Raw genomic sequence first — 72,089 nt, forward strand, 5'->3', positions numbered from 1 at the left:
TCAACAGCGGGGAATCCGCCATGCAAACCGCTTTACCTTGAAGGCTGCATCACATGCTGCTTACGGTCTGTGAGATATGCACGCTCAAAGCTCAAATAAAAGCTTCACGATATTTCACTTTTGTGCTACTCGTGTTGGGTCATGTCAAGTAAGTTTCAAGGATAGAATCATTTGAAACGTTAACCTTTTTCTAGCTGAATGATGCTTACTTGGAGAGTCTCACTGTAAGTTGGCTGTTTCACCGATTTTGTTTTTATTTTGGTGGTACAGTCTGGGGAAAGACAAAGATGGCCACGAGGGTGGAAGCGCGAACGCGCCAGAACAGCTTCTTGCCGTACTTCCTAGATTTTCGTTCACTAACAAGAGGACAAGGAATTAACGCTACTCCAGTGTATGATTGTTACACAGCTCAAATCGAACTCAATGTTAATTTCACTTTGTCTTTACAGGAAGTAGCATTTTCCTTGCTGCTCCTAGCTGAACTGACAACAATCCCATTTCTTCCAGAAACGGTGCGCAGCATACATACCCACTGTAAAGGGGAATGCGTGGGTCACTACTATGCTGCCCATGTGTGCATGAGCCCTAAGTCAAATGTGCTTTCAAAATGGTTATATTCTGTGGGTTGACAAATTATCATGGAATTCTTTTTCGCGTCGATGCCGCAGGGACATTGCTTCATGCATGTTCAGTCAACACTGCCAGACCAAAGTTAATCACGTATACCAACAATAAGAAAGTTTTCATTCGAGTAAAGACGGAAAGGGCTTAATAATGTTTCTCGAAGGCCCTCTGCTAACAGAGCAAGTGCGTGCAGAAGTATGCAACTGACCTTAGCAGCTGACGGGAGCAGAAATATCATTGCCTCTTTAGCTTATGCTCATCGTTGAGCATTCCCTATATGCACCAAATATTTGGTGACTAGGACCCTGCATGGTCTTCAGTAAGTTACTCTACGTGCTTGTGTAGCAATTTGCAACAGAAGAACGCTGGAACGTTCATGTCGCCTGTCCATTCATGTTTGTTTCTCAAATGATTGCTTACGACCTGCTTGGCAGTCTGGCTGGAGATGGAACACGGTATTCCGTAAGGAAGCCACACGTGAAACATGACACGACAATTTTCTGTAGGAAAGGAGCTCCTGCAGAAACGAAGAGATTTCCCATCATGGATTGAAAGTTTTGTATCAGCCCTTACAGTCTGGCCAGCAGGTGCAGGAGACAGTTTAGAAGTTTATCCTGCTATGCTCAACATATTATTCTGGGTTACCTTGAGACCATTTAAACACCAAGGAAATCTTGAACTCATGCAAGTATTTTGCACTCGAGGCTAGCAGTACTAAGCAGTCCCACGCATTCGTGCGTATCCGGTGCAGCTGCACAGCACACGAGAGGTGTAAGCAGTGTGGAATAAAATCAAACTCAGTTTAGCCATTCATTTGTTAGTGCGTGGAATATCCTCAACTAGACACTCGATCCTGCTAACAAAAGAGTAATTGAGCCGCACTCAGTGAAAGTCATTTTATCCTGTAAATGACTGGGAGTTTCAAGCAGCTAGAACACGCTGCACTTTCTTTGTCTTCGCCATCCACGGCCTGCGCTGCAAATTAGTAAGAAGCTACGCCAGAGCTGCAACGCTACCCTGAATTTTGCATTAGAGAGTCGCTTACATCCTACAATTACGGGGAGTTGCCGTTAGAGGAGACAAGAGCGGGATGATGCCTCTGCAGAACACACGTTTGGTCTCTGCCCTCCTCCATGCTGTGCATGCTGTAGCGCAACATGTTTTTTGACCTAATTACAGGCCCATTGTGTGTGGTTGCTTTCGCAATGTTTGTTGCCATATGTCATGAGTGATGTTTGTGGTGCAGGGGCCTTTGCGGCTTGAAATATCAGCTTCCACTGTCAACATTGCTTGCAATCGTCGCGCTAATGCATTTTACAAAAAGGCATATTTCAAAGCGGCCTCCATCAGTGCTCCTTCAATCCCAGTTAGATCCACCAGGCAAGTGCATTAGAACTACCTCCCAGCATGATATGTCGGTCGCGCAGACACTTTTATCGCAAAAGGCAAAACGTGACCGGCAAGGCAAGCTAATATCTAGGAATCGCCAGAAAAGCGTTGTGGCAAAACACAAAATCGCCGGAAGGCAGAAAGAAGAGGTTCTATTTCCTACAGACTGAGCAGTAGCAAAAACCTCAACAGGCTTGGGTTATCAGTCAGGATATACAATTCTGTCTTCTAGAAGTGCCGCTTCCATTCCCACGCCCAGCTTGTCAAAGAACCGCTGGAATTCACCTTGGCTACTTACAACCTGAGCAGCCTAAGCATTTCTTTTCAACTTAAAAAATTAATTTCCCCGCATTTAAATAACTAACACTCGCGAATGCCCGAGCAGTGATAATGAGAAAACAGTAAATGCTCATCTCAGAACATTCGCAAGGGCAACACTCACGGGGACAATAGCCCCAGAAGACACCCGGCTAGAAGCGTTTGTTTCCACGCACGTTAAAAATAGCGAAAGAGTCACACGTGGATATGCGGACTCATTCAAGGCAAATTCTTCGTCACTGGAGCAAATCGGTGAGATTTAGCTTTGTATACTGCGATCCTAATCAAGATACGACAAAGTAATCACTGCACTTTTCGCATCGGCAAGAAGATTGCTCTCTGAGATATAGCAGACGAGTATGGGACCGAAAGGAACAGCGAGGAAAAGTGCTTAGCCGCCAGAGCGAAACGGCGGAACCCACGTTCCTACCATTCGCCTCTATGGTTTTGTCGATAACAAGGATGTGCTGACACGAAACAAAGAACTCACAACCGGCCAAGACACGAGCTTAATTGATACCGACATAGTTTTCAGCGATACTCCTCAAGCAAGAGTATGCCAGTATTGGCGCTTGTAAAGTGGCTTGCTTGTGCTCGCCTCACGGGAAAGCTCACCTGGCACTGAGGTGAGATACACCGGTCTCATCCTGCAGGTTTGAAAACGCTTACAGTCCCAGCATCATGAAGCCAGACGACGAAGCTAGGCGCAACGCAGATCATGTTGTTGCTCGTGTCCCGGGCAGTTCAACATCTATTCATTGACGCAAGTGCGCACTCCCTGCGTAGGGGATAGGAAAAAAAATTCGCAGAGTCACATGAATGCCACATTACCAGTACGTGGACTGGACTGGACTGCCAAACAAGAAAATTCGGCTGCTTGATATGGAAGGGAGCGGGCTCTGAGCTAATGTCAGCTCCTTGAATACGTGGTACGCAAAGTTAGCGAGCCCACTGATGAATGGAAGGCAATCACTTTTTCGCGCACCTCAACATAAGTTTCATAATAGCCAACATGAGTTTGCACGTGTGCGTCCGACCGTTAAGCTGTTGAAGAAAACGTCGGGCAGGAAGAAAATGTCCAAGCACATCAGCTGTGAAGGAGTGCAACAGTGCTGTAGCTTACTTCTGATGATCCCAAAGGCGCAACGATGTTTTAATATTCAAAAGTGTCTAGCTGAAACACCCTTGACACGCTTGCGTCCTTTGGGTAGAATGAATGAACCTCTTTCACAGCGATGCTACTTTCATCACTCATGGCTATCTAATTTGTGGTGTACAAGCTATGATCACAGGTTTATAAAACTGAGGTATAAAGGCGTTGTAAGAGATGAAGAAAGTCACGCTTGTAACAAAACTAGCGATTTGCAATAACAGTAGAAAGTATGAACTCCTCACTCGCTGCCCAGGGGCAGACACCGCACGAGACGAAGAAGACTAAATCCACCTCACAGCTAAACTCGCAACGGGTGTAAAGTTGACCAAAAGGGTTCGCATGCTTTTATACCGACAGAAAGCACTGCAAAAACACGCGAGCTCAAGACGCTACTATTTCAAAAATTTTCATCGTCTTCACCAATACACTACAACCCTGGATGGAAAAATTAGATGCTGGTGCTGTTTTTGTAATTCACCATTATAAAGAGCTTCCAGAACAAAGGTTCTGAGTCACAGAAGCACTCTAGAAGGCACTGCGGAGTCAGTTTACTCCGCAGTGCCTTTTGGAGTGCCTCTGTAACTGGGAGACTTCAGTTTGCAAACTGAATATCATCTGACTCCCTTCCCATGAGAGGCTAGTGCAAAGCATCAACATGCTATTCAAGTAGGCGCCTACCTATGGTTAAAACAGTGAACATTTAGCGTCAAGCTTGCAAGGAAGGATGCATTTCATTGGGCCACGCCAGGGCAAACCAACGAGCTGCTCTTACAGGCTTGCACCAAACAGAGCGAAAAATACCGTTTCTACTTACGTGTTTTACCCAGGGGTCACATCACAGGAGCCAACTAGGGGGAGAACAATACGGCGTTGGCAAGCGACGGCACCAATTCGCCGCTAGACTAGCAAGGAGCAACAGCCAGCCAAACAGAACACACATAATCACGGATCTCTAAAACTGTCGGCCTTCATTTGGAACGCCGTGCATCTGCAAAGCATGTAAAAACTTCTCTGTTGTACTGTTTAGCTTGGAGTAGGCCATACACGCTTGGCGAGCACACGAACAAGAATTATGGGACACTGCGAAAACGTAAAGGCGGACCGATCGACATGTTAGTAAAATTGAGTCCCATGGCACATGTTGCTATACACAAAGATACGAGCACCATCTCATTGGATTACGCATGAGTATCAAATCAGTAGGAGCATGACTAGCGTCGGGGACGCCGATGGCTACTATGACGACAGCACAGCGTCGTATCACCGAGATGCAGTCACTAGTAGACTCAATTAGTACCGACGTCCTGTTAGTGCCTATTTCGTCTTCGTAGATATCAAAATGGCTGCTACATTTCCTTGACAAAGCTGCAGGGAACCGAAGAGTTTTGTGGGAATTTGAGTGATTCTTACTGCGCGGCATTCCGAACACGTATAAACGCAGCGAGCACCATAATTCATACTTGGACTTTTCTGTATTTAAGAGTGTTCGACTGTTTTTCTCGAGATACGCGTCGGAAAAAATATCTCGTGAGAGCTGTGAATATTTGAACTGAAATGCAGACTGAGCAAAAGACCAACAGATCCGCCACCAACTAATTCGCCGCTGAACACACAGCTTAGAGGACAACGTTTAGCTGCAAAACGTTGGCTAGTATGACCAAGTCCCACCTAAAATGTTGATCACCATGAAAATATGATTGATTCACTTGTACGCTGCAGAGCAGACGACTAGACGAACCCCGTATAAGATGATTGCAGAGAGTGTAAGTAGCAATATGTACGTGGCATGTTTAAGTGACATGCGGGATTGCTCGCAAGAATACTAAATTGGTATAGACAAAAGCACTATGGTGTGTTGAGAAAGTTGTGAAAAGCGCCATGGAGACCAGCCCTTATTTCGCTTTTTACGGGGAGAAGGAGGTGACAAATTTTTCAAAATTGAGCACAGTTGCACACTTTTTAAACAGACTTAACGACAGTATAGCTGCCTGTCGCAATATGCAGGAAGTGCGATTGAAAGAATACACACACAAGCACACAATTTTTGTGACACCATGTTTTCATGAGAAATGAAAACAAAAAAACACAAAACCGTCTGAATTGACTGTTTGCAGACCGACGTGTGTCCCTCAAAGTGGTGCCGCGCAAATACAATCGTTGCATTTAACGTTCTCGCAATGCTGCGCCGTATGCATTCCGACGAAGCGAATCATACAATACTGCGCAAAGAAGACGCTGAGGACCTGACTTTGTAGTGACGGCATTAAACGCCAACAATTGTGAAAGCTAACACCACCGAATCAAAAAACACTAGCTCAGCACAGATTGCAGTGGTACCATCAACGTAGCAACAGAAGTACAGTGGTAGCGTATTTTTTCAACAGTCACTACAAGATTTTATCACCAAACTGACTCGCTTACGCGTTTGGCCGGACAAAAAGGATAATGCAGGTGCAGGAAGCTTGCTCATGGCAAAACATGGTATTTTTTTGGCTCACAAAAAGCTTGATCATACGTCTACGACACTGCCTGGAGAATTCTGAATTAGTGCATGTCGATACATATGGCCGCAGCATCGGCAGGAAGGATATAATTGGGATCTTAAAGTGGACAGCTCTGTCGACAAAAACAGGTACACTTACAAACGTAAAACCATGCACTTTAGATTTTGCACAAAACTCGAAACTTTCTGCAAACCGCAGCAATACGGCTCTGAGTGAAAGCCGCCTTGCTTTACGTGAACCATCCTTTGCACGCAGTGCTTCATTTGGTCACCCTGAAGCCCACAGTGACGTGCTTTCCACAGATCAAAAACTTTATCACAGCACTAGCCCTCTTCTTCAATATTGTGCTTGGCTTCTGACCATGCATTCTGGCCGAACAAAGTGGCAACCAACCATCGCGCATGCGCTTGGATATTGATAAGCGGGCCATCCAACTGGCAGTGAAAAAAGAACTGCAGAAGAACTAGCGACCACATCTGATGTAACGAAAAAAGGTGCAATGTGGAAATGCCGCTCGCTGCAAGTGTTCTATCATACGGCTGTAGCGCATTTGCCGACTTGCTCGTCCACCGAGAGGCAAGGTTCTTGAGCTTGGAGGCTACTTGCGCAGAATCAATTGGTCAATCTTGCTTGTAAACAGATCTACCTTGTGCAACACGTCACCTTTTTCCCACTATGCTGCATAATGCTTACTAGCTGGTCATGTAAAACGAGAGAGTAGAGATTCGTGGAACGCCTTGAAAGAATTGCATACGATAAGGATCTCCTCTTACCCACTCGCCCGAATCAGCGTAGCGCAGTCTATACTCATCATGCCGCGGGTGCGTGTAGACACCGGTTGCACTCGGTTAGCTTGGTAGCTGAGTGCGGCACGTCTTGAATTACGGTCGGCCATATTGACAAAATATCATCGCACGTTTGCACCGCACAGGCCTCACTTTCAGTGTCTCCGCGACTCTCATTTGCCCTTGTTTTCGCACAACTTACCCCTGAGCACTCAAAACAACACACAGATTGTTCGCAACCTTCATGTGTGTTCCTCGAAGGCTGAACAGATGGAAAATGACCGGGAAAGTTAAAGTCAAACTGGATGAAATATTCGGAACGACAGTGGCATGCTTCATAAAAGGGTGAGCCAACTGTGGCTCTGCCTTATTTAGTAAAGCCGTCTGGGCGTTGCCTGATTGTTTCGGCGCCCTACATCCTGATGAATAAAACGTACAATGGTATCCCTACACCAGCGTTCGCACGCAGCATGAGAGACACTTCTTGTACGGCTGCCAGCTGTTGAGCCTCAATGCGAGCATTTGATGAAGAACCAGACAATTGTTCTGCATCCTGAAAAATCAGAGTTTTGCTGCATGTCGTCAAGTGATACGCTAGTATCACCTACTTCCTAGATATCGTACGGGGTGCGCGCTATGTCGCGTGGTGCGCCATATCTAGTCCTTCGGAAGAGACAGTAAGCGGTCTTCGCGATTTTTAAATGTGGGGCATTGGCTGCAAATCTTCTCTGAAGCAGTTGTTCTATTGAAGGTAGTGGAAACTGAACTCATCATGTCGCGGGTACGTATAGACATGGCTACAAGAAAGCATCAAATTATTTGCTCCTTAAACAACAACCCAACGACGATTTGGCATATTACATGAAATGCTTTGTTGAATGGTCTCTAAAAGTGCGTTACAACGTTGTGAGGACCGCCGCGCACATAACATCCAAGAAGATCGCAAAATTATACTCATCTTGATTCCTGCCTACCTGCACCCTAAACTAGAGCCTCGTCCTGGACTTTCTCTTCCTCTCCTCCATGGCTGCTGGTTGTCTCATTTTGCATGTCTCTACGCTGTATGGCTTCCAAGTGAAAACTGTGTTGTTCACAGTCACTGGGTGCATTCCCTCGATGAGCACCACACCAAAATAAAATCTATACTGAAAAACACAAACAGAGCAGGATGCTTATAGCGATGATAGACTGCTTTACCTATCCGCGGGCTTAACTCTGGGCGTTTCTCTGCCATTTGGATAGTACAAAAGCACTCGGCAAGATGCTCCATGTTTCATATCTCCTTAGAAGACGAAACGCAATAATGTCCATTTCTAGACATTTATAGGGGAGCCCGCGCAGGGCTGTTTATGCCTGAGGGACGACGCTAGCAGTTCACGAAAAGCCCAGAGAATACCTGGGATTTACGAGAATAGATGTTTGTTGCCGACGAGTCGAACGCGCAATGGTATCTGTTTACCAACGTTAACACGCAGCGGAAAGCTCAGAGTGTTGCTGCATGGAATCAACGGATACACTATTACTAGACACTGCCTTGTTATCAGGAAAAAACATAATGCTTTGGCCGAATGTGGTTTGCCCAGGAGTTGATTATAGACCACTGAATTGATTGACAATGGTGACAAAATATGATTGCATGCTCCTGGGTGCTTGAGCACTACGTAGGATTAAGTACACGAGCTTTCTAGAAATGCCAGCTATTATTTATCATCGATTCAGTGCAGCATATGCGATCCACGTAAACACGTCTGTGAACAAGCAAAAGCCGCACTACCTTCGCGGTTACACTGTGTGTGGCGGTGAGAATGCGTGCGAAAGCCGAGTGCAGCATGAAGATGATTAACAGAATGAAATTAAATATGTTGTGCAAAAAGCAGATTGCACTAGACTTTCACAACAGCAGTCACGACAATGGCGTAGAGCAGAGTTAAATTTGAATTTATCTTAGCTTTGGAGGCCTCAAGAGGCACCACACCAAGAATTCCAAGTGTCCCACTTCCTGATAATGCAAAGATTGATTCTGTCTTTATCTCACGATTCACAAACTGGCTGACACAATTGTTTTCTTTAGGCCTGCGTACACTTGAATGATGATGTCGACACCTTCCATACAAACCGCACAGCTGCTGGGTTGGCCGAAAGCTCACATGTGTTGCTACATTCGAACGCAACAGACTGTAACACAACGTACCTCCTAGATTTCGACAGATCCTTCATGCGCTGGTCGTATTTTTTGAGTCACAGCAGCGTGCTGCACGTTATAGATCATGGACATTCATATTGACATATTGAAAAAGCATCACACGCGTGCATATGAATTGGCGTTTGTCATACGTGCCATTGATAGGGACAAGGGCAGAAGCCTTTTCATCTGCCCGCAGACGTCGCCATAGTTGACCGTAGAATTCTGAAGTTCAATATGTTTACGGAGCAAAACAAAGTGCTGCGGATCCAACAACATAAACAACTTTTCCTAACAAGAGGAGAGGCTCGAACGCTTGTTTAAAAGTTAGTCACAAACAGACGACCTGTTCAGGTTTTGAGATGTCCTATACAGGCGTGTTCTTCTTGCTTTCCGATTTAGAGAGACCTGTCTCGTCAGTGTGCATTTTGTGCTGTGTCTATATTCGTGCATGCAGTTTTGTACCACTCTTACCATCTTGTGCAGACCGATACACTGGAAGTAATTGGGGCGTCTTACATGGATCGCTCACGCGATACCTCTTTTGCGAAAAATCCACGATGTGCAGTGAAACATAGTCCCAGCTCGCCATGCTGTCAGTGCCTGTGTACACTGCTTTAGATAATGCATCGAATTTGTCTCTTTCCCGGCAACATTCTCGTGATTTTTTGGTACAGGAAAAGCCGCGTTGTGTGCTGTCGCCCTTGAAGAAGGGCGTCTGGTTTCATTTTAAAAAGGTGTGCTGTGCAGAAACTCAGCTCCGGTTCTTACGAACCAGTAAGTGCAAGATACCTGGGCATACTGAGAACTGCGCCAATTCAGCTTTATTTCATCAAACTCACGAACTAGAGAGAATGTATGCATTATGTGAGTATTCAAGCGTAGTGTATATATGCGTGCAGCATGATTAAATAACCTGTGCATGCTTTCCAATGGAAAATTTTTGCAGGTAAATACACGCCGCTGAGGAGTCAGGCCGCACAAAATTTCGAACGGAGGGTGGTACATTGAGTAATTAGCCATTGCAAACAAATCTTTTTAAAGTGCTGCTTGCTTGGTATGAATAAAGATATTGTTCGATGGCACGGTGGTCGGCAGAAAGACTGTACAGGATGACGCTCGAACACAAATGAAGCTATTTATCGCGTTGATGTAGATTCTTAATATGAATCACAAGCGGTTAATGCACCAAAACGCTTACTCTCTACGTATTATCAATTTGACCCACTACCATGTGGCACGGACGCCATGGCGGTAGATTTTATGTCAAGGAGCATGCAGAAATGGTCCACATAATTTGCGCAATAGAGTTTGCCACAACGCTACGCACTGCCTGCGCTCACAGAAAGCCTGTCGGCATTTGATAGGTATCCTCAAGAACAAACGTACTCAAAGCACTCTCGCGTGCCTCTCATAGCAGCTGTTATTATTAGTTTTCACAAAATTGCGTGGCATACACTGTAATCCTTTTCACTGCATCGAGCTGTATTTGACGCTCTTTTGAACCACCGTCTATGATTACTGTATCTCACGAGAAAGGCTCCTAGCTAAAAGCTTTATTGTTAGTTGCCCTCGAATCTCATGACAGATAAAGACAAGATTTTTTCAGTGAATGCTAATTACGAAGTCTGCACAATGTAGCAGTGCTTACTAGCTGATCTTCCAATACCACATCTTTAATGTCCAAACCACTTGGTTCGGTTGAGTCCGCTGAGCGATTTGGCTCCGAAATGGAATGACTGCGTACCAGCAAGTGCTACAAACCGGTTACTATCCACACGGAGCTGGTTTGGCAATGCACAATTGCGTGTGTGTTAGTTTGTACAGATTCGGACTCTGTTTTTGGAGCCAGGTGACGAACAGCCTGATGAAGCAATGAGAAGATTGTCGCTCCATGCGTGTTAAAGTGCATGGTGAGATGCCGCGTTAAATGATTTTGGTATTTGTGTGTATTGGGAACGCGCAGCCCTGTACTCACACTATCTGTTACATACCGAATGTCCTGAAGCCTAAAGCTCTTAGATGCTTCTCCTTGGCGTTTGTATTGCCTGGACGCGCGCTGTACAGCAAACGTGATGCTTCATAAATAGCCTTTTATGATATACGGAGTCACACCAGGAATGTCCAAGAATAAGATGGGCTGATGCAAGCGTCACTGATGATACGCATGGGCTGTCATACCTTTTGACTCACAATCTCCATATCAGTGTTGGACCCACTGAAGCGCAGCGATGCTAACCTCTTGCCCCTTGATTCAATCACCGCGACACGCATAGTGCAGAGTAACTACTTCCTGTTGTTAGTGCTGGTGAATGAGCAGGTTGATGTTTCAGGAAAGCCACTTAGAAGACGAACTTCCTAAAGGTTCCCAGAAATATCAAATGCCCGTTGTGTACTATATGCGACATGACAAGGTTCCAGCCCAGCAATAGGCTAAATAGATGTAAGCGCCGCCAAGTAACAGGCCCAGTCGGATAATAATTTGCGCATCACGTGCTTCTTGCATATTTGAGATATTCTTGACAGGCGAAAGGGTTCAACTTCAACAGAAGGAGATGACGCTTTCAAACGCATGAGATTTGCGCAAGTGCAGTCCCAGTCAGAACAGAGTCATAATACCTGTGCATGTGCATGAGCAAGTGCCATAAATCGTAGTAAAACGGCAGTCCACCGTTTGCCATCAGAGATATCACGCGACGACTCTTTTTCACGGGACAGTTTGCGTGCGTAAATACCTTGGCTGCAGAAACTCATTTGTTTGTGCCACTTGATTTCGTTACTCCATTGAATAGAAATGAGACAACAGCTGAAACAAGAGTACGAGAAGCAATAACTGGGGTCCACCGCTGCCACAACCGTTCGATTCTCTTCACAGTCAGTGATACAGACTTGCTTGTAACAGTATTCAGATTCTCTGCCACCGCCAACAGCGTGACAGGTCGTCGTTGAGGGCTTCTCTACGTTCTCAATGTTTACAAAATAGATAATGTGTCTGAGACGACGGTGGAATCAGCCACGCGAGCAAAGCTAGGCTTCGAACGCACGACTGCCCATATGTCCTATTGTGTGGTAAACTGCTGTACTCAGCTGCACTCAATGCGACCGCCTGGCAGCGTTCCATCCAAGCTTTGCAAACCTATCACTCCCAGAAACATGTTTTGTAAACAACCGAATTCACTAGCCAACACTCGGCAGAACATTTTGTACTTCATGACAGGCCAATGGCAAAATAAGAATAGGCACATTCAGCCACTAAGCAGTTCAGACACTGCTGCCGTCGAAACGTTGTTCCATAAAACCTCGGTGACACATAGGAGACTTTATTGTTTTGTTTTTTTTCGCTGGCTCAGCCTTTGTGGCACTGTCACGGTGGAAGACACCTCGTGTGCCTTGGAGGGCAGTTCCGGCATGGACGAGGTTTCCATGTGCTGAAAACATCGCGGCTCTCCCAATACAAGTGTGGTGAAGTAAAGAATTTCCTGCGCTTCGTAATTTTCTCTCTATGTGTGAAAAGCATGAAACTCCCACATGTGCCAACACCAGCATCCACGACAAGCATTCGTAATCACACACGCTGAGCCCCGCCGCCTGTAGTGAAAATGCCTTTGGAGTGCGCCTCACTGAGCAGGGCCTAAGCAGAAAAATTCGTTCTTGATATTTTACTGCCTCAAAGGCGTCACCGGATGCAAAGCCCTAGAAAGAGAGTCGGGAGAACTGGCTCCATTAGTGCGTGCATTTCAGCGTGAAGAAGCAGTCACGCTTCTTTACGTTGACGTACCCAAAAGCACGTTTCGTTAGGACACAAACGTGTGACGCGTGCCACAGAGAAAAGGAGGAAACACTTTATAGGAAAGAACAGCGCCTGGCTAGTAAAATGCCTCGGATATCATGCCCGCTTACGCAAGTCGATCTCGCGGTGACGAGCACGTTGGCAGAACCATAAAGTACTCTGTAACGCGTGTCGTCGCTATACAAGTGTAGCGTCATCCATAAAGGCTAGTATAACATGCGACGAGGCAGGCTGTGCCACAGGTTTTACAAAGTGTTTGGCAAATGGACAAGCAGTCAACGCGCTGTACACAAATGTGGGGTAACACAGAGCTGGGCGTGACCAAAGAACGGCAAGCAGTCTTCCATTGGCTCCTGACTTCACTTGAATATCGTTTTGTCCCTTCCACCGTAGTTATATGCCTTATCAGTGAACAGCAGCAATCAGTTTCAACTAACAGAGAAGTGGCACATAGAAGCTGCTGAAACACAAACCACCATAACTCTGGCACTCAGAACTCTTTGATGAGAAATGTAAAGCGCGCATTACACGCCAACTGCCTGAATACGACTGCAAGGCAAACTCACTGACTGCCATGCGAAGGAGGGGATAAGTTGCATAAACCGCAGCTATTTCACACGATTACTGTAGACTACCCCGAAGCAGCAGAGTCTTGTCGTCGAGCTAAACACCGCTAGAAGTTACACTGCAAAGGCAGCCAGAGGGCTGTGAACTGTGATTTGCCATTCAAACGATCCTCACGCTCGCCGTTCTAATTTTTGCTTCAAGGGCATGTTGGAGATACTGGGCAATCGCGACCAACCAGCCGTTTGCCATTTCTGCAGCTGCACGAAACCCGATGTAATGCCGCGCTCATGCGTTGCTCGTGCTTAAAGCGGCACGCAGCACATGCCACGAAGAACGTGCAAACGCACGAGGTGGAATGGGTCTTGCGTCCGCATTACGAGGAATGTTGCACAAGCTTACAAAACTATTATTTTCAACATCGCAGCTGACGAATAGGCGCCATGCCATGAACGAGCCTATTCATTACACAAAGCACTGAGGCATGGCTTGAAACCGGCAAGGGAACAGCGCAGAAGTTCGGTTCATTTTATGTATTTCTCCAGTATTGCTCCCGATGTTAGCAGATGCAGATTCGAACTAAAGAACGCAGCCAAAGTATAGACCTTCATCACATGAGAAGGAACATAAGCACGAAAGACGAACTTGTGAGTAGGAAAACATAATTCAACGCGGATATATGGTGCCTTTAGTCATATTAGCTTACAAGCAGACAACAAGAGCTGATTTGTCTGGTTAAACGCAAGGTGCGCATGCAAGGTGAACTGAAAGACAAGAATGGCTGGTCTATAGGGCCTCATTTTGTGTTCAATCACGCAGCAGGACGGCGGGCATAAAGAAATATCCAGCGCCTACTTGATCCGCCACTCGTACATAGTCTGTATGGCTGTCAGCCGGCCAAAACGGTGGTCACTTGCGTTTGGGCTCTAGGTCCCAGACAACTCGTACCAAGCATGGCTCGCTGATAATGCGGTCCCTGTGGCTCAAGGGGTTTACTTCAAGCTTGTTAAAGAGCCGGTAATACGATAACGCGCAGCGCCGGGAATTTTTGGGTGGCACGATTCCAGTCACTAAAGGCATTCCCTTCAGTGAAGTCCATGGCGAGGATCATGATTTTTCGTTGTACCCACACGTTTGTCATGTTTTGGCAGGACAAATGTGCGGGTAAGGCCCCTTGGCTTGAAATTGCACAAATAAGCCCTTCTAATGAAATAAATAATGCGACCCTCACGCTCTGTGTCATGTCTAGATCAAGCATTCACAGAACGCATGATTTCAGGCGTACGCTGCCCACATGCGGTGCAAGCAGTCAAGAAAAGGGGGAAGAAAAGAGTTCCCGAGGCACCTTGTGGTGGAGCCTATCAGCAGGTACGGCTTTATATGACGGTCAATAACATGCATGCATGGTGTGTCGGTAGCCATAGGGACGAAGTGGTCTTCACTGACAAGGAATAAAGCAGAACCAAGCCTCAACGTGAAGTATTGTCGTTTCTAATTCTACTAGTCGCGTGGCAAGCTTCTGCCGCGATAAATGGTTTCGCGGCAAGTAGCAGGCATACGGGGCCAGTGCCTAAAACACTCGAGCATCCAAATATCCTAAAGCGATGGCGGCGTGAAGTAATATGCGTCGCAGCACCTGCACAAAACTCGCTGCACGACAGCATCCATCCGATGAAACGACGTCCTGCGCTTCAGCATCTGGTATCATCCTAGGCCCCCGAATTCCTCAGGGTATGCTAGATGGAAAGGAATCTACGTCTGCAACGTGGCTTTAAAAACAACAGGGAAACTGTATGACTTACAGAGTAAGTGACAAGTTCTTTTAGCAGTGCAAGTGTTCACATGCTTTCCATACGTTTGAATGAAACATCTACCAACGGATGTTGGGACATTTCAGTCCTAGTAACAACATTCCTAGGGATGTGGCGGCACCTTATTTCGAGGAGCATTCTAAGTGAAATCTGAACCAGACGAAGCACTCATGAACGTCTTGCTTCCGGCACGCAAAACCCCAGAAACCATTGCAACTCGCGCTATGCCAATGTTCATGCCACATGCTGTATGTGCTCAGTAACGAATACGAAGCTCAAGAGATCCTTATTGAGTCGCAGCACACAAAAAGGTGCTTTCACATCGACGTGCCCGTCTTTTTGACCCTGCCCCAACCAACGCGAGACAATTATCAAATGCAGGTTCACATGTCCACGAAAATGTCTGCGGCGCGTTCTGAATGGACTACCGCATGGGTAGGAGTTTGTCCGACCGAGCCCAACTGTTATTGTCGCCCGGTGATCTTCCCTGAGTGGTGAAAGACTCACAAGTTTTCACGCGTGAGATAGGAGCATTAAGCATAATTGTGTGAAACATCAGCTGCAAACCAAGGGCGTGACAGACGAAACTCCAAACTTATTGTCAAGCCCCTCGAAGTCTCTTCTCCACCTAGCAAAAGGGCAACAACAATCAAATATCCAGCGGCCAACGGCTCGAGCAGCTAGAGGGAAAGGTGCCCAACAACAAGAACTCAATGTTACTTTACAAAGTATTCAGGCACTTGCTCAATGTAGGCCTGCCGATCCACGCTTTTTTTGTGCCAGTGAGGCTCACCAGCTGATTGTGAACCGAGCCGCTCTCATCCCCTCTCTAGCACCCATCTCTTGCACCCAAGTCAAGAAAAAAGTTTTGCTTTGTCGCAAAGACTCTCCAGGCCAAGGCGCTGCAGTGCATCTACTCTATGCACACAGTTTTGCGCAGTCACAGCAATGAACGAATCGTTTCGTGGCAGTCAGATACCAGAGCTTGGGTGGCTGCACCGCCTTCTCTCTTGTCTTCCCCGTGCTATGCCGACAGGAGTAAAAGCCGCAACACAGTAAAATTTTTCGAGCAACGGCTTTCACTCTTAAACAGATCACCCCACTAAGTTCTTCACCTAGTCCGTCTATCCCGTAGCTCATATGGAGAGAGCCACTCTTGAAAACCCACTTGCCATGTTAGTGAGTGCGCATGCTTCTGAGAGAGAGGCAGGAAGAATCTCAAGGGGCTGTGAATATCACTGCGACAGTTTGCATTAGTTTATTCCGGCTTCGTACACGTTTTCTAGGGACACTATGGACGCTTCTGAGACGGTTTTAGGCTTTATCCAGAGGTGCAGAAGTAACAATACGTTAATCTGTACTGCTCACGGCATCAATGAAAGCCTTGGTTGTGCAAACAACGCTGCGAAAAACAAGTTTCAACGGCAAGTGACCAGTGAAAAAAGCAATTAAGCTCTAGACTGTGTCGCGTTTGAAATATGTCTTGTTTGGTCGTTCGTTATCGTCGGCACGCTCACACGCACCGCCTGCGCATTTGCAAGGTAGTCCTGTGCTGCTTCGTTAATGGGTATACTGCTTGATGGGTGGGGTTGTTTGTAGCACTGCAAAAGCGCCCTACACGTTTTGGAAGAAGCTATACGGCCAGCACAAAGAATTTCACGCACTCCAGCAACTTGTTGCCTTTCGCATGTGGCAGCCTTCAAATCGTGCCCTATCGGTAACGCACTTCCTTTATATTCTAGACTGCTCGCTGAGTTGCACATGATCTTGAGCATGCGTCCGCTACTGACAGGAGTTTCAGCCAAAATAAATCCAGCTGAAAAGTGAGGCTTCAGTGCTCCCGCCGTAGATGAAGCCACCCACTCAGGAATCACTGACGCTCGACCAATGTCATCAATGTTCAAGAATTGCACCACAACACACGAAGCCCTTCATGCACGTCTACTTTCATTTCTTTGTTCGGACGTTTCTGTTTCTCGCACACACAAAATTGTCGCTTGGCAAGCGTTCTGAAACAGTTTCAACGCAAACTATTGAAAGGCTTAAATGAACGTTGGAAGCCTGATGTCCCCGTTAACATTTGCAGGGCACGAATGTACAGTATGTCTTCTCTTTATTGAGGCATACATACAAGGGAGCCAGCGAATGAAGTAGTGGCATTATAGTGCGAGCCAGAAAACGACGGCTGATGTGATCTAGCAAGAACCAGAAACTCACTAATTTAATTGAACAGAAATCTACTCTGCGGCTCCAAGTGCTGCTGCGCGCCCTTTCACATGCATTCTCACGTGCACCGTGAAATTTGTGGTGTGTCAATGACCAAAGTTTTGGGGGCCAATAATGTGTGTGCATCTCACGGCCTTGCCAACACAGGGAGAAGAGCGCACACGCAGGTATTGTGAAGCCGCATTGTGACACGTGACACATTGCCTGATATCTGACGGATACGTCTGCATTGAAAACCCGAAAACAAATCTTCAGAGATGCCTCGCATGAAACGCCATAGGTGTTTCTTATCAGTGCAAGCCAGCGACTATAAACCGCATTTTTCTCAGAAGAGCAGTTACCACATATTCAACGCTAGCGCAATGGAACCTTGCCGCAATAGAATTATCATTTTAAACTATGAAATTATGATTCGGTTGTACACAGAGAATGAAAGGAATGTTTAGAGTTATCATTCCGCCTACTGTTCATATCCAAGATCACAGGCAAAGATGTGCGTTATTTTTTCTTCGTATAATCCGTGGCAGGTTTATTTTTAAGAGTCTCAGGGAAACGTAATGGATGCTTCTTTTTTCGTGGAGCACACGCAGATGCTTTAAACCGAAATTTGCGAGGAACGCGTTTTTTCAGGAAACCGAATCGCAGCATTCTGGTGTGTCGTGCAAACCTACATTTTCCAAAATATTGCTTATGTACAAGAAATTCAGTTCGGTCTACCTAGTCGTCCGACGTTCTCCCGAATGGTTTTCTCAAGCACTTCACTCCTCTTACAAGCTGATAATACACCACATTTTCGTGGAGGTCTTTGTCAGTGCTTCAAGCAGGCTGCCATCAGGCGGACCTAGCACGTACACAGAAACCACGCTGCCAAAGGTGGCTACTTGTCTATCGTGGACAGTACGTGAAGATCTGTCATATCCTTCAAATTTTGGTGTTCCTTACAGAAGATATGTTAGCTATATAGAGAATGTCACGCTTAGCATAGCATAAGGTACATCAGTACAGCACCCACAGTGCGATACCTCCGGTAATCGTGTACCAAAAGGAAGCTTCATATTCTTTTGTAAGAAAATATGTCAATCAAAAGACACGTGCAGAGCCCTTAACCTTACGTTGTCACCATTTCTACAGTCCATAAGAAAACAATACATTGCGCGGAACGCACACGCTTCCACAAACTCGATTAACACACCAGATTTCCGACATACAAACATACATTTCATGCCAGCACGTTGTTGAATGTGATCGCTCTGGTCTTTGCAAGACGCCAGCGCGTTGTTTCGCTACTATTTCTCTACACGCGCCTCTACAATAACGTCAGCTTATGCTTCACTAACAATCCAAATGCGTATGTCGGACAAATGGCAACACCAATGAGACCACCGAAACCCCGCAGAGATATTTCGCAAAAACGGGTAAACAATCGCTCTTCACCTAATTTGCAGTGAGGTTTGCCGTTGGGATATTTCAGCTTCGACGCACATCCTGTAGCTCGCGTAGAGTAAGCCCGCTACATTTTCAGGGTCCCCACGTGGGAAGAAACATACTGTATTTAGTGATTGATGTACGGTTGACGTACCTTCTGTAGGAGAAAATGAATAACGTCCTCCGCATGTTGCCGCGTCCGTCCTTCCAACACGCCGTTTGAGACCCACAGCCACTGTTGAGAAAAGGTGAAAACTTCACATTTTTCCTGAGGCAGACACGCCATTCTTCGCACACCAACTATTTTGTTATGCGTATATGATGTGCAAATGGAAGTTGCGTTCTGAGCCTAGCCCAGTCATGTCAGCCGATGTCCTCACCAACTGAAAGCCGCAGCAGCAAGTGCATACAAAATTACTGCTCACGAACGTATCATGGCGCTATGAGCTTTGTTTAAGGCAAACACGAAACATTATATGGCTAGTCACGCTATTCTTCGAAAAGAAAAATGCAGTGAAATATGCCCGTAGTGCGTATCAAGAAGTGCAGCTGAAAAATTTAGCTGAGGTATTTTAGGCAGGGAGTAACGTCGTGGAGTGGTGCTTTAAACCGATTTATGCTGAAATCTGTGAAAATGAGCATGCAGAAAATATTGCTTCCACCGACTTGCGAGATGAGCGGTGGTGCGTGAACGACCAACGTTCTGTCACGTACTTTCTGCCGAGGATTTATTCACCTCGCCGTTCCAAAAACAGCACTTAATTTAACGTAACATTTTTTCATGGTGTCTACACGTATCGAAGACGAACCGCTATTTTTGATTGTGTGCTTCAAATATCAAGAAACACAAGAAATCCATAACCCGAAAGCCACGTACTCCCTGGGAATGTTGTCGGGCATCTGAATGTGCAACAACTTAGAATACACAGGCTGAAATGCTCCTTATCGCCTTGCATCCAGGAAGCTGCAAAGGCGCTGCTGTTACCCACCGCTTAGTTGGCACTATGACGGCAGCCCTCTTGTCACTGTCAAGTGGATAAGGGCATATATTTGTCTTGCTGCACGCGGTTGCTTCGTTTCTTATGTACACATACCTACACGGTGTTATATTTGGTAAGCGGAGTCTCTGTGCTCCTTTGGATGGCTTACACGCTGCGGAAAGTGAATTCGGACTTTGCAAAGTTTTCAAGGCGGCTTGATGTTCAGCGAAGTATCACATTGTTGGGGGCCGTCCACTCCACTGCCTGCTTCACGTTAGGCCATTTCTCCTGCTGCCGGCAATTTTTCGTGTTTCAACTGCGCACAAGAACACGCCAAAGTTCCCGACAAAGCGAGATTTCAAATAATGCGGAATCAATGACAACAGAGAAAGCGTCCAGAACTGGCGGTGTTTCGGGCCTGTTCAGAACAGCAAATTTCAGCTGTATAAAGTTTAAAAAGGTTGGGAAATCTCGCAAGGGGATAGCAGACGCGTGTAGTTGTTTCATTCTGTTCAAAGTAGATGCTTGCCGATTGTGAGGGACTGATAGTCTTTCGTGGATAGCAGACTAAGGTACGTGCAGCGATTGACAGAAGTTGACAAATCAATTGTGAATTGCATGCTTTTCCCATTGAATACCAAATGGCTGAGGGCTGCAACCCCGCGTTCACTTAAAAACACCAAACTTCCTGTGCGACTCGAGTATGACGTAACGTGACTTTGAAGTACCGACAAGAGATGAAGGGATAAGAATGATGTGGTCACTAGTAGTCGCGCCGCCTACTAGCCCTTTTACGCAAACCGTGGAGACCTTTGACCACGGAGGGCCATTGACGTGAAAAGAACAACCCGTACCTTCACAGAATTCGCTTGCAGTACTGACGTGCTGTTAGTAAACTGGAGGCAATGCAATGTTTTCTAGTCGAATGGTGCTTGATCATATAGGTTGCCGATCGGAATCAGCTGACGAAATATGTGCAGTGCCATAACTGGTGAAACGATGGACAAGTAATCAATATCTCATCGTTCGCTACTAAAGTTATTGGGCAGTGAAGGCTTCCCCCGGAACTTTACGTGCAAAAATACCCCACATGCAAAAATAGGCTTTTCTTGTGCAACTTGGTACACTACATTCCAGTAGAAAGTCTTATCGCAATTAGGCCCAGCCTCCTGCACAACAGTGAGATCTTCCTCTCAAGCAAAGCCAGTAATTTACTAGTACAAACACAGATTTGCCATCACGACACAGACCCCAGAAAGCACCTGCATCTATTCCTTGTTTACACTTGGAAACTCTCTGGAGATGATGCGCCCACCAACGCAAGCAGAGACCAAGAACAGATGATCCACGACCGTTGTGCTTGATAAGCTGATGAGCTCATCTGCAGTGATTGCAACTGCTGGCCGCCACTCTGTCTGGACATCGGAAAGCCTGTGTCTCTGACAGAATGTTTTTTCAACACGCGAATGCAATACCAATTAGCGGTTCTGCATCTTCTGGTGCACATAAGTCTTACGAGGGAGTCGGTAAGAACCACCTTTGACCGGTGTTCGGTTCGCAACTCTGCTGAGGGCCTGCTGCTGCCGATTGTCTCATTATTGAGATATGACAGATGGCATCGCATGCTTACGTTTTTCGCCATCGCTTTGGTGAAGGCGCTGATTTATGACTGATGCACGGAATGCAAGTTCTGGGAAGGAGGGGGGTAATTTGCCGCTGTGACAGAGTGCAGTTGCTTTCCAACACAGTACAGTCATGACCGTATGATGATGCGTGCATTCTCTCAAGTAAATGCAGCCTAACAAATGAGCAGCTACGACTATGATCAGGAGCCTACGGTGGCACTTACCGTTAAACAGAACTCGTGCAACGTATGAGGGGCACAGTGGTACAGTAGCGGAGTAAATCAGGTCACGGCACATTATTATATAGCCTCTCAGTCCGTTTTTGAAAAAACGGACTGAGAGGCTATTCCTCTGCATATGTGGATAATATGTCGCGCAAGACCAGAGAGGTCTTTGAGAAACCATACGCTAGGGTGGAGTGTCTGCTAATCATGAGAACACTCTTTTGTCTGCACACCCCATGTGAATCTCACCACAAGATGGCAGCCTATTTGTGCCTGCTGAATAAGAGGTGTGAGCCAATAAAGTTATGGTCTATTTTATACAGAATTCTGAGAGCTCAATAGCATGCGACTTACTTCCGCTGAAGTCAACATCAATTCTATTAATAAGGTAAAGCTAAACTCCTATGCGTGGCAGTAGATATCAGACCCGCACTATCATCTGCTTCTCGCCGAAACACCGGAATCCATTAAAAAGTTTTAGAAATGAAAGGGGGTGTAGACGAAGGTTTCGCGACTTTGCGTTGCCCAAGTGGAAATCTCTGTCCTGTTAAGAGCAGCCAGCTCCAGGTTTTCCGCAGGTTACTCCTGAGAAAACTCACTTTCTATCGACAAGCGATAAACAAAGACTATGGGAGAGTTGATGTTTCGTTACTGCTAACAAACCGTAAAAGCGCTGAAGCATGGAGGCTGGGTGGTGAAAGAGCAAAATGGAAGACTGCAATCATACTTTAGGGTCGGTTGTGCTCACTGCACTAACAAACTCGTCGTGCACCGCACACACCGGGTTGCCACCTGCTTGAGCATTGACGCAACTTCTCTATGCTTCAAACTCCTACAGAAAAATTGCTTGGTCCTTGTAGGCGTGGTTTGCTAGACTGCTCATTACTTCGAAAGAAAGTTGATTTTGCGGTATTGTGTTTCGCTCTCGAGCGCAAACTGTTGAGCTATGCGCATCAAGTTTCCTCTTGCAGATGCCTTTGTTTGACTGTTTCAACTACCATGACTAATGTCTGGGATTTAGCATATGCGATGATTGATTTCCAGTATTGGCGTTTGGTGCGGGAAACGGCATGTCGGAACACACGAAAAGCGGCCACTTGTAAACATTTCGGCACAGAGGCACAGAAAGCTTTGAGATATGATAGACAACGGAAATCTAATGTTTTTGTCGAGTCGTCACCACGTCACCTGGACTTTACGATGTGTAATTTCCTCAGGAGAAGAAATTGTGCATGACCTCCGACAAACAAGAAAATGGTACTGCAAAATACTGTTGCTTCATCACTATATCATAAGCAAGGGCAGGTAGGTTTTCACGGAGTTTGTTGCTTTCTCTTACCAACATACGACAGTGCCACCTCCACATGACACCGGACGCTGAAAACACGCTCAAAGCAAATTCAAAAAAGTACATCGGATGTCCAACGGGGAGGGCGTACAAGCGAAGTCACCAACATTTCAAGTACAGGAAACAACCAGTAATCCGTGCCTTGCAAAGCAAGCACAGACTTTAACACTGTGTCAAGCGATCATTTCTTTTATGCCTAACTGTTGAGTTAGAGCGTGCACACGGCTACTCAGATGCAACTTGCGGTTCACACTGCGCTCGTATGTTTTTCGCCACTGGAAATAAACTTTTAAAAGGTTCCTGGGACGAAGTTCTCGCGCCTCTTTGTTGCCAATTGCATAACCTTGGCTGGCTAAAGGCGGTTACCCTCCACCGCTCCACTCGTTAGTTATAAAGAAACGCACTTCCTATAGGCAAATAATGAGTAAATAAACACTGCCACCAAGCCTATGCTCCAGCAATTCCAAATAGTCCGAAGCAAACTGGCGAATGGCTTATCGGTGATGAAAGAGCAAAGTGATACAACGCACTTATCGAAATTAGCTAAACCAAACCAGTTGAAGCAGTTAACAAAGGGGTTTCTGCGAGAGGGAGGTGGAAACAGGCAACTCAAGCACTAACTGTTTGTGCGAAACAGAGTAACTCAATGTCGCAAAATCATTTTGCTTTGAACAATAATAGCAACCTAAGAAACCATGCCTGTGGTTACAGAGTACTGTAGTGCTACCTTTGCTGTCGCGTCGCTGGAGGTGCCGCAGTAGCACCCCTCATGTAAAAGTTAATAGTCCAGCGTGTAGGTTGATTTGACTGCCATGGCATGCAGCTGTGTCAGTGTGGGTCTAAACCACTGCATCAATGACAAATTCAATAAATAGCGTTCACTCGAATTGCATGAGCATAGCTTTAGGAACAGTGAGAGGCAGTGTGGCGATTAATTCGTAGATCACATCACGCTCGTGTGTGGATAAATAAGTGCTGGCATGCTTTTACACAGTTGAGTCTTGCATCTGGTGCATGGATATTGTCTGTCCTACCAGTTAGTTTTGCCAAGGCATATGCAAGACGTTATTGAAGAGGTGAAACGCCCCTCATTTGTCGCGGCCATGAGTAAAGAAATAGCGCAGAGACCAAAATATTTGCACACATATGAGGCGCTGCAGCAAAGGCAACGCTGCTTTTGTATCGTTGTTTTGAAGCAATCAAAGATACAAATATAGGCGCTTCAATGTTTGCAGCTCCAGACAAATAAAGTGGGCCAAGGCACACAGAAGTGGAAGTAGCTAAAGTACAGAAAGTAATCAGCACACTGAAAAATGGAAGCTGTTTAACAGATAGGTTGAAAAAAGGTTGAGGCTTTCCTGCTTTCTCAAAAGCTTAACTTCTTAAACTTCATTACGTGCTCGCAATGCATTCTCACTTCCTGATGCACGGAAATTTTGTCAGGTTCCATGGCCTAGAACTCATGCGAGAGAACAAAGCTTGGCAATTCGAAAGCAATGTGCTGTTTGTACATAGTATGCATTCTCCGCAGCGATGTTTCTCATTTTACGCCTGAGTTACAGTAACCGAAATGCCCATGTATAATGCAAATGCTTTTTCTTTGGTACCTCCACTGAAGATTTCTCGGAGGGCCATATGGCTCATGCATTCCGCTTACTTGACAGTATGCACAGAGCATGACACGTAAAGCCTGTTACTACACGCAACTGCAAAAGTTGTCAAGCCACAGAATTTGATCAAATTGCCAATGTTTCATACTTGCCAGATAGAGAAATAGCGAATGGCAAAAGCCTGTGGCTAGGTTTGGCCTTCCGTGAAAATGCTTTACGGTGCTTTGGGAACACTTTACGACCACTCATGCACTGGATTGAGTCGTCGATGACTCCTAGACTTTCTGTAGCATGAATGCCATGGAAAATGTATGCTGAAACGGAGGACAGAACCGGTTCAACTGCCGTTCTGCACTGCCTCCGAAGTGACCGTGCGTTGTACTTCAAGCAAGACGTATGTTGTCTGTCAACTGCTCGCACAGCTGTTCGCTGATTCGTTCTTCCAGTCCATGCCACCTACCACCTGGTCGAGCACTTGGTCAGTTCCGGCCACTGGTCAGTCTGGAGCGAAGACGTATCACTCATGACTACGCGCAAATCATATACTTTTACTTGCGTTACTGCTTCTGTGAACAAATCGAACTTGCACGTGATTGGATGAGCATATATCTGTCTTTCTCGGCATTCTCCAGTTTGTCCAACGTAGGACAAACATGAAAATTGAGCTCAGGCTAACAAGCACACTAGCGTGTTCATGTAAAGCTATGAGGCAGACATTCGTCATAGAAAAATGGGTTGCCAAGCTGCGTTTTATCCATAGAGCCTAGAGTGGTGGAATTTATTGACTATTTGCACAACGTACACGCTAGTGAGAATAACCGCAGGAAATACAGCAACTGGATACTGGGCTTGTACTTTGGGTACCTGCAACTTTGCATCCCAATGACCTAGAGAACACCAAGATGAGCAAACAAAAATCGTTTACAACCTCGGGTCCACCACATGACTGCTGAGCCCGAGAGCATCAATCAGTTGTCGCGTATATCAGTGATCAACAGGGGTTGAATGCAGGTGGTACACATAGTTTCACGCGTAGAAATGGCCTGGCAAACGTGTATATGGTCACAACAAAATGACTCAGAATAAACGCGATGAGAGTAGCAGCATTCTTGCGCGTCAGCGTCATTGCAAAAATGCGCTAGTCATTGACACGCAGACGGCGATGCGCACTTTCTGCGTAGTATGCCATGGCACAGCCTTTGGGTGCTGATCAATGCAAAAGGCCCCCACGAAGCTCCCGCTTCACTAATCACTTCCACTCACACCTTACAGGTGCAACGAATCGTGCGACGATCGCTCAAGGAAAGTAGCAATTAGAGAACGTACAATGATTTCTTTATACAATACCAGTAAGATACATCAGCGTTCTCGCAACGCACATCCACCGATCGTTCATCGTTGTAAGCAGTAGAAGAATCATGTAGCTGTCAGCTGCAACTTCTGTGCGTGCGCTGTCACAATGTTGTTTGCAAGCTGTACGCTAATGTCTCTAATGTCGCCATATATGACAACGTTGCCAGAACAACGAGTTCAAGACCAATAACCATGAATAGGCATTTTCACGTAGTATTGTTCAGAAGTGCTGTCACATGTGAAGTCTAAATCGGAAGTTGCCTATGAGTCTACGAGTGGGATGCGAACAACTTGCGGCCAGTTATATCTCTCTATAAGTAACATCTACGCTCAATCGCACAACAAGGCAAGTATCTACTAGAGGCACGCTCATGAGAAAGCGTTGTATCCCTCTCTTGTGTTAACGCTTCTTACTAGCTAAGCGTAAATTTCATCAGTCTCGAAGACGCTTCCTCAGTCTGCATCCGAGGGGTTTCAGTAATGGCTTCCAGTTAAGGTTAGCCTTTCGACCACGGCAGTTATTGTTGCGCTTCCTGGTGTATCACTCTCACGGTACGACTTGAACAACGTGTACATTGGACGTTTGCTTCAGGAAGACGTTGAGTTGCCAAAGCGAAGTTTCTGTTTGACAATACAGGGATTCCCAAACAAGCATTTAGCGGGAGGTATTTATCTTGAGCGCAGATGCGCCAGCTGCCGAAAAATTCACATCAGTTATGCTTGAATGGTGGAATAGCTTATTGCAAATTTGATTAGCCTTCATTGCTCCATGCATTTTCGAGCTTTCCGACGTACTGTCTGTGTCTTAGTGATACTAAATCACGTTCAAATTTTGAGAGCCCTACTGATAGTGTGTCAGTTGAAGATGCACCCAAGCCAAATCGCTCTAAAATCTGCGAGGGCGATTTTTTCGCGGAATAAACCCCCGTTCAGAGAAGTTGAGAGTGCATACATATGCTTCAAGTAGAACAGTACTGTTGACGAAGTATCCTTGAACACAGGAAAATGTGCCTTGGAAAAAAACTCCGATGTGCCGCTTAGAATAATTCTGCTTGAACACCTCTGCGGTAGTGAGCTACACACTGACACGCAAACACAAGATGCACACTTTCTGGAAGTTGTAAGTTGTTGAATGATGCTGCTCTCTCGGAATGAGGATTTTGATAAAAACTGAGTACCGTATGTTTCAAAGGTGAGAAGAAACTTGAGCCATTTGCAAAGCCATTGTAAAAGCGCAGGACAATTTTTTTGTACAGTGCAGTTACTCGTACTCATGCCATCATTGCCATAATCCAGCTTGACAAATATCTCCTGTAGTTTGTGACGTTCTGTTTCTGCCAAAAACATGCAAAGTTTTTGAACTACACTCACGCTTAACTGTCACCGAAACAACTATGATGACGGGCTTCTAATATTTTGAATAAGTCCGGTCTTCACGCCATGAAATTGCTGTGGAAATGTTATTTTCCCGGCAAAGCAAGCTTGCTGTTGTCAAACCCACCGAAAGATGAGGGCTCACAAACTAGATATTGTACAGTTGATTGTTTAGTCTTACGCAACCATCTGAAGCTCGTCTCTGCTTCTCACTGATCACGCATCAGGTGCGGCTGTTTGCCTGCTTATTAGCCGGTGCAATGGCAGCAAATTTGAAGGCCAACTTTTCCGGCTCCATAAGTATATTTCGGGAAATTCCATGCAAACTGTATTCCTGAAATCAAAACAAACCTTGTGGCGTAGGAAAAAGAAGGTATCCAATTTCTAGCTTCTTCAAAGACATGATAAGAGCCCACTAGCATTCCCCGTGTCTGGGACAGGGAAACCTGATTTTTCGTCTTGCTTTTCACCACGTATCTAAAATGGCGTACTGCGTATAATAGGCGTTTTAATTTAGATCTCACATGCACATGAGTTTAGAACAACAGCTGCATTTCTGTTTCCAAGAAGGCACTTGTTAAGCATTGTGCACTTTTTTGAGTCTCCACCACTGCAAGCAATGCGTAACTGTTAAACGTACATCCTAGTGAAAATAGCATGCATGCACGCAGCAACGGCATTTTTTGGCTGTTGTGAATACACCTAACGCTTACTTAGATGAATACGCAAGCTTGCAAGCATGAGTGGTCCACGACTGCAGGTGCACCAAATGACCATGTAGACTAAGTGAACAAAGTGATTACTGCGTATAGCAGCGCTGCCACCACCAGCTGTAAGGTCTGCACAGCACAAATAGCTCCATGCAAATCGATGCCGCTCACGAAACACTGAAATACGCTGGAAAAAAAGGCGGTATGCTCCACAGGTCAAATATTCTTGAGCGTCTTCGCGGAAAATGCGCCAGTTGTTGACACGCAGACAATATTCCGTACGTCCTGCATGTCAGCAAGCAATACATTCGTATAGTACTCACGCATACGAAATTTGTGCAGGAACCATGGACCTTGCAAGTTGAGCTAAGCCTGAAAACTTTATTGGGTGATACGTGAGCCACCTGAAAGGCCACGATGACTTGCTTACGTATTGCCAGCAATTGCAATTAGCTCACCTTTCTCAGGCGCACTTCGAAGGAACATCTATAGTTGTCAGAAACCCCCAGATACTAGAAGCACCGTTGGCGCATCATAAAAGCAGGAATAGCTGTTTCAGCTGGCTGTTCGCTACAGGGAACTTTACAGCACATTTTGTATGCGCGCTGATAATAAAATCGCCAAGTTGCACGCCAACTTATCTCGCAAATGATGACGTCTTTTCTGGAAAAAGCAAGCTTAAGCCGAACATGCATGAAGAAGCATTCTCAAAGCTTACTAGTTAGATGCGTTATAATGAGCGATAACTGAGTCAGATGTTTTCTAGGATACAACTGTAAAAGCTTGAAATTCTTGAAATGTCTAGCACACCACGATAAACGACGCCTATCCTATTTCATGAGAATAATGACGCATTAAAAACTAGAGTGTTCAATCAAACTGTATTATTTTACATTCGGGTCCATGCTACGAACCAGCCAGTCGCGCGATGCATCCTTGGGCAGAATTGCTTCACACATGTTTGAAAGTAAACCGTATCGTTCAACGTTCAGCACGATCAGCCCAGGCACACAAAATTTGAACCTGCTAGATCAGACCCAGGGAAACAAACATTTTCAGTGACAAAAGCGGTAGACAACGTCAGATTATGCATATTTTATCCAAAAATGTTCCGGAGGTTTCACCAGGGATGCAGCATCGGTCACGCACTGCGCCGCAGGTAAGCACTCATGCTTTAGAGTGCATCGATCCAGATCTGAACGACAAACGCGCCAGGCAATACGCTGCCTCTTACAGCTTCGCAAGTGCTTGTTTCCTCGAGCCCAAGCGGCTTCATGTCACCAGCAACAAATGGAACGCACAGTCTGATGTAAACGAACGTTACACAACAGCCAACGCAGCGAACAATGATGGAGCCAGAGAGATTCAATCGGTTCCCGCGTATATCGGCGGTCAACAGGGGTTGAATGCAGGCGGCACATATAGTTTCACGCGTAGAAATGGCCTGGCAAACGTGTATATGGTCACAACAAAATGACTCAGAATAAACGCGATGAGAGTAGCAGCATTCTTGCGCGTCAGCGTCTTTGCAAAAATGCGCTAGTCATTGACACCCATATGGCGATGCGCACGTTCTACGTAATATGCCATGGCACAGCCCTTGGGTGCTGATCAATGCAAAAGGCCCCCACGAAGCTCCCGCTTCACTAATCACTTCCACTCACACCTCATAGGTGCAACGAATCGTGCGACAATCGCTCAAGGAGAGTAGCAAATAGAGAACGTGTTTCAGCTAGAGTGCCCGCGAGAAGCATAATTCATAAACAAATGACCTTTCAGCTGCACCTTTTGCATGTGCGCTATCGCAATGTTGTGTGCAAGCTGTACGCTAATGTTGCTAATATCGCCATATATGACAACGTTGCCAGAGCAACGAGTTCAAGACCAATAACCATGAATAAGCATTCTCACGCAAGACCAATAACCATGAATAAGCATTCTCACGCAATATTGTTCAGAAGTGCTTTCATATGTAAAGCCTAAATCAGAAGCTGCCTGAGTCTACGAGTGGGATGCGAACAACTTGCGGCCAGCTATATCTCTCTATAAGTAACGTCTACGCTCAATCGCACAGCGAGGCAAGTATCTACTAGAGGCACGCTCATGAGAAAGCGTTGTATCCCTCTCTTGTGTTAACGCTTCTTACTAGCTAAGCGTAAATTTCATCAGTATCGAAGATGCTTCTTCAGTCTGCATCCGAGGGGTTTCAGTCACGGCTCCCAGTTAAGGCCAGATCTCTGAGCACGACAGCTTTTGTTGCTTCGTGGTGCACCAGACCGAAGCTGCGCCTTGGATAACTCATGTAATTGTCTCCGTGTTTATGGAGTTAAGTGAATCCTCCGTTGACTTCATGGTTTTCTATTTGCCCGAGATTTGATGAAGTTGAGCGAAAGAATGGTCTAGGGCCAAACGCAACATAAAGCAATATCCTTAGCGAGTGTACGCAGCAACTTTCAAAAAGTGCATTTATTTATAAGCCAACTAAACTGCATCACCGCGTATCATCGCAGCTCACATGCTAGCTCGAAGAACTATAAGGCGTGCTGGGTCAACCCATTCGCCGTATGCCGTATGTCCTGAGTCGTTACAAACTTTAAGGTATGTTTACGTAGAGGCGGATGAGCTCGCGCGCAGATGAGCTGTCCAGAGGCATAGCTGCACCAAGTGACGTTGCAGCCTGAGGGCCTGAATTTACGGCCGTCTACTTGTGTGCTCCACGGATGTCGAATTTCCATAATACAAAGCGCTCCATCCACAGCAGTATCCTGGACAAAGTGCCTAAGAACACACTTTAGCACCGGAATAAAACGGTTGTGCGCGTCACTTCGCAACTGCATGTCAGAACGTTTGCGAAAGTACGCCACTTGTTGGCATACAAATCATAACATGCCACTTCTGTAAGTTACAAAGTGATATATTTATGCTTACGTCAGGCATCCAAGAAAAGTGAAAAAAGTCATCCTTCACAGCTACGAAGAAGCTGAAAATATTTAAAGGACGATAGTAGCGATTGTGAAAAGGCACGTTGATGTCTGCAGAGTGTAGGGTTTCCTAAATATCTCAACATTTCCAGAACCCAGCTCGGCGAATCTGTTATCTAGTTTACAAATGTTTCTTAGTGAGCGTATGCAGAAACTCCACAAATGTGCATTTGTATAGACTCCCATGAGTTAAAATGCATTGCCACATATCATCTCAGCTCCCACGCTAGCTCGAAAAACTATGGCGTGTGCTGAGTCCACCCATTCGGCATATGTCAGGAGTCTTTACAACTTCACGGTGCGTCAATGAGCTCTAACGCACAAGCGTTTTCTTTCTGGAAGCGCTGTAATACTTCTAGCTTAGCCTTCAGCTTTTGTGTGACACATGTATGGCCAAAGAAACAGCACATGTATGGCCAAAGAAACAACAGGGTTTGCTTTTCAAGTTTCACTGGGGTCCGGCGGTTGGAGTGGGCATTTAATTGAAGGAACAGCAGCTAAATAACGAATATCTCTTCTTGAACCAGGCAGACATGTTGCTCTTATGGAAGTTTTCGTGTATATCATCCGACAGCCTGTCCGCGGTGCGTGTGCTTGGAGGTCAACAAATGAAAAAGTGAATTGGTGTGAACCAAATCAAGGAGAGTTCGTCCATGTTAACTTTGCTCCAGTCACAGTGCTGATAGACCAAATACATAAACGTATAATTAACTACATGCAGATCTACTCTGCAGCCCTGTGCTTTAGTCTTCAAACCAGAAAACCTCGAGCAAATCGGCGAGGATAAACTGAATGCCAAATAGAGGCGCCCTGAACACGTCCTGTAAGTGGAACACAAGTCAACGAAGGCATACGAGCAGCCTCCGTATATAAGGGGGAGGAACCAAACGTTCACGCTGACAGCTTCGCCTCGACTTCTTAAGATTGGGTTATGCTTTAATGTGTGCAACGAACATGTCGAGTCTAATGTTGCACGAATAGCCTTCCTACTCCCGAGCAGAACTGCAATTCAATAAATATTGCTACACAGAGGGTGTGCAGTTGCAGACATCATATAAATCGTGTTCCCCACTTCCAGAGACACTACAAAAGTGTCTGGTCCAGGCACCGACAACTGCAGGACTGGTTTGAGGATGAAGAGAAGAATACATGCTATTGAAATCGCTGCAACGCTACTACGTGCCCAAGGTGCTGCAAACACAGCATATCGGCATTTCTAGCGATGCGGGCATCGGAAACGTCTCCTTGGCGTCTCTTTCCTAATTCGCCTGAACCACCTGCAGCCTTCATGGTTCACAGCATCAGCCTGACGTGTTCCGAATAGTCCATTAAAGTTTGTGTCAGAGTGCAGACAGCAGCTGTCAAACAATGTTGTCTCTCTTGACGCTCCAGGGCAAAGGCATTGCATATCGGATCAACATACTTGCTAGGTTAAACACGCGGGTCTGAATGCATGGTGCAAAGGTCAAATCCAAAGAATGCTGGTCCAAACGCTGGCAATCATTGAACACACCTTATGACAGCTGTCTGTATTACATCTGTGACGGCCCGGGCAATCAAAAGTCCTCCTTATCATAGCATCGGTCGCGCGTGTACTATCATGCTGTGCATCACGGCCATCGTATATTGCCTAGTAGTAGTGTGAGCATATCAAGGCCGTTGTTATCATGTAATCAGGAGACACGCAGAAAACTCCTGTGATCGAGGTCTTATGCGTCACGAGCATTAGGAAGTACGAAGCGCACCAGCTTATTCAAATCGCTCGGCGATAAAAGCCTTTGCTTCATGCGACATTCTAGAAGGTCTCCTTGTGGCGTTTCCTGCGGAATTATATATAGTTCGTATTTTGCGCATCCTTCTTCAAGGTTTTCGTACCCTTTATGGGTACAATTTATTCTTAGCCGTATTGTGCAGGTGTTCTCACCATCATTCTTGAGTAAAACGAATATATGGTCAGATTTTGAAACTGCAGGAAGACTTTTTGGAAATGAGCTGTCCGTTATTTGTAGAAAACATGTGGAGCCAAACTGCGTGTAGAAGATCGCTCAACGCTCACCGAGGAAATGTCTGAGGGCTTCGTCGTGAGTATAGGCACTATAAGTGCACCTACAGACTGTTTGCAGTCAATGTCAGACTAAAAACACCTGCTAGCGTCCCGCCTGCAAATTCCAAACTGCCGATTCTCTTCAGGTTACAGAACAAGAATTCGAATTGTTAAACACCGCGTTAGCGCGGCGAAAGGCTGAGTTTGCGTGATTCGCGTTTTAAATTATTACTGCACGATGCGCACTCTCTAGAAAACAATCAAATTCGCAGCTTTGCGCATACCAAACTGTGATATGTCAGTGCGAGCAGGCGTGAGGCTGAAAATACATATAAATTATAATATTGACACTTGCAGTAACAGATACAGTATGCAACGATTTTGCTTTGGCACAAGTGACAAGCAAATTGTTTTGTTCCCTGTAGACGACAGAAAAGTGTTGGACACCTAAGTGCCTACGTCTATTCTGTCCGTCAGCCCGATCGCGCTTCCCTGCTTGCCAATACGTTTCGATGTCAGAATATATCAAGTGTTTCTCTTATGTTCTAAGGAATCAATTGAGTCGACCGTGCCGGGTTTTCTTCATCTTTCGTAAGACATACAATCTGCGGAGTAAACGTAGTATACCCTCCAGTTACCACGGCTGTTCTCAGATAGAAACAGGAAAAGAACATCTGTCGTATGAATACGCAAATACAGCGTCTGCAAAGAGGAGCTTCTCTACGTTTCCTGATTACACAGGATTTCGTTCCAAAGCGACAAACGCGGCAATCGTCTTTTTTCCATTCACATTCCAGTCCGCAGAGACGAAAGGCTCATTGGAACAAAATGTTTGGGCCATGTGAGTGGCGCGTGCAAGGGCAATTACGCTATCTAGTGATACATACTGCGGGAGCCAACCATTTGATAGTGGCTACAGCCACGAACTTCGTGATCAAAGCTCCACGAGCAGAAAGCGCACAGTCTGGAGGTGTCCGAAGGCGGCTGACATTTCCCGGTCAGCGGAGATCTGAAGCCGCAGGTATTTGAATCCGACGTAGATTTGCCTTTTTTCTGATTTTTCGCATATCGCCTCTCAGAATGTTTGTTTTGTTCAAGTATTTCTTGCGAATGTTAATGGGCATTGCACCTTTATTGAAGAGGGTGCTCGTGACCCAGGAAGCCAACAAAAACCCTGAATAACGAATGCACATATAAATGCAGAAACAAAGTTGCAGGAGCTTGTAAAGCTCTAAGCTTCATGGAACGCACAGACTGAACATTCCCACTAGCACTAGTCTTGTTTTTCTATTAGCAAGGCACAGATCGAGAACAAATGTCAGCCTCACAAATGTGGAAAAATCTCACGAGCTATCAAGGCGTTCGCTGCTACTCCCGATAAGGCACTTTGCTTTCGCCGCTCGTCATTGCAACAAACGCTTCGAAAATCAAAACAAGCGTCGTACGTCCTGTAAGTCCAGTAACGGCTCCGACAGCTGATCTTTTGTGTGTTTCTGGAAGGCGTAGGAGGGTCAAAGCACTTACCCTTAGAAGAGCCAGAGCTTCACAAATTGTGTCTGAGAAACACAGCCACTAATCGATTTTCGCACAATGAACGGTTGTACTTGTTTTAACTTTGGTGGATATCAGCTGCTTGCACAATTCGTTGAACGATTAATGTTTTCTGAGCTGTGTTTTCCAGCGGTGCTCTAAAGCCACATCTTTATGGATAACGTTGACATGCAGAATACCGTAGGAGGCACACTGACGAAGCGCTGCAAATCTTGCACCGAACCGCATCTCAACGCAGAAGTGAATTGCCGCCTGAGCAAGTTCTCCAAAATGTGTGCTTTAGGAATCTCCTTTGCTTCATGAGACTCACAAGCTGACAATTTCTTGAATTTATCGCATGCATTGAAGTTGATATCAATTTGCGGCAAGCAGGTCTCACTGCGCAGGTTAGGAGGAGACAAGGACTTGAACGTGTTGTTGGTACGCATCATTTCAGTTGTGGAAAATACTGCTGTGAGTACATGTTGTAAAAGTTGCTGTTGCCAGGATGCTGCGGCGCACTTTCTATGGTTGGGAAATTAAGGGCGGACACTTGTCGAGAGGCTGCCAAAGAATCTGTGCCACAAATGCGTTTTTTAGAGTCGGCGCATAGCGTATGAAGAATATTGCCGGGACGGTCTCAACGAGCTTGAAGATAAATCGAATGCCGCCATGAGATCGTGAGCGTGCCTTCTTTGCACAATTTTAGCAATGCACATATTTAGCGAGATCTGAGCCCTTGAAAGACGCGATGTGGCTCACACAAAAGAAACGTTATAAAGTCGTGCCATTCGCATTTATTGGGAAAAGTTGTGATGTTTGGCAGACATCTGGTGTAACGTACATGCTGCGTATGACCAAAGCCTTTGGTTTGGTTGCCGTCAGCTTCAGAATAAGCACGGCAAAATTCATAAGGCCATGAGATGCATGATATTAATACATGTGTTCTGGTAGCTACGAGAACATATGGGCACGCAATCCGCACGTCCTAATGGGTGTGCAAATTCTTCATACAGCCTTCCTTGATCTCCAGTGCAGTGCAAAAACGCTTTGCGTCGCCAAAGCTTGCAACAGCGGCACAGCATCGCAACTTTCACATTCATGTTTTGGAGACATCAAAAAATCAAGTTATAGCCGATGGAACTGCCTGTGCAAAGGACAACAACCCACGAGCTTGAGATGATGGTATAAGCAGTCCCTGGTGAAAGCGTTGATAGCGTTACTTTCTAGAGAAGTGATTTTCAGAATATGCTGCACATGCTGCATATGCAACAGATACATTTTTCTTATCTTGTTTATTTGCAAATTGACAGAACAAATATCCGCTCTTCCTGTGGGCCCAAGGACGCTTCGTATTATAATGCAGTATATTTGTAGTTGAGCGAAGACAAAAGCCACTAGGTATGACTGCAAGGAAAATTAGACTTGTTTAATATATACGTGCACAAAACGCACAATCTGAAAGCACTGCGTGCTTCTTTACGCAAGCAGGTGTTGGGCGTCTATCTACTACGATGATAACGTGCTGTAGTAATTCATTTTACTCCTATATCAAATAAGGGCAAATGAGTTCTAGGCATGACTGTGAAGCCGCTTTTTCACGGGTGTGTGCATGTGCCAACATCCCCCTGATTTGGAGGCTCGTTATTTGGAAAGCTTTTCTATGCAACTGTGGGTGAACTATGAAGCTGCGTATGCAGCACTTTCATTTTCGTTATTAGGTGCCATCCCTGCTTCATGAGAAATACGTATTGCCTGCGATACATGATTGATCCTGAACCTTCATGACAGTGTTTAGAATGGCTCTGTCACTGCTTGGGAAAAAGCATACAAACCTTTTACCGACGTGTTCGACAGGGTTCAAATTCTTCGAAAGGATTTAAACCACTGCAGTATAACAAGAAAATGTAAGTCGGTTTGGTGAACGAGGTGTTGAAGGCGTAGGGTGGGTTTTTTCTTTTAAGAATCGGATGCCACGGGATAATGCACTCACAGCAATTTAGTCAAATCAAACGCAATCCATAAGTTCACAAAAACTGTGGGAGCACGCATTGAGACTGCCAATGTACGCTTCTCTTCTCTCTAAGAAGTCTGCTAGCGTCCATTCAGTGCGCATCCCCTGTTGTCGCGAAGTAATCTGGAAGGTAAAAGGCATCTCACCAATGAACCAAAATTCCTCTGATACCTCCGACGCTCAGGGAAAAAACCCACAAGCTGGCGAAGATTATGCGGCATTCTCCGAATATTGAACCCTGGTACGTGAATTGTGCGTGTGACAAACCGCTTCTTGCAAGCCTTATGTTGCGCATCCAGTTAGGGCACATCACATACTTCCTGCATGGTAGTATATACGTGTTTGGGTTGTTCAGTGTTATACGAGCCACCCGTAGTATCACAACGAACATGCCTAACTCAGCGAAACGTCCGCTACTGCCCCTTCAGAATAAGTTTCTGCACAGCATTGTTAAAAAGCATCTGCTCTATATACTCATGCAGGACAGAACAGGCGTGAAGCATTTCCATTTCAGAAAAGCCATATTTTTTGTCTTTTTATTAAGAAGCAAATGTAACGCACAACCTGCAGTACCATCCACAAACACAAACATTTGGAAGCTGCTCTTTCTAGTAACAAACTCGTGCAGATACGTTTCGAAAGCTGCGAAAAGGCAATTTTTCGATGCAACGCGTGCCAGAAAATTCACTGCGTGCACCTTTCAATGAATGCGACTTCCTTGTCTATGCGGGTGTCAAATAGGTGCGTCCCTGACAAGCAGATGATGACATAAATGTCGTTTCCGTGTTGCGGGAAAACACCATACGAATTAGCATGGTAAACTCAAATTTCAACCAGATGTTGTCAGGAACCTTTAAGACAAAGTGAAACGAAGTAAACCCAAGCATCAGTATGACAATCCCAAAAGCGCTTCACACAAAGTCAAACGAAATTCCTTGAACGGACACCCACGTTCCCTGAATATAACTCCTTCTGAAACAAATCATCGATGCCAAGTCGACCTCTGTGGCCGATAGCAAGAGCTACAAACAACTTTCCTTAGTACAGTGCTGTAATCAGGCGGTGCGACAACGAACAAGCAGGCATTCATTTTTTTCGAAAAATCGGGGCCCACAAAGAATAAACTCAAAGCGTTTCTCTCAGTCCAGGTCCTTTTGGTGGATATGGTAATTATTTCTTATCAATTTATCTGCGCTTCGCGTCAAACTATGGAGAGGCCAGGCTGAAGAAGCCTTCAGCCAAACGTAGTTACTCCGCATCGAACAACCACGCATCCACCAGCAAATAATCGGGTGCATAGCTTGCGTCTGCGCACTGTCTGCAGAATGCCAGCATTTTTTCTCGCACAAACCGTTCCTTTCAGAGTGACAATAGAGCCTCCGCAACAAAGAAGAGCATATTCATACGTCAAAAGTGGCTAATCTCGTGCAAGGCTTGCATTTGCGCACCGTCTGCAGGATATCAGCATTTTGTCGCGCACGCAGCTTCTTGCACAGCAGCGCTCGAGGAATGGCTCACTGCGATATGAAACTGATGAAGTTTGGCATACTGCACTGTATAAAGTCAAACAAGTGATAGAACAGTATGTCAGGCGTCCAAGATGTCAGGCAACAAACTTCGAGTATGTACGTGCACCCGACGCGCACAAAGCCGATCATCGTTTGCTTGTATTTGTAAACGTGCAGCTTTGGCGAGACAATCGTATATTTGGAGTCCAAAGTGCGCAGCTACTTTACATCGTCGTCGATGATACCGTGGAACGTGCACACCAAAGGAGATTCAGCGCCACAAAAGAGAGCTCTGCTTCTGCCCACTGTCTGTCGAGCACCAGCGCATAACCCCACAAGAAGCTCCATTCGCAGTTGTGCTCCCTGCAGATGACGTGGTTGGGCAGATAGCACTGCATGATATAAACCAGTTGATGAGACAATATGTCAGACGCAAATCATATCAAACAACAAACTTGAAGCATAAACTTCTAGCAATCTTCGAGTGCACCAAAAGCGCACAAAGCCGAACATCGTTTGCTCACATGGGTAAACGTGCAGTGTTCGAAGACGGTAGTATTTTTTGTGTCCGAAGTAAACGGTTACCTTGCTTTGTTGTCCAGAAGGCTGTGGAGCTTTCTACGTAGATTCGCCGCCGTAAACGAAATCTCATGCATACGTGAAAAGCCTGCTGTATATCGTGCGCACTTTCTGTTCGGACGTAACGCTTACTCCAAGATCCGGATTTCACGTGGCTACTTTTTGACCTGTTTCGGTTTGGGAAAGCGTTTGGAGATCTGTTGTGAATCAGTTGTGGTTGCCAAGCAACATACTATATGCTCGTCATCGCCGAACATGATTATCACTGGTACGCGCAGTAATATCCCGAGGGCAAAACGTGCCGTGAAATGCTTGCATGTGCAGCACTGCAAGAAAAATGTTGCTCAATTCGCCCGTTACAGTTCTTTGTAGCTCATGGGCACTCATGATGATACCTAATGAAGAAATCTCCATGAACATTATAAAGGCCACGTTCCTGTAAAGGCGATCGAGTGCGTCCTACATTGTAGCCGGAAGTCCTTCATGCTTAAGTCCAGTCCTCATTCACATACTGCCTTGATTCCATCAGTGGAACGGAAGTGTTGAAGCACATTTGCGGTTGCAAAGCGATCGAGTGGTGCCCGCTATCTGTTCGGTCGCTCGGGCGGTCTGCACATCATGGGGGATAGGCGACATAATGTGTGTCACAGCCATATAATGCCGTGCAACACTGAACTGGAGACAAGCGCCGCCAGGTTACTGCGTGCGCTCAAAGGAAACAACTGCAATCTGGTTTGACGCTGAGGGCAAATTGTCTTTTTACTGTGTTTCCGAGATATTGTTCTCTGATGTCCGGCAAGGAGTCACTGCAGTGAGGAGGAGCTCCGCCTTTCTTTGCCAGCATTGCTTTTGAGCAGCGTCCCCTGAATACAAAGATTCGTCAACAGCCTCTCTCTAAAAGGTGGCATGGACTTGCTGTGATTGATAAACACACTAGGTGATGGACGGCAGAGCCTGAAGAGACGAGCGCACTGCACTCGACGTTTCCTGTGGAACCTAGTTGGGCCGTAAAACAGGGAGATGCAAAATCACGTCCGTGTGTATATCCACAAATGGTGGTGTGTTTCGCACACTAAATCCAGAACGTAAATAGTTACGGACACCGTGTGCCTTGGGCGCACTGGCCGAAAATTTCCAGAGCGCCAAAGGCAGCAGCCAACATAAATCCGCCGCAGCAAACAACCGGGCATCGATCGGAGCCGAATCAGGCGCACAGTATGCTTTCGCGCACTTTCTGTGGAGTACCAGCATTTTGTCGCACAAGCAGTTCCTTTCACAGCGTCTCTCGAATAAAGGATCACTCCGATAAGTGGATCACGCGTTTAGGCGTGTTGCGTTGCATAAAATTCCACAGCGGCCATCTTGGCGAAGCCGAACATCGTTTGCTCGCATGAGTAAACGTGCAGAGTTCGCAAGACAATTGTATATTTGGTGTCCAGAATTAACACTTACTTTGCGTCGCCCAAAATATCGTGGAGCTTCCTACCTAGATTAAATCCGCCGAACTAAACGAAACCTCATGCATTCATCAAAAAAAATGTTGGTGATCGTATATTTTGTGTCCGAAGTAAACGGTTACTTTGCGTCCTCGTCCAAACTCCTGTAGGGCTTCCTACGCAAAGTAGATGCGCCGCCGTGAACAAAGTTTCATGCATACGTGAAAAGTGTTGCTGCATGTTATGCTTTTGCGTACTGTCTGTTGAGCAGCAGCACTTCAACCCTCAAAAGGCATTCTGCACTGTTGTTTGTGAGCAAATGTCTACTCCGATATGCCAAAAATATCGTTTGTCGTCTTGCAGTGTGAAACACTAGCGACACACGATTAACAAGTATTATTTCTTTGGCAACTATCCTTCGAAGAGTCGATGATGCGCGCAGTAGTTTCGGAAGTTTTGTAATGGTGGATTTGCGTCACTGCGCAGTGCACGTAAGCAGTGCAAGTCTCACTCTACCTGTATGGCTACAACCTAGCCAGAGAAAAGGCTCAAAACAGGTGGTAACCACATACGAGCTCAGAAAATAACGTACGGTTTATCCCAAACACTGTATATCCGAATGCTGCGCAGGTTCCTCAGCCCTTCATTTCCTAAGCGGCTTGCTTTCTGTTACATTAACGTGCTGGCACACGGACGCAAACAGGCTCCATGTGTGGTATCAAGACGCGGAGGAAAACTGCTTGTTCACAAGCACAAAGCTTAGCGCACGATTGGCACGTTGCATTACGAGCGTTCTTCAAACAGGGAGTTGTAAAATTAACCGCAGCAAGTGCAACAGCAAATCAGAGCTTTTGACGGTGTGCAGAAGTTCCGCTACCTACTAAGGCGTGTGTAGGTGACTTTCCAAGTACACAAAGACATTGGAAAGAAAAATGCCGAGTCTTGGTCAAGTTAAATTATGCGTGTCGTGTGTGCACATTGAAGCTCTAACAAACGGCAACAAATTTGGTACTTGGAGAAGTTCGGCTACACTAAACTTAGCTCCCTTCCAAGAGGGATGACGTGGCTGTGTTCCCACCTGGGGGGTGGCATATGCCACCTGAAGACGGCATAGCCATGAAGGAGCAATCCTCTACCTTGCGCACGGCCTGTGTGCAAAACAGAACAATTATACAAATCGCATTGCTTGAGGGAATCTTCGCTCACAATTTGAAGCGTGAGGTTTGCAGCTATGTTTGGTGCTACAAGTAAAGGCACATCACCTCGCTTACTACGCAGTTAAACGCAGCTACTCGAGTTAACGTTGTAAACAAGTCCTCGAGAGTTCACCTTCGAGGTATCAGGAGATACGACATATTTTTATTTGGCACATACTGTCTGATCATCAGCACAAGAAGCTAAACGAATCCGCAATACCAGTGTGATTAATGCGCTATTAATGACGACAATTGTGCAGACACTTCGGCTGTGTAAACGAAGGAGTGGCAGCGTTATCAGTTTCAGTAATAGAGCTTTTTGCAACATCAGGACATCCAACTCTACAAGAACCTGAAAGGATGATGCTGCATTAAGGAATTAACCAAAAATGCGGGAAGCAATGGGGTGAGTGAAGCACGTCGCTGTTTCCAGACTACCGACGCATTCCACGAATACAAAACGTGGCATTGCCATGCCTATATTCCTTAAGTGCAACCCAATAACTCCGCTTCGTCGAAAAAGTGAAATGCCTTTCGATACAGCAGTGGACAGGCTGTGAGCCTTTGCAATCGTCTTGCTGAACGTACAACCTGCTAATAGAAAGGTAACAATGGTTGTTTCAAGCTGCCCCACTTTTTTTCTGGCTTTTCTCAAGCACTCTGCTTTGCAATCCGTCTAGCAGTGGCGGACTTGATTCCAAATGCGAAATAAGGGGATCGAATAGGGAAAGAAACGTTTCTGGCCTAAACAGTGAGATGGCTAGCTTCCATGCCTCAGCCAAAGGCTCTAGTGGCCAAGTCCATTCTCACCTTTTGCGCTCCCATGAGTAACATGGTGAGCAGAGTCGCCTCTATTCCGTTTGCTATTAGCGAAACAAAGTGGCGATGTCATGTGCGCTCTTGCGGCTGTGTTCAGTTGTCTTTGCTATCGTTTAGATCTGAATATGCCGCGTAGCTTTCTTGAATCAATATAAATGTTGACGTGACTTCTACGGCTGTATCGGCGCATTGTAGAAACATGAACGCTTAAACAATAAACCGCACATTTCCCCTTGAAAAAACTACCAAGACTTCTCTTCCAACAAGTAGTGCAATATCGTCATCGACAGCTCTGCGGTCCTCCATTTAACTGCCACATGCAAAGAATGTTAAATCAGCAACATTTTAGGAAGCCCTACTCAAGACGACCGCATGAAATGAAGCTAAATAAGGTTCCACACGATATTAGAATATTCTGCTCAGACACCTGTCAACACACGATGCTATATGCGATTGTGCAGGTGTGCAACAAACTCAAGGATCCTCAAAACCACCTCGTTTGATGTTTTGGCTAATGGTCTTTTGCAAGTAAGTCTTCTTCTGACGTAAGGCTCAGGACAAAAATGACCCGGTTGGCTCACTGTAATGTATTCCATCGCTAGCCAATACAAAGCAATGTTTCATTAGTACTGAACAGCTGCCACCAAGCAAGGCATCCCACGCACATGATTTCAGTGTTGGTACGAGCTTAATATTGGTGCAGCATTTAAAAATAAAGCACATGCTCGATACTTCAGTGCACTGCCCAGAAACTCTGTCCAATGTGTTTGCACCCGCCTCTTGTGGGTAACAGCAAGGAAGAGCGTGTCTCTTTATTCGACACGGACTGTCTTTTTAGCAATATAACCATTCGATTTAGCAGAGAGATATGAGCAACACTGCAGATTTAGAAGTCAATTTGAAAAGCTTCTCAATTGCCGCGTGTACTGAGCGGGCGTTTCATGCCACGTGTAAACTAGCTGGAAGCAGCGTCTGGTTTAGGCCGTCAACGAAATCTTCGTAGCTCTGATATCCGCGAAATGGTGCAGTGCTTGTGGAGCTACGTCTAGAGGCCCATACTGCCTGTGTTTAGCCAGACCGCAACGGAACAAAAAACAGGTAAAATCAGAGCCACGCTCTGATTTTGCGCCTTCGCTTTCGATAAAACGTTTGGGAAAGGCTTTCCGAGCGTACCGAGTCGATGCAGTCCCTGCTACATGAACGGGACGCTGCTGCCAGTTAGCCTACTTGTAGCACACAACGCTTGCTCGGTACACGAAAGTTGGCTGGATGCAGCTTTCAAAAGTCCTGTCACAGTGCCCTTCATCCGATTCTACTGGCCCCCTTATTGGTAGCGGACAGCCTGCCTTATCAGGTCAGTGTTTGTGTTGCAAGATAATGCGAAAACGCAGTAGCTCCACTTTCTTGCAACGAAGTTTTTAGTATAGCGCCAAGCTTCACATCATTTCCCAGCTTCTGTGAAACCGAGCGCGCACTTTGATTGTCAAGACAGAATGGCAGGCCCAGGAGGTGCGTTTATAACGCTAGGTGAATTTAGGCAGAACGGTGACGTCCCGGGGTAGTCCCAACAAAGTGAGATTTACACTCACTACTGAAAATCGTAGCTTTTCATGGCTGCCGCAGCATATCAACTTCCCACAAGCATGCACCCAAAAGTGCACTGCCCAGCGTTAACAGAGCTGAAAGCGTTTAATGGGCAGTTGCACGGTGCCTTTATCCTCCCCTGCATCACGTTAGGTTTTCTTCAGGTCCCACGTGTGGCATTTACTTGTGTCGAGCAAGACATCAAGCAAGGCGATTCCTTCTAACATAAACTTTTGGGAGAACCGGGTGGGAATTAACAAACATCGTGATAACGTCCTGCTCCGCACAATTGGAAGATATCCCAGGCTCCTGATTTATCAAACTTCGTGATCCTCTCTTCACAGGTAATTGTATCTTTTCACAGGAATTTGCGTTTCTTGGCTTCCCACAAGATCAGGACATCTGTAGAATGTTTTTTGGTCGACAGTTCCTTTCATTGTGTCATCAGAAGGTTGAGCAGGAACCCGACATTGTCTTCGGCAATGACGAGCGGCATCCAGGTCGTGGGCTTTCTCACAATCTTAAAGAGCATCATGCTACTACTTAACACAACCGTTTTATGGCCACATCATATCTGGGATACGCTAGATATGAAAGGCCGTGAAATGCTTGTGTTATCAAAGAAGGGGCATGTCGGAACAGAATATCGTTTTATTATTCCAGAGTGTGCTAGTGTGCTGCGAGAATATCAAAGATCAGGAGCTCGGTTGAGTGTTGGCACAGCAACAATTCTAGAAAAGCAGCTACGCTAGGCACTTATGGAACCTTTGTGTAAGTGGAATGTCACGGGAATGGCATTTGAGCAGTAAGAAGTAACTCCACCATCGACCTGGCTCCGTAGCAAGCGTCCAGTGTTGTTTTAATTAAAAAGGGCTCATGCACGATTCGCCAGAGCTTGAACATGTTGCAAAGCGACAATGGCGCCACCTACTAGCTACAACGATGCAAGGGCCTTGCCAAAGAAACCACGGTTCCTCCCGGAGGAAATGAAGTACAAAAACGTTTGAAAGGAAAATTACCTCAAATAACCGCTGATGCCTCTACACGTGAAGGACTCATGAGTCGGCACAGTGAGGTCAACCTTGGATTGTGCTTTCTCTAGAGAGTTTCTATGTTGAAACTGGCACCAAAACTGTGTACAAGCTGCTTACCTCGAATCGAACGCAACGTACTGAATTAGGAGCGGAAGCCGACAAATGAGAGTGTGTATGCGAGACGAGCCATCTCTAGTTCCATGTGATTATGGGCATCGCAAGCACGAAATTGTTAGCTTGTTAGCTGCACTGTTGCACAATTGACCACAAGCAAATACTCCCCGTGTGCATCTCATTTGCATCCTACACTCATTCATATTACGCTTTTAAACCTACCAGCTGCATTGTGAGTATATACATGTGCTATGATGATTTAAGCATCCACGCGAATTGGTGTATGCAGGCGCCATTAATTGGAATCACCGCTTCAGCAGATAGCGTTACATGGATTTTGAAGACTTGAAGACTAGTGTGATCACGGCGCACTCCCTAGAATCAATGAGTACACAAATCTACTTTAATTAGCCTTCCCTTTTGGTCTTACTGATTTCTTTCGTACGTGAAGGATACATGACATGTGCTTTGGCGTTTTCATAGTCTAACTCTAGACACAATGGAAGGCGCTGAGTGAAACAGTTTGATGCAGGGCTCGCATAACAAAAGCTTCGTCTCTTTCTCTTACTTTTTCTTTAACCTCGCAGGAAGTCATACGGAGGCATTAGAAGCTTTGAGAAGCCTCCAACGGAGTCGTACTGCCTGAAATTCAAATGAACCATTTTACTCTTTGGAACGGCTTATTTACCCAGAGCATGCTATGCACACAATGCTGAGTTCAACTCAAAAAAGGAACGCTTAAACAATGAAAGGTACATTATGTCTAACTGCAGTGGCACTGTGAAGCCAGCTTGGCGGGTTTGGCCGTTTTGATCAAGGTTACACTAAAGCACATCCAAACATCTGCAATATGGGCGCAGCTTAATAGGACACTTGAATGAGCACGTGTCTGCTTGCCTGTGCGACGGAAGTATCAAAGAATCTCCTCCGAGATTTGCTCGTGACTTGCAAATTTGTTTCGCATGCAGGGAATCAGCTCTCGTGCTCACACCCTAGCAGCGTACTCCGAGTTTATGACACACAAAGCATCAAGCAATATTCCCTTTTCCTAGGTGCGATGGAGGTGTGGAAAGTGCGCAGGCATTCCCAAATAACTAATGGTGTTGCTTATGTGATATTTTCCAGACGCTGAATGCAAAACGTGCAGCACTTTCAAGAAACTGGTTCCATTTCTATTGCATAGGCGGGTTCGGGCGGAGGGTTCATAGGAATGTAATCGTTAATATTGTCAGGTCTGCTGCAAAAGCCAAGTGGCATTCAAACGCACTGTTCATAATTCCGTCGAGTGGATGAATGTCTTTCGGTCCTGCCATCTGTGGCATTTCCCACTGATAGAGTGCACCTCTCTTAGATGCAACCAAAAGGTGACACCTTATTAGGTTAGCGTCACTCCCGTTTGATCAGTGTTGCCATTCGTATTGATGTCTTTTACGAATGCCTTGTTTAAGAAGAAATAACTACACAAATGGCATGCGTCTGTCTACAGCAGACGTAACAAGTTTTACGGATGACTGACGAGCTACAGTTCAATCGGGAAGTCCCCTTTAAAACATACAATGACAAAAAGCATGCAGACAACCCCACTCACAACACTCTGAGTTTTTGAGCGCCCCTAAAGTGTTTCAGGAAACTCTGTAGCAGCGCTTCGCTGCTAAACGTCGACAACTCTGGCAATGTCGGGAGCCTCACAAGCTATCGTACTCAGATATAGCACAACGTTGACCATAATCAGTTTAACATGTGCTGGGCTCCTCTGACTTTAGCGGCTTTCTGTGAGTGCCCGCGTAACATATCAGACGGCACCCATTGCAGAGGCTGTTAAAGCGGGACAGCATGTTTATAGTTAGTAAACAGCTCTACAACCGTACTATCTGCAAGCATGTAGGAGGCTTTACACCTTTGTATGCGCCGCTGGTTGCTACAGGAGCTGCCAATATTTTCAGCATCAAGTGTCTGCCTGGATGTGCATCAGATGCCAAGCATGAAACTTTTCTGTGGCTCCCCATAGCAAAAGCGCAAATACGCACCACCTGAAGGATTTAACGAGCATCTAGAAGTGAATTCAAGAAGTCTAAATTCGTCTGTGCTCTGGCATAGTTAACGGCTCGTTCCTTGATCAGTGTGGGCACTGTTTTATTTCGCGAATTTTACCCACCTACCAGGTTTATTGGCTTCATAGAATGTGATCGACCGGCACGACAACGAGCCGAGAACGAAGAAATCTACCACTTACTCAGAAAAGCTACAAGAGAGTGAATGGGCCTGTAGCTCAGCTAGCTACGTAGGTAATTACTTTGCAGCAGTGGTGGTGTCATAACCGCTACTTTCAACACACTGCCTGTGAAGTTCTTAGCGAAAAATACAGAATGCACTCAGCAGCGTATGCTGAATTCAGAAAGCAAAGAACTAGTGGAGGTTTTACAAAATACTACTGATTTTATTCTGTGAAAAAGCGCACTGCGTAATTGGAAGTGGCATTTAGTTAAACGGGCAACCTGTGGAGCAGGGCCTATGCCAGGTAACAATAAAACAGATGCATGCAACATTAGCAGACGATGTTGCAATCAATAAGCCAAGGCTTACTGCCTATAAGGTTTCGATAAAGCTAAGAGTTAATAGTGTTTAAAACTACAAGGAGTGGTTGCAAGCTTTGTCAGCCAGGTGCTGGCTAGCGTGATCACGTGCAAAGCAGTCAGCAGCGTGAAATTTTCGGCAGACGATCCCTATCAGTTTCGCGCAAGATTGGCCCAGCACGAGTGTGAAATGCAACTCAATCAGTGTTTGAGCGGCACTTCAATGGCTCATCAAGGTCCCGCACCCTTACATGATTCCCCGTAACACACAGTCTTCACCCATGCGGTCATGACTGCTGCCCGTTTCCCAAGAGTTATCATGCGGTGGCATCGTTGAGCGTCCTGGGTTAGCATCATTCCAAGAATGTAGGTCCTTGCCTCCAAACACCTTTGTAAGCAGCGCCAAGTTCGCGGAAAAGTCAGTCTCAAGCCAAAAAGAAAGATAACTGAGTGCATACTTGCGCCGTAATCTGCATAGAGGAAACACCCAGAGCACGCGCACAATTAACCAAAGCATTGCTTCGTGCAGTAATCTCCTTCCGTGTTCTACGTGCTCTGTGGCATAAGCACATCACCAGCAGTTTTGTTTTCACGCCTGATCCTATAATAAAAAATAAGATCGGGCAAAGAAAACTCTCTGTAAACACTTTTGCGTCACAATTGGCATACGTCAGCAGCACAGACGCTCTTCACCAAATGCCACGATTTACTCGCGTGTCAATAGGAGAGCAACCATAAGGCTCACGTTTCACAAACAGCACTATGCTGTGCGCGCTAGCATCCATTGCAGCGTCCACAACTGAGCAACAAAGCTTTATGCGGCATCTGTATGCCGTGCCTTGCTGGTGATGTCCAAGTAACCTCGTAGACGGGTACTATTCTTTTGGAACGTACTATCTGGGAACAAAGTGTCACAACAGTGCAAAATACGAAATGACTGGCAGCTGAGCAGTTGGGCATGCTTCCTGTGTTTGGAGTATTCCCTAGGCGAACGAAATTGTGAACTATTGCTAGTGGTCATTGTTTTGCATGAAACGCAGTTGCTCTGACGCCAAAGTTTCCTGCGTCATTATTGTTTGTGTTCATGAATAGGTGGCATGTAGCCACTGCAACAGAGACCGGTCATCCGTGGGTGTAGTTTAGTAGCATAAAATTTCTAGTTCACTTAGAGCATTTATCGTCTAATGACTTGCACTGAAAAACTAGAGTTCTAGAGCAAATTTAGCACCGAACAAAGATTTTAGCTAGAATCGCGGGATGCCGTGTGAAGCAATCAGAGTTCCAGCAAAAACGTGTTGCAACTACAGTTTTGTCGCTTTAGTTATTCGCGGTTGATTCCCAATTCATTGTAAGATAACGGTTTCATAGGTGCAACATTCCAGCGCTAGGAAGATAACACAAAAAGGCGTGTTGCCTGTGAACTCGACGAATTTCCCAACGAATTATCGAATCACAGTGCTTTAACCAACATTCACTCGTATCTTTTTGGTACTGCTTAATGTCATGAATATGCCAGGTATTGCCATTAAACATGTTCATATTTTAGACTTTGCGCACGTCGGCTGCAGGCCTCCGTAAATTGCTAACTATACAAATTCGGGAGCAAATAGAATGGCTAAAGGCCTATAACCAGTTGAAACCAGCTGACAATCTAAAAGTATTGTAAGGAGGAAGAATTTTCGGAGAATCGCTTTGTCGAAACGTAGGACGTTTTCCCGCTTCAATCATCTACGCATTTAAAAAAGTTGAGAGAAGCAACCAATGCATTTTCCAGTAGCAATATGACAAAATATAAACTGCTGAGGCATTCATCACGGCCGAACTTCCAAACCGCATACGCAACACGAGACTCCTGTAGCCAGCGATCTAGCACATCAACCAATCATCCTGTGCAAAAAAAGATTCATGAATCGAAAAAGGCAACGCATGACAACATAGCTTACCCTAGATCGTCTTGCGACCTTCGTGTGCTGACGAGCACACAGTGTGCGTAGCAACGCGCAACAAAGAGATGCACAGCCTGCTGCGCGACGCAGTGAGCCTCACCTAATAACGTCCTCTTCCTCGCTAGCCCGTCACGTGCTCATGATATCCTCTACACTAAAAACAAACCTTGCTCCGAGTGGCTGCAAAATTATTGTTCGTGGTGCTGCGCGAGTCACTTGGCCCAATCCAAACGGCACGATACACCTGAAGTCGTTGACAACTTGACCACGCCACACAGGATCGGGATCTATTGTCTGTTCGGGTGCAAACGTAGCATGAAGAGAGGCATTGCTAAGCAACTTCACTTGCCGTGTGATGACTAACATTCCATGTAGCCGCCTGCCACAGAAAACCGCTACGAAATTTTTCATGCAACGATCAGCGCTTGCATCTGTTGACTGTGAGAGGAGGCGATAAGGACGAGTTGTCGTTAGACGGGCAGCTGCGACACAACACCACTTCGTCCACTATAACTTTACCTTTGTCCATCGGAACCTACTTTCTGCGGAACTCAATTATCCCAAATGGACGACTCAGCTACAGCTGGTTCCTTGCTGCTCCGCGGGGCTGTCTGTCACCAAGACACGAAACATATACACTTCAAAATAGCGCAAAGCCACTCCGAATCGAACTTCCCTCTGTGGCGAGTATGGTTAACTCACAGACTGAAGCCAAACCCCGCCGACGATAACAAGCTCGCGACCGCGCTACAGTATCATAAGTACAAGCCCCAAACCAAGACACCTGTAGCTCTTCCTCCCTACGGTGAATAAACCGCACTCCACACCTGTGCCGTCCATGGCCGTGAACGCCCTCAATCACTAATATGCTCTCCTCCTCTCGGACGTTCAAAGCGACACCCCTCAGCCAACCGCCAGCGCATCCTTCTACAGCTCCACCTACCTCCTGCAAAACCAACAGACTCCGCTACATATTTGCCTACACGTTCTCGCTCGCATCTTCATGGACCAGACACGCACCAAGCAACCGCAAGCACCCATGCACCCACAACTGGTGCACAGCCATTCATAACCGCCATCTCCTCTACAACACACGCATCCTTACTCAAGGAATGACGGCGAAATCTCCCGCCTACAGCACATGCGGACTGTGCCAACCTACTACGTCCCTCAGCTATGCATCTCGACACAGCCACTTCACTGTGCCTCGAGACGAACTACAACCGAAAACCCTAAACGCTGCGCCGCCTAACGCTCACTCATGAACCTTTCCAGTGACCAACGTCTGCGCAATCTGCTAAACTGCCCAAACCTATTACACACGAAGCCGTTACTATTTCACATGCACGCCATAATACTTGTGTATTTCCAAGAAATTTTTGCATGTAGTATAATACGTTATAACCAGACAGAACATCAACGAGTATGCTCTGCAGTGCGTAGCGCTTCGTGTTTAAGCAGAGCTAGCTACTAATGGCAGGACATTAAGTCTGTATTCGCCTTGAGGGATATCGATCGTTTGTGTTTCCGAATCGCATGTGGTGATATCCAATGGAAGTGTGTATAGCAATGTAGGGGGTAATGTTGCCTGGAAAGTGCAGAAGATTCGATAGCGTTTGACGGAGTTGAAGCCTTCTTTGCATGTGAAGTGGCCTGGAGTACATTGCGTCGCTAAGAAAGGGTTCATAGTGACATGTCTACAGCACCTTTTATACACCTCACGTGCATTGCAAAGGCCCTACGATTGCTGGTGCAAGATGTGCTGAAGTTATCCGGCATCCGACTGAAGACGCCTGTGCATGACTATGCTTTTCCAAAAGTGGAATGAGGTTGTGGTGGAACGACTTAATTTAACGGCACCGAATGCGTCGACCGGTTAACTAACAACGTATCGCGGTTAAAATCCACCTACTATCTGTAACTGCCAAAGGCGTAAAACAAACTGCTTGCAAAGGCCGCAAACAATACCAGCTTCGTTTTAGCCGCTCTAGACACGTCAAATCGTGCCATTTGTGAGACGCAGCACTTCATAAACGATAAAACTGTCCAGCCCAAGATAGCCAACGTGTCTTGAAACTTTGACACACACACATGTGCGGACACAACATGAAACACGAACGCTGCTTGCCGAAAGACTTTGAGTCGAGCTTGCAGCAAACACCAGCTTAACAGGCAGCGTCTGCCCACGCCGTCGAAGTGTGCGTATTACACTTGCTGCGAAGTCTAGAATGAATGTTACTCGTGCTCTGCTTACTGCTGCGCTTCTCTAGTAACGCAGCACCAAATGGGCAGCACGACACCACTTACGGCTTTTCTCCAAGTACGTCAATTTACCGTTTCCTAGTATCTTATACAATACTCCAGAAGCTCAGCAGCTATGGGCTCGCGTGTTTTTATATGGATAGCTGGGGGACGGCCTTGACGCAAAACGCCTAGCGCTGCGGATTGTCGCACAAATCACGGATCCATTTAGAGGCATTGCTAGTCTCAGGCAAGATCTCCCTTCGTAAAGAAGAATCAAAGATTCGCACATACAGCATCTGCTTAATTCTTATAAGACTTATATTTTCGTCTCAATTCACCATCAAATCGCCTCAAATGAACAATGCAGTAAAACCGCTTTGGAAGCCTTTGTTTGTATCTCCTACGCCAAAAGCAGCTTTTGCTTTTTTAAAATAAAAGCATGTTGGCTGCGCGCTCGCCGCGCGTAACAACTTAACAGCTAATTCATCAAATACACTTAAAGGCGATTGTAATCGCTGGACGCACCAACTGCGGCCATAAACAAATTGAATCACCTAAGCGCGCAAACAATGGAATTTCGTGTCAACAGTTTGGTGTCCCGTCGTAAAGCTTGAATGACTTATGAAAAAAACTGTAAAACTACGACTGAAGCACTGGGGACTAACGAACCGACGCACAAACTCATGCTACGAAACAATGCCTCTTCAGCGACCCGCTCCCTATTTGTGGGCGCTGCATGATTTGCATTTTCCTTATTAGCCTATGTTTTGCTACGACACAACACTGGAGCAATTACAAGAGGTACTAGCAAGATTTTGGCTTCATCGTTGTAAAAATTCTGCTAACTTAGATATGTTCTTATTTATCGGCCAGTGTGGAAGCAAATCTTTCCCAGTATAAAGTCATTCTCAATAGGTGCTGCAGAGAAAACGCAAAAACGCTACGCAACAAACTGGGCAACATTTCTGCAAATAGGCCACATACACTGTGAATCGCTAGCACACATACTACAGATTCACGATACAAACGCCAACTAAATTAAAGCTTGCCTCGACTGCAGTGTGTCTGTTCATAATAAACCCGAAACAACGGAGGAGGCTACAGCGTGCTGGCATTCTGTGCTGGCACTCCAATTTTAGGCTGGTCGTCCGCCGACATATCACCTGGTTACATCGTGCCCAGCCTGTTCATACAACATTCCACCATAAGGTAGCCATTAAACGTTGAGCGACATACGACGCATTACTACTAAAACATGATCTAATCTTCGCCTTCTGAAGAGTTCAAACCAAGCTCATCACTCACGTCCTGGAGGGAGGTACAAATATTTGCATGGTTCCGAAGACTTGTTGAAAGCTTCCATTGGAATCAGTTTCATGACGCAAAGAAGCTGAAATCATCCCGAGCCTCTCTCAGCCTCAAATACTATGCTCATCCACTTGGGTAGCGAAGCGAATACCATTGCTGGCCCATAGATCAATTCATGGAAAGAGTTAGTAGGAAAGTATCTAGACTGCGCTACAATAAACCCACCGGTTGATGCGCATTTGGCTGCACAAGCTACTAGGCGGCACCACCGACTCGAGCTTTAACCTAGCCAATGCTGTCTGCGCTAGGCCAATATTAAAGCAGGGAACGACAACTTTGTCTTGCGATCACTTAAAGAGTTACTAACAAAGGCCTTGTTTCATGAATTAAAAGAGACCGTGCTTCGTGTCTCTCACAAGAAAGAGAAGTCTAGCTGATAGCCGCCCTGCCACTGCAATTCTGATGCAACGAATGAAAATGACTTATTTGCTCTTACAAACACATGTTTCGTTACAAAGCTTTCGTCAAAAGCGGGAATCAAGTAGTTTATAAATTCACGTGTGCTGTTTTCCAGCGAATTCGCGCTGAACCCTCCTGGAAGCACTCGAACAAAGAGCATCATGGTACAGTTTTGCTCAATGCTTGACACGTGCTCCGCCCTCCACACGCAGGCAAACAAATGCTGCTCATGGAGAGCAAGAATAACAACTAATGTTTGGGTTACTTTTTGTTCTGGTGCTCTTTCGCCAGCTCCCCGCAACCTTCACAAGCAGTCGATCCATTCTCCGTTGCCTGAGGCATTTGCCAAAGGCGCGCATGCATGACAGTCGTTGCAGACATTCCATCATTCCTCTGCTGCCTAGATCTTGCATGTTTGCAAAGGAAAGCCTCGAAGAGGGAAGCTGCCAAGGGCCAAGCTGTAACTGTTTTCTCACTATCAGAGGCAGCACAACTTTGCAGAGACAGAGACTATCCCGGGTTTTTCAAATGCAGCAAATCACTTTTCCTGGATTCTGCGTGCTTTCTTGGACACTTTTTCTGGATGCAAAGGCAGGCAGTGCTGTGTGCGTGTTTTTCCCGTTAAAGCCCTTCTCTCTCTCCTACGCGCTGACCTACGGTGCAACGCCTTTTGCCTCCTGCAGATAAGCTTCTCCAATGAGGCAGGTAATGACTGCCGGTCCTGTAATCTTTAAATGATGTATAGCACTGCACGATAGCTAAGCCCACAGCTAAGGCGACCAAGACGAAGGTCAGACTGCGGTGGACAGCAGACGGTTTGGAGCGGCCCGGGCTTAAGGCTTCCCCTTTATTCAGTTGCTTAACTCATCTCGGACCATCCAGGGAGAAAGTTATCGAGCCAGGCGCAAACTCGCTTTCTACACGCCAGGAGCCTATGCCTGTGATGGAGAGCAGAGAGATTATAGAGGAAAGTAGGAAGCAAAGACGCATCCTCGATTTGAAAAAATGATGATGAAGTTACCTTTTCCGCACCCAGGGAACAGTGAAGCTAGAGGCCTGTGCTTTTTTCCCTTTTGCGTCTCAGTCTGTTGTATGGAGGCTCAGCTACGCAGAACCTCACCGTTCATTCTACACTACGAAGGCAAACTGGCCCCCAGCTTGCTTCGTTAAAATATAACGCAACTCAAATAAATTGAAGAATTGGTTGTTTCAGCGAGATAAGCTGCACGCGAGGCGGTGACGGGTTGTGATCCAATGGTTCCCCGCAGAACAATAGTCAGACGTCCATGCGTGACTGAGTGGAGAGCAATTCCAACCAAATGGATACATAAAGCACCGAAAAAAGAATTATCTAAAATCCTGACATTATGGAGACAGAAATTTCACACTTGTGAAGTCGCAAAAACCGTTTTTTTCGCCAGGCCTTCTGCCTGTATGCAGCAGCAAAAAAGTGTCATGTGTTGGAATTGTTACAACTGAATCGAGCCTTTCATTTCTCAAAGATACATAAGATGGTAAAATCTAAGCTCTACTGACTGCCTCAGACATCTTCCGGGGAAGCGCTGAAGGAAGAAGCAGAAGCTCAAACGACAGAACACTACTTCTTGGTTTCTAAAGTCCAGGGGCCTTTTGTTCCAGGACGCTAGACCGTCCTACTTTTCTTTTTGACCATTTTAATCGGCAAGCCATTTCGCTATCTATTCTTTTCCTTCGTATCTTTCGGTGCTTATTATCATTTCCGTGCTGCCGCCTAGTTCCACGATTTCTTCAGCATCAGCGCGTGCGTCAATGCTCCTCGAGGAATTGTGTTTGTGGTAACACTTGTGAATTTGTGGTGGCACCGCAGTTGTGCTGAAGCAAGAATTGACGCTGTCGTTGTATGCCAAATGACGCCTCTTCGAGGTCGTTCGCCCCACCAGATGCAAGACAGGTTGCGTGTACGGTTAAGAGAATAAGCTTAGCTTCGAATATCCGCTGGCCTCGACATGTACCAAGCTCTCTGTAGGCAAACGTACCAAGCCCACATATGGCACAGGTGCCTCGTGGTCTTTTGCGCAAGTGCATCGCTATCATCGAATGGTGCGCCGCCAGAGCGTTGTCATAACTTTCGTCGGAACGCTATCAAGTTGCCTTCCACCGCAGCGTGATTAGCAGCCATTGCTCCTTCAAGGGCAACAGCCAAAACAGTTTCCACAAGTACCGTGCACGGTTCATCGAATGATTCAGTTGTTTATGCTGAACTTCAGTCGTGAACAGCACTTCCCATGTTAGCGGAACACAAATCACTTCACTGTAATCGGTGCTGCAGTGAACATTGAACATACATCTAACATTCATCTTCTCCATGATTTATTTGACTCTTTAGTATCGTATGGTAGTGCTTCCCGAGAAACGAGTAATTTCAAAGCACCGGCATGCAACAAATCTAGAAATACAATCTATCACGACGCAAATGCATGCGAAAGCTATCTGGTTGGGCGTCACTGATCTCAAAGGCGTTTTAGCAGCGTACCTAATCGCTAGACTGGGCCAAAGAAAGCTTTGTTGACAGGGCGCTTGAGAAAGTGCAAGACAAATAGTATGACTCTACAATCCACGAAAGAGATCTGTAGAAGCTATGGTGAACAATATGAGATTTGCTTTAGGCACTCAGCAGTGTCCTACATAGTTCGATTCTCTGCTACACGGTAGCTTGCGCCGTCAAAAGGGATCCTTTTTGCCAGCTTTATTGTCGTAAACTTCATAATATATGAAGAGCGAATGCCGTGATCATTGCTTTCAACGTGAGCCGTTTAGCTCCATTAAAAGTGACACGTTATTTTGCTAGCTTTGCCGTGCAGTAGTATGTGCAGGTACAATTAGATTTGAGGACGATGCGTAAGGTGAATGTGCAGCCGCGCTTAAGAATGATATGTCATACAGAAAGGTAGAAGCACTACAACGGGCAATTTTTTCTGATTAAGGCATCTACAAGCTGTTGCAAGCTGTGTTTTCAATCTGTGGAACCGTATTCGATTTCATGCTGCGAACGGGAGCTCAAGGATCGTCGTGAAGTTTACTATTATCGTGTTTCTATCCGAAGGCTGGTTTCAAATTCCACTCCTGGAGGGCGGCGTGGTGAAGCCAGCGTCGTTAAACGACTTGTTCCTTTGAATAGCGTCCAAGCGGAGAAAATACCAATTAGATCTCGCATGGCCGTAGGCAACCCAAAGGTAAATGTACTTGCTAGTGACTGTTGTTTCTACGACTTCGCTGATATAGATGAGGCAGCAGTAAAATCTTTTTGTAAGTGTGGTGCTGACTTCAGCTAGGAAAAACTGCTCGTTTCGCCGTGCTAGCACTTTGGTAAGTTGCAAACATTCGAATAGTCAGTCAAGAAACAAGGAGAAAGGTTAAATTCTGGGAAATCAAAAACAATAAATATTAGTCCTTTATAGACCAAGCGGTATTTTAGATGCCAGCATTTGTAGGACAGAAGCGTCCAAGTTAACACACGCGCGGCAAGATTGGGAAAGTCGGGCAATCTGCTGCTAGGGCTAGAACAGTTTCACACTTAGTGGCGCTCAACAGGTAGGTAAAGGGTAAGTTTCCACTAAATCGGTTAGCTCAGTTTCTAAGCGCAAAAGCACAGGCATCAACGGCAGTGAGGAAATTGACAGAGATAGAAAACTGGTAGAGAATAAATGCCGAAACACAAACCAGCAGCAGCATTACTTGCTAGAATTATTCCTTGTATGAGGCAAACGTGTACAATGTTCCGAGAAGAGCCTACAAAGCAACAGATGTTTCAGGTGTGCAACTTAGAAAAGCGTACACACTGCAGAATCACCCGTTCAATATCATAAAGTAGGCCCCTGCGAATTTGAGAAAAGCTGGAAGGAAGCCTCGTCAACCAGGTTTGATTGTTACATCGCCGAGAGGTTCGGCAGATGCTAAAACAACAGCCTTGCCTTGTACATAATGAAGCGATACCGGGTATACAACTTACATGTTATGCACTTAAAGAGTTTCTGGCAGTCAAGCACTCTGCTGTGCGCTCTGCATTCTTGGCAGCGATCAACAGTACATTTGTAAAGCTTCGTATCCTGGCAGTTCAGTCGTACACTTTGCTTCCATATTTTCTCCAGATAAGAGTATTTAAGTAACTAATGTGCTTCACTTACTCGTAGCATACAACCTGCTTAAATCTAAAATATGGGCATAGGCGTGTTCCATCCCATGGAGGAAACTCCCACGCAAAATGCGATCGACATGAACAACATAAGCACTATCCATGCTGGCATGCGCATGCGAAAACACCAAATATATCAGCGTGCTGGCTGTAAAACTGCAGATAAACCGGCTGCGATGTATGCACTGCGCAGCCTTATAAGCAAACGCCTGGCGAAATGGTAAGCGGTACCTCTACATGCGCTGAGTAATTTACAAGTATAGGAAGGGAGTACATGCATTACACGCGTCTTCGCAGCAATACGATGTGTGCAGTATCCGCCAGCAAGGCAGCCAAACACTTGATAAATTTTGCGTGGGAGGTTCATCTTTTCCTCCGAAAATCTCGATGGCTGAAAAGTTTTTCTGTATTACTGGATCAAATTGCTAGCTCTCACCATCTCAGCATGCACGTAACGCTGGCGGTTTGTTTCGTGGTCACAAGAGAGTATGCAACAAGTAGCACATGTGAGGAGAAGGCATCATGTGGTGTGTTTGGCGTCACCTTCGATTCGTTTGTGTTCTGTCGGCGATTAGTCAACTCATCTAATATCCAGAAAGGGTCTCCCAGTCGCCACAAAGTTAATTTCACTGCTGTGGGAGCGACTGTTCATTCTTTGTATCTCGTATTCTGTCTTCAGATGGCAGAGTACCAGACAAATCTGCTCAAACCCTGAGGCACATGGATATCAGGACGAAGTTGCCAAACGGATGAAGCCAGGGCCGTGTGCATTCTGTCGTGAATTATAGTCATACGAATTTGTGCCCCACCGCTGGCTGCAGAATTGCACTTGGCGCCAAACGGTCTCGACAGAATGGCATCGAATTTTACCAGAGATATTGCTTCAAAGCAAGCAGCCCGTTGATTCGTTCTGAAACCTTGCATGCTTCGTTTCGCAAACTTGAGCGAAGCCCTTAATCCAACAACAAGAATATCAAGAAATATCAAATAAACGCAATGGACGTAGCTGGCGAAACAGCCACTCACGCACAATGTTGCGGATGCAGTGAAGGCTTTTCCTGTGCCAGGAGTTGGAGTCCATCTGACCGCTGCTAATGCTGTGCTAGTCTCGACGTAGCAGGATTTTGATGCCTCCTTCCTTGCGGGCACAGTGTCAAAAATGTGTAGAACCGCGAACTGATAAGGATTGGCGCAAACTGTTGAAACATGTGTAACCCGAATACGGTGCTGCATGTCCGTCAAGCCGTTCGCGTTCGCTGTTTGCTGATTGTACTCAGGTCAAAGGCTGCAGAAAAACTTTGAAGCACCAAGTTTTGTACACATACCATACTTCCTTGCATTGAAGTTGTAAGTTCCTTCTGCTCTACAAGTGCGTCACGTACGGCTGTAACCTTCTGCGCAGTATACGTTTTGCAATCCTTAGCATTTAAAATGTGTTCTTTTTCTTGCAGTTTGGCAGTGCAAATCGCAGCACAGGAAATATGCAGATCTAGTGGTACAACAGTTTCGCCCCTTACTACAATATGTGTATCAGATTTGTAGGGGTGCGGCTTACGGCCAGAATTAGTGGCCAGAACTTAACTCTACGCTCAACATATACAAAAGGACGATTTATGCAGTGCTGAAGGCACCAAAGGAAAACTCCCGTGAAAAAGATAAATTTGTTTCGATTCTGTGGCAAACGGACAGGCGGCGACAACATGCAGCTGGTTCACAGAAAATGGTGTCATTAGCGTCCAATTCGGCAGCGCAAACGCTATGAACATCAATATTGAAGTTCCACAGTAGGCAAATCCCTCACGTTCATCTGCAAAGCATGTTGTATACCCACCCATCTCAGTGCCTACATTACAGACTAATTGTTTCAATATCCAAGCAGCAGCACCATTGCCACATCGACCAATACTTTTCGTGTCAACACTTGCACCTGCTTGGCGAGAGGCAACACCTTATGGCAAGAATCTATGTGAAAAGCCCACCATGAAACAAAAACATTCAATTTTGAGAGTAATATGCTGACCTCCAAAGAAGTCCGTTTCAGCGAAGAGCTATCAAAATATCACTCTTCATTAATCTTTGTTCTTGTGGAGGTTAACATGAATAATGTGCTTCAGGTGCACCTATTTTCAAGCAGCGAAGACTAACATGAAACGCACGTAAATAGCTAGACACAGACAGGGAATGTCTCAAAATGGCTCCTAAGGCCTAATTAAAGACGATGAAAAAACGAGCAATTGTCTAGCATGCTCGTGTCGTCCAACAAGTTTCCTTCTTTCATTTACCGTCGAATGTGCTATCTCTACAGCAATTCAATAATACGTCTATCACACCTCCTCGCCGCATACAATCGCTGTTAACCGCTGCGCATTAGCTACAGCATGTGATCGAAGCAGGTTGTGCTATGTTGAAACTTGTTTTTTGCAGAAAATGTGGGACCGGTTTCCCCAGCGAACAGCGTTTATTTTCTTTCCATGTTCATCGGAATTTTGTTCACACTGTGCACAGTCTTTAATCAATGAGCTATTTGAGTATTACAATATGCAGGGAACCAAGCCAGGCGCAAAACGCAACCAATACCGGCAAGCCATACCTAAGCCACGCAAAATCACCACTAATCTAGAATGACGAGCGCCATCTCACTGAGGAGCGAGAAATCAGCTTGTAAGTCTGTAAATTACGTCCAGCAACTGGGCTATAGGAGTTACAGCAGATTTTACCACGTTGCGAAGCCTTCAAACATCTGTATGTTATCGTGACTCATTATCCCGTGGGGCCTTACTATCTTGCGAGTAACGTAGTCGCGGATGACGACCGTGTCAGTTGTTGAAGTCGGTACCTTGGTTCCTTTCCTCCTAGCCACTAAAAATGGGGCCTTCACCACTGTCAGATTCTAGGATTTTTGGATGCATTCATTTGACAGATATTTTTTCAGAACTAAGAACTCTCGGCTTGATCTGGAAAAAGAAAGGAACTACTGATGCGCAGTGTACGCTTGTACCATTTCCTGAAGGTTGAATTAATACTGCATAAATCGCCCCGCTCATTGGGATTCCCGATCGACCAAGATCAAATACACATGGTAACTGTGCGCGAACAGGGTTGGTGTTGGGTGCAGGGCCCCTCCAAACACAAACACGTTCTCTTTATCAATACACAAGGAAGAATTCGAAATGGGTCTAATCCACGGAGCGCATATGCCATTCCAACGGCCACATGACGCCGTACGTGCATGTTGTAGGCATGCTTCGCTAGAACTTGCAAACGGGCAAGAAAAAAATACCCAAAACTTTGGAGGCAGAAAATGCGTGTCTGCTTAAATATATGCGGTCTTTGTCGTCAGCTAGAAAATTTGCAAAATCTTCCTATGAGCGAAGCTGAAGGTCACGCTCAGCCGGCGATCCAGTTTTTTGGCGCTCCCCTCAGATATGGTGAAATGCAGCAATGCATACATACCAAGCAGCAGACACCAATACGCTATCAAACGCTACCCTCCCGAAAGCGGCCGATACATGTTCACTTACTCCCTGTGGACCACCCACCCTTTCCGCTAGAAAACTCCACGGCGGAGACACGACGACGAATGCAAGGGATAGCCAGCACCTTTTTCCGTAAGAAAGCACGGCGGAGCCACGACGAAAAATGCAAGAGGTACACCGCATTTCAAAGCAGGAGAAAGCAGCATATGACGTTCTACTGGGTTTTCGCTATGAACTCAGGTGAGCATAAAAACCAGGACGCCTCCATCTATATAGACGACGCGAATGCGTGACATTCTCCTACATAGAGGCGCGATGCAGCTGCATTAAAAGCTCTCAAATATTTACAGCATGATGAATGTACGAGATTTACAACGCATTGAACATCTAGCCAAGCACGAAGTCATAAGAGGGATATAGGCGCATTACATGTAGCATGCTGGGATGCATGGAGTCCAGAAAATTGCTTTATTCGTGGTAAGTAATAGGGGAGACGCTGCCATGGACAGGACGGGCCTTGCTATGGATGGAGAAATTGTGCGGAAAATGGATGGATGGTAGCGCACCGTCTACGCAAAACAATGCTGATAACTCTCAGCTTGTGCATTAGTCGCTCTTGTAGACTTTAGGTACTCACAGCTTTGACAACGCTTATGCATACTAAGGATGCTTGAGGTATGATGCAAACGATGACTGGAGCGTCCCATCAAAAAGTGCACCTTTCACCTAGCTATTCATACGGTTTTTTTTAATGTTTTTCACCTGTTTGTAAGCACTTGGATGGTAGTATGTGCACCCGAAATGTGAGACATTCAGTAAGTAGTCCACTTTCAAGCGCAGAATGGTGTGTTGCTAGCTTTGCACGCCGCTGGTAGCCCTGCGGCTGTAAAACACATATACCAATTTGAGCGTTTTCTGGCTCCACGATTAGCCTCTGACAGACGCATGCTGGCTTGATTCACGCTTTATTCTGTCAGTTCTTTATAGAAGGAGACAGCATGTGAAGATGCATAAAGGGCACTCTGGGCTGGGAATGAGGCTCACACAGCCACAAATAGTCTAATTAGAAATCGGGCATCATGGTTTAATAAACATGAAGGTGAAGTGCACTGGAAATACGTTGTTCGATCCACGTTCATTCATTCGTTGGCACACGCAGAGCGACAGCCTCCGTAAATTTGATCGGGCTAACGCCGCAGCTCAAGCCATCAGATACCAACGCAAATCGCTAATACACGAAGACCCGGCTGCTCACGTTCTGCACAAGCACGTTGACGGTCGTCTGATGCTCGGGTCGTGAAATTTTGGGCTGAATCATGTTGTCGTCTTCTAGCGATTCTTCATGTTGGTGGCGCATCCTGCTAGGAACATGGAAGTAAGGCTACTTTTGCGTTCCTTAAAAAAGCAAAGGCAAGCATGCCGCCTTAGCCAAAATCAATAAATTGACTTACCTCCTGATAAAGAAAAAATATTCTGGGCAGCAGCTCAAGCAGATGTACGATGATCCAACGTGAGTTTATACCAAGACCGCCCTCAAATATGTTCCAGCAATAGCTGACAGTGCTTTGTCTCCAAGCGAATTCTACCCTGTCCAAACCTTCACGGCTTTTTGAGCTAACATGCCATTGACGCTGTGCATCACATGCCTGTCTGGGTCAAGCAATGCAGATTATATATTTCATTTAGAGGGAGCAGTTACACTGGTATACATCCCACATCTGCTAAGCCTCAAAATCTGCCACTGCTCTACTAAGATCACCAAGACAGTAAGCAATTGCCATAAAAGCTTCTTCTTGATACACACGGGGAGATGTGCCCCTGGCAGCACAACTCAAACACATGCAACTTTGAAATACATCGAGATAAGATGGGCTAACTGGAGGTAGAACCTGTTGCATTTACTTCGGTGACAATTACAGTGTAACGAAAGTGAAGAAGTGCTTCTGACTCATTAACTACATCTGATATCTATGCGGCATAAGCGTAGGCGTCCTAAAAGCTTTTGACAGTTTGGGCAAGCGCCCGGCACATGGAATGACGGGACACAAGAGTGTGGCAACACGGCAATATGATATGCGTTGTTGCCGAACAAGGCGTTTTCGCTTACCACCTTAGTGAACGAAGGCGCATTACCACTTGGTGTTAAAATAATGATGCTGCAGCGGGTCGCCATACTCGCCATGCATGGTCCATTGACTTACGTTGCTCTTTGGAAAAATCACGCACCCTTTTTCTTCTGGCGTGCCTGTAGCTTTGTAGTCCCGAGATTGCAAAACCTAACCTGGTAAATTCCAACATCGCAAGCGCGGCACTAAGAACGCGAAGTAAGGTCCCTCCGATCACTTTCTCTTTAATCGTGCGCCTTGCGTTAGTTAAAAGGTGCTGGAATGATATACAAGTAGAACGTATGGACAGCAGAAACTTCCATCCTCGACATAAGTTAGCCACTCATAGCATATGACGTCAAAAAAGCCAAGGTACACAATCAGGCACACAATCAAAGGGAAATCTAGATCCTGTGATTTCACTACGTTGACGTTTGGCACCTGTGGGACCTCAATAGCTACGCTGTGTTGCATCAACGGCCTGCACACTAATCAGCAGCTACATACTGCTTCTAAAGGTATTATGGCGCTGTCACGCGCTCAAGACAACGTGTATCCTCAGCCGTAGAGACACCGTACTAAGAACCCCTCTGCATAGTAGTTTAGATGATAAATAACTGACATCTTCCATGCTTTGTGTTTGCTTTATGACTGGTACGCCTCTAGGTAGTTGCTCATTTATGACGCGGCAAACGAGCTGCCCGGGCGTAATCACCAAATCCCACTTGGATACTGAAATCTAGTTGTGGCTGAAAAGGCAAGTTCCTCCAGGCACATTTGTCTCAGCATGCAAGGTTTCGGCTGTAGACTATGGTTACGTACAAACTTATACACGCAAGCCTACTCGTCACAACCAAAAGCATGTCGGGGACTTGAACATGAGGCTCACAGAACAAATATGCATGCGCTGATAAATGCGGCAGCACAAAATGAACCCTTGCATATATAAAGGGTACCACACCACTGGGAAGTAAGGGAAACGAGCGCGTATTGATGTTTCGTTGCTCGGTGGGCACCATGCTCTTCCTTGTGTGGGCCCGCAAATATGAGTCAATCAGAAACAGCAGTCTTCACTGGATAGGTGCTCCGAGCTCTAGCTAGTTACTAGAGCGTGCCACATTTTAGCAAAGTGCTCACACATTCACGAAAACGTATGCCAAAAATGAATGGCTTTGTCTGTTGCATTTCGACATGAGTGCCGCACTGTCTTTGGGATGTCCATAGGGTACATGAAGATTTTAAAACATGGGCGAGAAGCTTAAATTGATCATTTATCCGTTGCTGGAGACGCATCGTATGCGTTGTGCAACGAAGTATAGTCATGTCGTTTGCCTAAGGCGCTAACTTTGACCGTACTCCCTAAGACCCCGAAAGGCGAACGCAGGAGCTTACTACACACATTGCTGTATCGCACAAATAGCCGATGAATGCAACTTTACAGACTTAGTTTGCAAATGCAGTAATGTTTATTAGACTTCCGTGGACCGACATATTGATTAGCCTTCCGTGAACTTGGTACACGGCTTGTTATCTTTTCGCCACGATGGAACCCATACAATGTAGATAAAAAAGGATCAGTGCAATTCAAGAGGCGACACAGATAGGTGACATCCAGCGGTGCGTAGAAATTTTCACCATAACGGGGCTGCGTGTGCTCACGTTCTGAATAAACTCTTTTTGTTCCGAATCTTGAATCTGTTTGCACTGGTCAAAAAAGCAAATAGTAGTCATCACTTCCGCAGTAATAGCGTTATTTATTATAACTGCCAGAACTTTGTTTGAAATCACACGAAAAAAATTTAAGGGCAGGCCTCCTGGAAATGCAAAAAAAATTATATCCAAGCACACAGACGCTAATTTCCAACGATAAGATAAAGGAGGCCTATAATATTTTCAGTCGATTTCAATCATTTATGCTTTAAAAGCAGACAGACTGATGCCCACATATACATAATTTTGGCAGGGAATGCTGCTATGACACATGCATTAGACAACCTCTGCCAGCCGCCACCAAGAGTGCAACTGCTGCCTACACCGCAAATATCATTTTCGACAGACACAGATCAAGAAAAACGTTGAGTTTGAAAGAGCGCACTTTCTGAAAAGCTCAATCAGTGTCATTGGTTGTCATTAGATCACTAGACTACGCAGACGTGCGCTGCACAGTGGATGGAAGAGGGTAATATTCTCTTACGCCCGGCATATATTAAATTAAAACGGCTTATTCCTCTAGTGCCGGTTGCAGGGTAGGTCTCGTTTTAGTAGTGCGGAAACTAGGTCACCGTCAACTACCATCACTAAGTGAAACACGCCAGTGGCTGAGCAAACATTGAGCGGCACTAGTTCAGAACCGGCAAGTATTGGGCTTACTATCTGTGAACGAGACAGGCTCCAGCAGCATACCTCCAGCGGCTCAGTGGTTGAATATTATACCTGGACTATATCATTGCATTCAACGTGCACTGTCTGCCTTAGGAGATGTACTCAATGTTAATTCTGGCTTCAATCCAACACATGCAGTGCAGCAGTAACGTTCACCTTTCCGACAACAGCTGTTGATAGAGCTGCTGACAGACGTTTCGTTCTTCCAGAGCACATTTATAAACCTAAAACGCATGATAGCTATCACTGCTTCTCTGTTTTTAGAGCCTTTCACGTGAATCTCTTCGTCATGCACATTCGATCTACCCGTGAGCTTGAACTAGAGCCTGATGCAGTTGGTGATCGTACATCTGTCCTGATGAACTAGAATTACGTTTGCGTACAAAAGGAAAACGTGAATCACAAGCGTATACATCGGAGCAACCAAAAAAATTTGAAATTTTGGCTAGCTGTATTACCATGTTTCTACGAATATGTTCGCCGTTTCAGTTTGCAGAAACACAACTGCGGTTCGAGCTCACCCACTAGACTCACGTCACGGCGACTGCAAAGCTGTGCTTAAATAAAAAGCACCGTTCACAAAAATACCGAGCACGCCATGCGGTACAAATCAAGCAAATTGGTGCACTATAAGGCACAAAGCCGAATGAAACTTATTGCTCACCCCCAAATCAAAGGCCCATGCACGAAGTTAGGTTTACGGTCGAAGCCAGCATTTCTTGTCAAGCAGCCATTAAAAAAGATAAAATTGGCGAAGAAGCGGTCATGCACCTAAGTGTAACATCCTTGAATACATAGCGCACTTCCTATTGGTCGAAGAATTGATGTATGGGAATGCATGGGGGATTAGTGCCATGTTACTCCTATAACCGCATGAGAGTACGCTAACGCACTGAAACAAGCATGTGAATGATATGCCAGCCACCCGATCCAATGTGAAGGTGCTTTTCTATTCGATATAATTGTTTTATTTCGTCGTTGGGCTCAAAAGCACCAGCAACCCCTGTTTCTATGTGTCCGGATGCTACTGTCGAATGCACTAACCGACCGCACCAATATGTAGAAATTGCCTTGACAAGTCAGAAAGTTGCATTACACTCAAAGCAACTACCTACTACCTGAGACAAACGCTGCGAAGGCCGCGAACGGAATAGAGACGGCAGACATCTGGGACATCGCAGCTCACAGAAGTGTCGTCACTCTTTACTGTTCGCAGTAGTCTATCGCCTTTTTTTATTCCTGCAATGCATACCTTTTTCCTCACTTTGCTATTGCTTCGGCGCTTGTTCTCTGTTGTGGGACTGCACACAAGAGTGCCTGCTTACGAAAGACGCACCACGTATGTCTGCAAAGACAATCAGTGCAAAGGCACAAGCTGGAGAGATGTATGACTTGAGACACACTGTCTGCGGGCAGACACAATTTGTCAGCAATAATGCGCAAACTGCAAACTAACTAGCTGTGCGGCAACCCATGCAACTTGAAGGCTACTCCTTGTCCACGAACGCAGCTCACAATTATTATATGTATTTGTCGTACTTTCTCTCAGTGGGCGGCTCGGGAAACAAACTTGTCACGATTATAAACCCACATTGGCTACTACGTAATCGGGCAAATGTTTGTTCCCACACTTACTTCAACTACTACCAACGATCAAAAACAGCAGAATGCAATCAACGTTCACGGAAGTCTGATTGAGTCTAACTCACAGTCTGCATTTGCACGATGCAAGGGATTTCGAGGATTTTACTTGTGTGGACAGATATTTGGGATACTTAGGCTTACATGTAAACACACAGAAACTGCACTAGCACATGAACCGAATACCCCAGGGATTTGAGCTTGCCTCTCTAACAGCATTAGCTGCATAAAGTGCTTACGCTTTTTAAGGAACACGAAAATACGTGTCATTCCTTGGACAATTTTGTTAAAGCTGCATGCGCAGATGGAAGCAAGAATAGAGGTAGAATCTTGAGCGGCCATGTGCGAAGCCAATAGTACGAACCGCCGATTCTCCTTTAAACGCCGATTTGACCTGCACTAGCCGCAGTCTTTTGCATTGGTCAGGCTTACAATTTTACAACAGGGCGTCTCTAGAAAACGGAATTTGAAGACGCTGAAGCCACAAAAGACTCGAGCTGCGAGACAGGCACAGACAGCTTCGTGCAAGCTCTCGAAGGAGAAAACGCATCTTCCCGCTTACAACCTGTGTCGCGTTTGAAGAACAATGACGAGTATGATGTTAAAGTCATTTAACACGCATTCTGACTTTGTCTCAGCTATAATGCAACTGAAGGGAAACTGCGGCTAGCCCGGGAGCTTGAATCACTTTTACCTAAATTTGCCCGCACAGTCTGCTTGACAAGTGCTACCAATGTGTGGTGAAGCAAACATGAGCATAATGCGACAGATCTTTGATCACATTTTACTATGACGTACAGATTTCTGAAAATTTTCTACTACGACCTAGTGTTGGCACTGGCATCGCCGATTTGTATCTGTGCGCGCACAGCCACTGTTTGTCTGTTTGTTGCACTGATTTGCAGTGTGGCCAGCATAAGTGGATGGGGTTAAGATAATCTTCTTCATCCCTTCGTTTTGCGTTCTCCTGTGTTCAAAACACCAAAAGAGAATTATCACGTTCACTACTCAAATTGGCAGGTGATGATGCTGCGCTGGAATCTTCTGCACCAACACTAGGAAAACCACCCACACCGAACCTAATTATTCGTCACGCTGGGCAGTTACGTTGCGTAACAGCCCTCCTTTTGGTATCGTTAAATCAGACACTCACTCCCTGGAGACAGAATAGCGCCAAATACTACGACTACAGAACCCGCGTTTGGTACGGCTAGAGGATGGTGTGGACACAGAAAACGTTACTTCGTTCCTGAAATACATTCCGCCCAGGCCACCTACTCATCTCAGGAAATATTAGGTTTTCGCCTCAAGACAGAGTGTTTTGCTGAAGATGCCAGTATCTTGAGAGAATGTGTGGCACAGTACCCTGATATTCCGGTTTGACCCCGGCAGCGACGTCAAATAATCACTATTTTACAGGCATGCATTTGTTTCAAGGCTAGAAAAGCTTGTATCATAAGCGCTGTCAGGTGGAACACGTCGCAGGCCCTGTGATCGAGCTACCAAAGATCGCAAAACAGTAGATTTTGCAGACGCACCCATATCGCAATGCAAACTGACAATTTTATATCTTGTACGCATGTTCCAAAATATGGTGCGCTTATGCAACTGCGGAAGAGAAAGGGGTGCACGAATGCCAGGGGCCAGAAACAAAACGGAATGGAATGAAAAACATCGATGCTCAATGTAGCTTCAACTGACTCACCGTCTTCTCAGTAATGCCAGGCTTGGCAATCGCAGTATAGAAACGTAAGGCACTAGAATACGCATGAGGCACAGTTCCAGCTTAATACAAAGAGTGCATTATCATATGCTCTTACCGAGCAAAACTGTATCAGATCATATATGCCACACCTACGGCATATCCTTACCACCTCCGTCATCGAGAAATTTCCTGTAAAGATCGAAAAATACAACGATGCCTTCTGCCACAAGTAAATACGCAGCCAAAGCTCTGGCGAGAAGAACGCCAGACACTTTCTAGCTGTTCAAGGTTTTGTGCTCAATGCGGTGCACAAATAAACAAAGGACCGTTGTTTAACAAGCCAACAAAGTGCGCGGCTTTGTTCATCCTAATGCATAATGCCATCCTAATGCATAATGCCTCATGATAATGTCTTAACTAAGCTGAATTTTTCCTGAGTAACAGCGAAGAGCTTTCCTTAGCGGCTGCTGTGCCTAGATATACACAGTAGCAGAGAGGCACTATATATACAGCATTGCAGGCATCTAACACACATGGAGAACCCCTGCTGGGCTCAGTACGCCACGTATGATGCCGCCTCCCAATATGACCCACGAAAACACACAGGGAAACCCGAGAGAGCATTGCCGCCGCGATTCCATGCTTTTTCCGGCCACTGGCATGAATAAATGTTTTTGTTTGGACGAAATGCCTTGGCCTTCGCATTAAAGCCTGCTACTGCGCCAAGAGTGACAATTCTAAATCAACGTGACTGCACAAGGAAAAGCAGCAAGGCCACCCTTTAAAGTGGGGGGCTTTTACCAGTAGCCGCTGTGTCTGGGGCTTGCAACTTTAACTTAAAATAATAATATCCTAGCACGGTAAGGCAAAATAGTCAGTTGTAAGAGAGCAATATCTTTGGTTGCTGCCGAAGAGCAGCTAGAAAGCAGACGCATATCGACCGCTATGAATAGGACACTCTATTGTTCGTCATACTGCCTGACCATAACCGCTGCAAACCTTCTGTCGCGCTTTACTTCTATAATTTGTCGCAAAAAAAGTTCCTACTCGATCAACAGCGACACGGTTACCTGTGCTAAAAAACCGAGAAAAGCACTTCGCAGCTGATGACGATATTACGCTTCTTGCCTTTCACGCGTTGTTTTCACGCTGCACATTCTCTTTTGATCCAACGCGGGAGTGGTGCTCAGGCGTCGATTCTCACGCAGCGCACGGATACCCCAAGATTCTTCTATTGGCAAGGCGCATTAAAGAAAGCACTCACGTGCTTCTCCTTTAGGCTTTACAAATATATAGCTGCCAACAGGATATCTCAGTGGGGACACTAAGTTTCTGTAACAATAGCGCCTATTACGACGAAGTTCTAGAAGGCGGTGTTGCCATACAGAGTCGAGCGGTCCTTCTCATATACAGCGCGGTAGTGTGCAGCTGTGCGACAACAAAACAACAAACGCAGTATGCACGAAGATGAAGATGAGAGACCAAAATACACTGTGCTTCTGCCTTGAAAGTAAACAGTAGACTCCATTGCCGTATACCGTCAACATTTGCTCATGTTTTTGTTTCCTTGGCCTTACAGACAAAAACAAATAGAAGCATTCTCCATGCCCTGAGTATACACCCATTGAATAAAATGAAACGTAAGCACCACACCAGTGACGATATGACGACCCACGGTTCCTAGAGAGCCTCTTCTCCATCCTCTCAACGTCATCGACCTACGCAAAGAGACTTACTTAGCCAGGATGCAGTGACACAATTTGTACCAACAACCGTCTCCCAAGCCTTCAATCTCCACTGAATATGTTAGTGCTTAGAGTGATTACTTCCGGTTACACGCCAGACGTCTGACGAAAAAGTGCGTCCAGCGACCGTCGTGTGTACGCTTATCTTCACACAACGTTTGTTCGCAGACGCTGAGTTGGTGCACGCAACGCACAATCTGAAGCAACGCAACAAGGCCAGGTCGAGCAGGTCAACAGCACACGTTTCCACTCACTGGCATGGTATCACGGCTTAGCCTTCATGATGTCATTGTTCTTGAACAATACTGCGCCATTGCAGTCACGTCAACACACTGAGACTGCCTGGACTAGAGGGAGAAAATGCGGCAGTGCCACGTCCTGGACTAGAGGGCATTCACCGCAAGCGATGAAGCGGTTGCGTGATAAACCGACGAAATTCATATTGATGCGGCGAATAGCTTAAGGTACAAAAACGCCAGATGTACAGCGAAGCTGTTCGTCGGGATAATGTGATCTCTGAGTGCAACTAGTGAAGTAATTAGTGCGCAGTCGAGTGTCGAAGGCTGAGACGGGCTCTCCAAGACGTGGATATCGCACGGCCTGCAAATCCCCGTTTGCAAATCAGTTTGCCTTTATTTCGCTCTCGCTTCCCAGCGAATCTACACTTCGCAACAAATCCAATTTCCCCCTATTAACATGGCTGGCCTGCGACTCAAAGGAACTCAAATTCAGATTCCAACGGAATGCTGCGTTCGACGCATAAACTTCTAAGCGACACGCACTATTTCTGCGACTGCGAAACTAGCATGCAGCGCACCTCCTGCAAAAAGCGATGATCCACGAGGACAAGACGTCCACGGAGTGCAGTCTTTGATTATTAGCCGCAGAGCTTGGCTCGGCAAAGCGTGCTGCCAAGCCAAGCCAGCGGTGCGCCTGTGCTTGCGATAATTTCGTCAAACGCATATGCCGGCAGGATCTTGCAGTGCCGAGACCAAGCTTCTGCAACAACAAAAACTAATAAAACGATGGTCTGAAAGGAGTGTGGGGAGACGGAATGAGTTATGGCTTGTCCTTTCAGGCGCGTGCTTGTGCAGCTGCGCCACAATCCAAGAACGAGCGGAGTGCTCTGGGAAGATGAGAAAAGTCGAGAAATACACTGTGCTACTTCATTGAAAGTAAACAGCATACTTGCGCTGCCCTGAGGTTTCGGCACACACTCATGATGTGTTTGGCCTCACCTTCTGTAGCACAACACCAGCATTCTGCACGCAACCGATATGCTTCTACTGCAAAGGATGAAACACCGCGCCCCCTACAACTACTTCCCTTTCTTCTAAAGAGCCCATGAAGCACCACATCAGTGACGATACGACGACCCACAGTTCCTAGAGAGCCTCTTCACCATCCTCTCAATGCCATCGACCCATGCAATGAGAGTTACTTAGCCAGGATGCAATGACACAATTTGTACCAACAACCGTCTCCCAAGCCTTCAACCTC

This window comes from Eimeria tenella, genomic scaffold (genome assembly GCF_000499545.2).
Source record: "Eimeria tenella Houghton genomic scaffold, Eth_scaff49, whole genome shotgun sequence".
In the NCBI taxonomy this organism is placed as follows: domain Eukaryota; phylum Apicomplexa; class Conoidasida; order Eucoccidiorida; family Eimeriidae; genus Eimeria; species Eimeria tenella.